The 67,549-nt window shown below is 34.9% G+C and overlaps 6 protein-coding genes, 2 long non-coding RNA genes and 1 pseudogene across 14 annotated transcripts; 6 read left to right on the plus strand and 3 right to left on the minus strand.

Annotated features, from left to right (window-relative positions):
• Positions 1-715: 715 nt before the first annotated feature.
• Positions 716-5,714, plus strand: LOC110606787 (L-ascorbate oxidase homolog). Its single transcript, XM_043953671.1, has 8 exons — positions 716-1,111; positions 1,216-1,325; positions 2,597-2,867; positions 3,896-3,998; positions 4,112-4,457; positions 4,541-4,906; positions 4,993-5,071; positions 5,196-5,714. The coding sequence occupies exons 1-8, from the start codon at positions 956-958 to the stop codon at positions 5,406-5,408; spliced, it is 1,644 nt and encodes a 547-aa protein (XP_043809606.1). The 5' UTR covers positions 716-955; the 3' UTR covers positions 5,409-5,714.
• An 894-nt stretch (positions 5,715-6,608) lies between these two features.
• Positions 6,609-12,366, plus strand: LOC110606662 (T-complex protein 1 subunit beta). Its single transcript, XM_021745577.2, has 12 exons — positions 6,609-6,767; positions 7,120-7,175; positions 7,286-7,342; positions 7,528-7,593; positions 7,700-7,811; positions 8,252-8,380; positions 9,020-9,091; positions 9,293-9,408; positions 9,802-9,878; positions 10,204-10,689; positions 11,153-11,468; positions 11,800-12,366. Exons 2-12 carry the CDS (start codon positions 7,170-7,172, stop codon positions 11,983-11,985), a joined length of 1,623 nt encoding a protein of 540 aa, XP_021601269.2. The 5' UTR covers positions 6,609-6,767; positions 7,120-7,169; the 3' UTR covers positions 11,986-12,366.
• Positions 12,367-13,130: 764 nt separating this feature from the next.
• Positions 13,131-16,491, plus strand: LOC110607144 (enoyl-CoA hydratase 2, peroxisomal). Its single transcript, XM_021746223.2, has 11 exons — positions 13,131-13,355; positions 13,456-13,478; positions 13,587-13,692; positions 13,949-14,019; positions 14,219-14,291; positions 14,413-14,452; positions 14,760-14,832; positions 14,923-15,073; positions 15,634-15,704; positions 15,914-16,087; positions 16,175-16,491. Exons 1-11 carry the CDS (start codon positions 13,299-13,301, stop codon positions 16,260-16,262), a joined length of 927 nt encoding a protein of 308 aa, XP_021601915.2. The 5' UTR covers positions 13,131-13,298; the 3' UTR covers positions 16,263-16,491.
• An 802-nt stretch (positions 16,492-17,293) lies between these two features.
• On the plus strand, positions 17,294-25,834 carry LOC110607140 (tRNA pseudouridine synthase Pus10). Of its 4 annotated transcripts, none has more exons than XM_021746217.2 (15): positions 17,298-17,680; positions 18,181-18,572; positions 18,958-19,075; positions 19,614-19,731; positions 20,124-20,284; positions 20,603-20,674; positions 20,843-20,911; positions 21,014-21,094; positions 21,173-21,292; positions 21,373-21,447; positions 21,592-21,672; positions 21,882-21,955; positions 22,057-22,117; positions 25,099-25,154; positions 25,381-25,834. In XM_021746217.2, the coding sequence occupies exons 1-15, from the start codon at positions 17,423-17,425 to the stop codon at positions 25,463-25,465; spliced, it is 1,821 nt and encodes a 606-aa protein (XP_021601909.2). In that variant the 5' UTR covers positions 17,298-17,422; the 3' UTR covers positions 25,466-25,834. The 4 variants fall into 4 exon arrangements, with proteins under 4 accessions (XP_043808921.1, XP_021601909.2, XP_043808922.1 ...); XM_043952988.1 differs by lacking the exons at positions 25,099-25,154; positions 25,381-25,834 and adding exons at positions 17,797-18,060; positions 24,027-25,092 and having other exon boundaries at positions 17,541-17,680; XM_043952986.1 differs by lacking the exons at positions 25,099-25,154; positions 25,381-25,834 and adding an exon at positions 24,027-25,092 and having other exon boundaries at positions 17,294-17,680.
• Positions 25,835-26,032: 198 nt separating this feature from the next.
• On the minus strand, positions 26,033-30,284 carry LOC110606045 (prolyl endopeptidase). Its single transcript, XM_021744779.2, has 12 exons — positions 30,091-30,284; positions 29,768-29,987; positions 29,474-29,674; positions 29,311-29,381; positions 28,844-29,006; positions 28,007-28,600; positions 27,510-27,890; positions 27,350-27,425; positions 27,215-27,278; positions 26,595-26,730; positions 26,311-26,424; positions 26,033-26,234 (listed from the first exon to the last, which is right to left on the minus strand). Exons 1-12 carry the CDS (start codon positions 30,198-30,200, stop codon positions 26,169-26,171), a joined length of 2,196 nt encoding a protein of 731 aa, XP_021600471.2. The 5' UTR covers positions 30,201-30,284; the 3' UTR covers positions 26,033-26,168.
• A 701-nt stretch (positions 30,285-30,985) lies between these two features.
• On the plus strand, positions 30,986-35,127 carry LOC110605765 (rop guanine nucleotide exchange factor 1). 4 transcript variants are annotated; one of them, XM_021744396.2, is made up of 6 exons: positions 31,365-31,505; positions 31,848-31,910; positions 32,012-32,128; positions 32,391-32,929; positions 34,042-34,398; positions 34,556-35,127. In XM_021744396.2, the coding sequence occupies exons 3-6, from the start codon at positions 32,020-32,022 to the stop codon at positions 34,913-34,915; spliced, it is 1,365 nt and encodes a 454-aa protein (XP_021600088.2). In that variant the 5' UTR covers positions 31,365-31,505; positions 31,848-31,910; positions 32,012-32,019; the 3' UTR covers positions 34,916-35,127. The 4 variants fall into 4 exon arrangements, with proteins under 4 accessions (XP_021600086.2, XP_021600088.2, XP_021600087.2 ...); XM_021744395.2 differs by having other exon boundaries at positions 31,880-31,910; XM_043952989.1 differs by having other exon boundaries at positions 31,369-31,505; positions 31,791-31,910.
• An 8,468-nt stretch (positions 35,128-43,595) lies between these two features.
• On the minus strand, positions 43,596-45,294 carry LOC110606327. The gene is made up of 2 exons (XR_002486501.2): positions 44,341-45,294; positions 43,596-44,253 (listed from the first exon to the last, which is right to left on the minus strand). It is a non-coding gene; the product is annotated as an uncharacterized LOC110606327 (long non-coding RNA).
• A 5,220-nt stretch (positions 45,295-50,514) lies between these two features.
• LOC110606788 lies at positions 50,515-53,863 on the minus strand. The gene is made up of 3 exons (XR_006349316.1): positions 53,656-53,863; positions 51,916-52,061; positions 50,515-51,814 (listed from the first exon to the last, which is right to left on the minus strand). It is a non-coding gene; the product is annotated as an uncharacterized LOC110606788 (long non-coding RNA).
• A 5,934-nt stretch (positions 53,864-59,797) lies between these two features.
• On the plus strand, positions 59,798-64,193 carry LOC110606789 (annotated as a pseudogene).
• The last annotated feature ends 3,356 nt before the right edge of the window (positions 64,194-67,549 follow it).

Below are 67,549 nucleotides of genomic sequence, written 5' to 3' on the forward strand. Positions count from 1 at the left end.
ATATTCAACTTGCCATTCTATTATTGGTGGTGATGTTAACGCGTCCTTTTGATTTTGATGCTAATGTTGAAGGGTTCACGGATTAAATTGATGGGCAATGTTGGCCGAACACTCTCTTTTTTCTGGATTAAAATATATATTAAATAATAATTAATATAATAACCTTTTTTTTTAAATTATAAAGAGTATTTAATAATTACTTAAAAAACAACAGCTAACATTTCTCATTTATTTATATGAAAAAATAAATAAATTTATCAAATTTAATTTTAAAATTATTTCATAATATACATTAATTGATTTTTTATAAATTAAATTTATATAAATTTAAGTTAATTATGCTGTTTTCATTTGCACTTCCTCCATTTCATGATTTTATATATTTTATTTTGCTATTTTACATTTTTTTATTATATCATTTTAAATAAATTAATTTTTATTAAATATTAATATATATTTTGAATAATTATTTAAAAAAATTAATTAAAAATTAATTTAAAAATAAAATAAATATAATTATAATAATTAATTTATATATTACTATAATAAAAAATAGATAATAACTTTAAAATAATTAAAAAAATAAATAAAAATTATAAAATGAAGGAGTATATAAAAAAAATATTTGTAAGTAGGTTTCATTTACTTGTAAGCCAAATAAATTTATAATAGCACAACCTTTATTTTTTCTCATCCGATCTGTCCTTTCTCTCTTTTTTTTTTTCAATTTTTTCTTTTTCCCCCCACTCTCCGGACCAAAATATTGCGCCATTCCTCATAATTCACTGGCCTCTTCCCCCAGCCCAAGGACCAAAACCTCACTCTTCACACTCCTCGTCTTTAAAGTCCTTCACTGTCTCTTCCTCTCCGCATCTCATTTTTGCTGCACAGCAAAAACTTAGGGGGCTAAAAGGGTCTCTATCAGTGATTCGATTTTGCTCAAAGGAAAAAGAAAATGCCGCTAAGCTTAGCGGGAACTAGAGCTGTTTGCATCTTGTTATGTTTAGCTGTCGCCTCTCTCTTTGCCATTGTTGGAGCTGAAGATCCATACAGATTCTTCAATTGGAATGTCACTTATGGAGACATATACCCACTCGGCGTTCGTCAACGAGTTCGTCCAAAATCCCCATTTTCTCTCATTAAATTCTTCTGATCTGGATTGTGTGTACGGATCTTTGAATTTCTGATTGATCAAATATGCATTTGTATTCGCAGGGTATACTAATCAATGGACAATTTCCAGGCCCTGATATTCACTCAGTTACAAATGACAATCTTATCATCAATGTGTTCAACAGCTTGGATGATCCTTTCCTTCTCTCCTGGTAACATCTCTTTCGCTTCCTTCTTTTTTCTGCGCTGCTACTTCCTTATCTAGAAAGAACAATAGAATATGCGCAATGATTTGCGCGCCCTTCCTCTAAATGACAATTCTACCCTACGTATTTTAGTTTCTTGATTCTGCTACTGGAGGGTATACAAGTAATTCTAAGATCTTCATTTGATTTAACATTTATATTCAATTTTTTTCTAAAAAAAAAATAAATTCCAGATTTACTTGAATGCTCTTTTTTTTTCTTCGAAACTTGAATGCTCAGTTGCTTACGACCCAAGAGAAGGCTGATTGCGAAAGTGGTCTGGTTCACATTACCTTTTTTATTTATTTATTTATTTATTTTTTCTCTTTTTAGTCTTTAAAATATGTTATACCTTATTGTAGTTTTCTTTTACATGTTATAGTATCTTCTTCTTTAGAAAAATAAAAAGTTGTGGATGCTTATTTGAGAAGATGTAGATCTGAAATTCTTGATGATATAATAAATAAAAATAACTCGTAAATAGTACTTAATTCATTTCACGAAGATAAATTTGCTTCTTTTTTTTCCACTTCTTAATAGTACTCTTATATAGTATTCATTAAAAATAAATTTCATTAGTTTCATGAATAATTTAATAATAGGGTAATATAAATAAATGTTATATTACAAAATACAGTACAAATTTTATTATTTAACTAAAATATTGTTTGTGACTATAAAAGTACTTTGTATTTTCTATTGTCAATCGTTTATTAGCAAATTGATATTTGTATGTCGTTATCATTCATATATCAATGGACACCAAAATTTTTATTTAAAATGGAAAAGCGATTTTGTCCATTATTAGTCGAAGATATGTTTGATGTTGATCGACTTTATAAACAAATCTGATTTCCATTTCAGATTTAGCTGTCTTCCACCTAGGACAGGCCATAGCCAATAGCCAAGTGGGAAATGGAGATAAAGTAAAGACTGTTATGTAGCATTTAAGCGCTTTAACTATTGGGTTCAATTTAGTTGCGAGTTTAATGAACTCAGTTGAGATATTGCAGTATTAACTTCACTAAGGCAAGCAATGGAGAAGTGGGAAGTCATCCCATCAAAAAAACTTAATGCTCATGTGGGGTGATATCAAATGACCAATTTTTTATTCATATATATTTTTTTCTAATCAATAACTAATAAATTATTAAAATAATAATGATTACATACAAAATATAATTTATTGATTTTTAGTTGATGGGGTGTATAAATAATTTTCTAAAATTTAAATGTAGGAATGGAATTCAACAAAGGAGAAACTCATACGAGGATGGAGTTTATGGAACCACATGCCCAATTCCTCCAGGAAAGAACTTCACATACATTCTCCAAGTCAAGGACCAAATAGGGAGTTTCTATTATTTCCCTTCTTTTGCATTTCACAAGGCTGCTGGTGGTTTTGGAGGAATCAGAATCCTCAGTCGCCCACGCATTCCCGTCCCCTTCTCAGATCCTGACGGCGATTACACCATTCTTATTGGAGATTGGTACAAGTCTAATCACACGGTAATTGTTAGAGCCTTTCTTTTTCTATTTGCTTGATGAAAATATGACTTCTAATGTTTCCATTTAGAATGAGACTCCACAAACACAATCTGAAAAAATCTCCGCAGGGGAAAGATTTTTCCTGCAGAATTAGAAGCCTCCTTGATACGAAGATGTTTGATAAAATATTTAAACAATTTGATTTCATTGAAATACTGTAAATTGAGTTTTTTTTTTTTAAAAAAAACTAATTAATTAATTTTAATAAAATCCGGTGACTTGATAGAAATTTACCATCGTAGCATGGTTGTCGTGGCTTTTTTCGGATCTTGTACAATTTGCCCATTGGTCTATATTGCACGTACAGTCTCCAATACGAATCGACCTGTGCAGGGATTAATTCAGTCAACATTTGAATAATGTGCAGACTGTTGCCGTGCGACTGTGGGTCCTTGCGACAGTATGGTTTGTCCATTCTACTTGTTTCCTTCTGGGCCAGCACGCGTTTGTTGAAAATCCTTAATTATGCTTGGTTCCAATGATAGCAAAGATAATTTTAGATATGAAAGCCCACATGGTAGATGCCTGCAGGATAGTCACAGGTCCGAGCTGGTTTTTGAATCTAAATCGACCATTTTCATTTAGCATTTAAGAGAATTAAAATTTAGATGACATAGTCTTTAGTTTCACTTTAACTCTAATTTTGATTTTAATTTATTTTTGACTTCACTCAAATGTTTATTCATTTTTACTACAAATAAAATTTGTCCCGAAGCATAATAGGTCAGTTTTGGTATAATTTATATTTAATTATAATCAAATGATTAATTGAGTTTATTTTAATTTCAAATTCAACCGATTTAATTTAATTAGGCACTATTTTTAATCAAATTTAAATAAGACAATAAAAAAAAAAACAAATTCTTTGAATTAGTTAGTATTTAATGTTACGTTAATTGTAAATAGTTAAAAGTTATTAATATGGAGTTAGTTTAAAATTATAAATTTTCGAAGTCAGTGCGAAATTATATTACTTCTCTGTTGTGCAGGATTTGAAGGCTCAATTAGATGGTGGTAACAAGCTACCATTCCCTGATGGAATTCTCATCAATGGTCGCGGGCCCAATGGTTATGCGCTTACTGTTGAACAAGGTAAATGACCAACCTCATCCAACCAAAATTTCTAGATTTCAATTTTTTTTTTGAAAAATTAAAAAAAAAGAAAAGAGAAAAGTCTCTCAAACTGTTTAGTTTGTCAATTGCAGGAAAAACTTACAGGCTCAGAATATCAAATGTTGGGTTGCAACATTCACTAAACTTTCGCATTCAGAATCATAAAATGAAGTTGGTAGAAGTGGAGGGCACACACACTCTCCAGAATACCTACTCTTCACTCGACGTTCATGTTGGCCAATCTTACTCTGTTCTAGTAACAGCTGACCAGCCTGGCCAAGACTATTATATTGTGGTTTCTTCTCGGTTCACGACTCCCATCCTCACCACCACTGGTGTTCTTCACTACAGTAACTCTGCTGGTCCTGTCTCTGGCCCACCCCCTGGTGGACCCACCATTCAGATTGACTGGTCTCTCAACCAGGCTCGCTCCATTAGGTGTGTCCTTTTCGTTGCCCATACTCTATGCTCTTTTGGGGCCTGTTTATAATGGCCATATTATATTAATGTGCTTATTACAGGACCAATCTTACTGCAAGTGGACCAAGACCAAATCCACAAGGCTCATACCACTATGGTATGATCAACACAACCAGAACTATCAGATTTGCAAATTCTGCTGGCCAAGTCAATGGCAAACAGAGATATGCAGTGAATAGCGTGTCCTTTATTCCAGCAGATACCCCACTAAAACTTGCAGACTACTTCAAAATTCAGGGAGTTTTCCGTGAGAACAGCATACCAGACAAACCTTATGGAGGAGGAATTTACCTTGACACATCTGTTTTGACTCTTAATTATAGAGAATATATGGAAATTGTGTTCGAGAACAATGAAGACATTGTCCAGAGCTGGCATCTTGATGGTTATAGTTTCTTTGTTGTTGGGTAAGCACATAATTAATAATGTACAAGTGTTTTGTCCCCACAGACAATCTAATCTGGGTTTGACAAGCAATGATTTTGTAATGCAGTATGGATGGTGGACAATGGACATCAGATAGCAGGAACCAATACAATCTTCGGGATGCAGTTGCACGATGCACCACTCAGGTGCGTGAGATGAAATCTTCTTCCTTCTCATTCAAACTCCAAACCTCACAATTTTTAGACGACGATTTTAGTAAATTGTCTCATATATTGTTGGTGAATGTGATTGGTGAAATGGTGAATGCAGGTATATCCCAAATCATGGACTGCCATTTACGTGCCACTTGACAACGTAGGAATGTGGAACTTAAGGTCAGAGTTTTGGGCTCGCCAATACCTAGGCCAGCAACTGTATGTGCGAGTTTACACAACATCAACTTCACTTAGAGATGAATATCCCATCCCAAAGAATGCACTTCTCTGTGGTAAAGCAAGTGGTCGGAGGACTCGACCTCTTTAAGCTATCGAAACAGTGGGAAGCCAGGCCTGTCGTCAAAGCTAGCTAGTTCGGCAGAACGAAGAGAGAGATTTTTGCTTCTTGTTTTATTGTTGGTTGCTCCGCTGAGGATAAATACGGAGGAACACGTAGAGTGTACGATTAGAACTCTTGAATGACTTCATCTCGAGGTCACATTCTTTTCCACTAATGATTATTCCCTTCTTTATATTTGCTTACACTATCATTTGTTATTACTGGGGCATTAAGGCCAGCTCATTCTCAAGCTGGCTCTATTAATTTATAGAAGTTTTGTATCAATTTGCATCATTGAGTTGCTTCCCTATAATATCTTATGTTTTTGGTTGTAATATGCATCACTGAATTGCGCTTCAAATTCTCCGTTCACACAAGGGTCTTTTTGATTCAATTATATATATACTCTTTACTTCAAATATATTTATATAGGCTCGACATATAAAAATTTTAAAAATTAAATACTAATAAATTCTTTTTTATTGTACTAATGCCTCTAATTGAAGTTTAAAATCATGACATCGCAATTATAATGATGATTCCAATATTATTATTGCACAAAAGCTTAACAGAAATATAATTAAATATTTTTATCAAATACGCTAAAAAAAATATAATATGTCGCATTATTAACTTTATATAAAAGTAGGTTTATAATACCCACACAGAAAGTAATTATATCAAATGAATTATTTTCATTAATAGAATTTAAATATTTTTTTATCTAACTTTAAAAATTTAATAAATAATGATTGTCGATGTTTTTAATTTAAATAAATTTTATTTTTTTAGTCAAATTATATTTTTAATAACTTTATATTGGCATGTTTTTTTTTTAAAAAAGTTTTGATATGTTGATATTGAATTGATTGATTTTGATTAAAAAAAATCTATATTCAAACGATCTTTTAAAATTTATTCAAAATAGCTAAAAAACGATCTATTAAAATTATCTATTGGACTTGGGCTTATTGTAAGACGATTCTAAGGGATTCCAGAGAGTTCGTCATACGTATCTTACGCTCCACTGGCCCAATCATAACTTATCAAGGTCGATGTGCTTTGAGAAGAAAATTAAAAAAAGTCGGTGTGGCCCACTTATGCCACAAATCTAACGGCTGTTGATCCGGTCCTATACTCTATGTTCCTTGATCTCAGCATTAGAACCAAAAGACACAAATCAGAGGTAGAACCCATATACTACGATAAGGATTCTCGGTACTATATCACGCGACTGCTGCTATAGAAGCAAAAATATGAAAAACCATAGCTAGACGACCTAGTCACATTTTCGGCGGGATCCAAGTCTTAAAAAGTCCCCGTCGATCGTCTCTGATTTCCGTTCAGGTAGGAGCTACATTCCTTTTCTCTCTTAGGTTGAGCATCGCTTTCCAATTTATGCTGTGATTTTTCTTTTAAATCTGTAATACATTTCTGTTTGAGTTGCCTGTTCATTTCCCCTCCCTTTCTGCTTGGTTCTCGGGAAACTAGTGTAAGAAATGCGAAATACTACCAAACACTCTTTTTAACACTTTTGGTTATTATGTTTGTATCATTGTCGTTTTACTCTTTTCCGAAACCAATAGATGTTGCAGAAAGTTTGTAGGTAGTGACTCTGAAAGCTCAGGATTTTGCTCACGTCGTATAAGTTCCGATTGACTGTTCTTTTGGGTTAATGTTTTGTTTTGCTCATCTTCAGATTATAATTTTGAGCATCTATATTCAAGCTGTCTTCATTTACGCTCTCTAATGGCGGTATGTTAGTTACTCATTGCTTTTCTCAGTTCCTTTCCACACTTCTCTTTTCTTTTTTCACGGTGCATCTTGTAGCTGGGCTTATTATTATTATTAATTTTAATTGGCAGGTTGAGAAAATTCTTAAAGATGAAGCTAGTGAAGAAAAAGGAGAGCGGGCCAGAATGGTGAGTTTCTTACTGGTTTGCATGGCAACCTTGCTACATGCTAAGTGATTCATAAAAGAATAATAATCATTAAACTGTGAGAAAGTAACTCGCCTACACTGCTATTATCCCTGCTGTTTTAGTAAATGATGCTTCTGTTACTTTCTAACTTCTGTCCTTCGTAATTCAAATACTTCCTTTTTCAGGCATCATTTGTTGGTGCAACGGCAATTGCTGACTTGGTTAAGACAACATTAGGACCAAAGGGGATGGTATGCTTCTTCATTCATTATTATGTTGCCAATTTAGAAGCCATTGCTGATAATCTCTATGTTATTTTAGCATGCTACTTGCTTATCTGTTGTACCATATGCACAGGATAAAATTTTGCAGTCAACAGGCAGAGGACGAGAAGTCACTGTTACAAATGATGGGGCCACCATCTTAAAGTCCCTTCATATTGATAACCCAGCTGCTAAAGTTCTAGTTGGTATCCTTTCGTTGCTGCTTTGTCTTGAATATAATGTAGCTCATGTAGTTTTCTTTTCATGATTTTTGAAAGTGAATGAAGTCAAAAGTATTTGTGTCAGAAGGTTGTGCTTATGATTTATTTGAAACCTTTTTCTTGTAGGAAGTGATTTTGTTGTGATAGACCTCTATTGCAAGTTGCAACGATCAATTGTGGGTGTTATATGAATATTTACATGTTGCTTGAGGCATAACCTAATTGGTAGCCAGTCCTTTCCTCTAGAGAAGAAATAAAAAGCTGATACTTTCTATAGAGACAATGTATCTGCCTATTGGAATTAACTAGATTGCAGCTAGCCATGACGCTTAAGTGTTGGAGATCATCAATAAAAGTAAAGTACATAGCTGCATAGCATATGTTGGCACTCTTAGCTTGATGGAAATCATTATTTCCTTTGTCAGATATTTCAAAAGTCCAAGATGATGAAGTTGGTGATGGAACAACTTCTGTTGTTGTTTTGGCTGGGGAGCTTTTGAGGGAGGCAGAAAAGCTGGTGGCTGCAAAGATTCACCCGATGACAATAATTGCAGGTCCTTTGTAAACTTATGGTTTTGTGTTTCTTCCAGTTCTTTCGTCTCCTTTTATTTTCCTCTTTCGTTATCTCAGGGGTTCTTAAACTTTCAGTTTTTCATTGCCACAAAAAATTTGGAACTATCTTCTCCCTTGTTTATCTCATCTTGTGTTTTTTTGGTTTCACATGCTTTAATTTATGTAGTTGTTGGATTTGTGCTGTTTTGTCTTTCTTCTGAAACCAAAGTTTGAATATTGGGTTTTCACAATTTGTCCATGTCTAAGACATTGCTGCATGAATTATGTTGTGGTTCATGTCAGATTTTGTAATCTAGAGGATGACTTATCTTCCTGGCAATATTCTCCTTGATAATTCAAATTATGTCAAAAAAATATGGGCAACATTATTCTGTTGTATAGTGGTGGGCAACTAATATCAATGAAATTATCATGCAAGGTCCTGTATGCTGAATTGCTGATACGAATCAATCGTGGATGTGAAGACTGAATTTTTATCGTGCAATATTTTAAAGACTTTCTGTCAATTTTGCTCTTTTTTTGGTTGGTTGTAGAGATCAAAACCTTTCAACGCCATTATTGATTCAAAACTTTGCTTTCCCAATGTGAGTTATTACAATTGTGCATGTTTGACTGTTCAGGTTATCGAATGGCAGCAGATTGTGCCCGCAATGCTTTGTTGCGAAAGGTTGTGGACAATAAAGAGAATGAAGGTGTTCATTATTTCTATTAATCCTTTTTTTCTTTTACATTTATGCCTCTGAAAATTTATTGGAATGAACTGGTGCAGGATTTGGTTTAATACTATTTTGTTTTCTTGTAAAGTTCATCTACTTAGTTGCATGTTTTGAATCCTTTATCATGCTGATAGTTGCTTGTGTCTCTGTAATGCATGTTTTTATTGAATAATACAGAGAAGTTCAAGTTGGACTTAATGAAGATTGCAATGACCACTTTGAGTTCCAAAATTCTATCACAGGATAAGGAACATTTTGCAAAACTAGCTGTGGATGCTGTTTTGAGGCTGAAGGTGAACTCTGATTTCATAAAGACAAATTTACTTTCTATTGTTATTGTTGTCATTGCTACTATGTCATAACAGTAGTGGTTTCATAATCCATCAAATGCAATGAATCATTATACTTGATGTTCAAAATTTATGCAATGCAGCAGGTCGAATATTCTCTTCTTTTTCTTTTTACATTTTTCCTTTTAGTTTGCTTGATGTACCAATGATGATAAAAAACTTTATCTGATACTTAAATCTTTTCTCCCCTCCTTACACATATCTATCCTGTGTTCCTTGATCTTTTTTCAACTTGCCTTTGACTATTTTCTTCAATAGTCAATTGTTTATGATTTTCTCCTTCTTCCTTGCCTCCTTTTTTATTAATTTGTGTTGTTTTGCTGATTGAAATGGTAGGGTAGCACAAACCTAGAGTCTATTCAAATTATCAAGAAGCCTGGGGGATCACTGAAGGATTCTTTCTTGGATGAAGGGTGAGTACATGGACATATACTTATTTGATTTTGAGGTTTTCATGATATGACAAATGGATTTCCTTGCTTTGGTACTGATGTAGGCTTCTTGTTTGCTAATATGTAGTTTCTTAACTTGGAAGTTTCGTGAAAAGTAAATTGCAATTTCTACAGTGCCTTTTAATGTCCATTTCTTGTAAATATCTATTATGACAAATAAAAGAACATGGCTTAACATCTTAACCTAGTAGACCCATGATGTACCATTCAATTTTACTAATCCACTGAGACCTGATAGTTATTTCAAAATTTCAATTGATTTAAATAAGGTCCTTTGTTTCTTCAGATTTATTCTTGACAAGAAAATAGGTGTTGGACAACCAAAGCGCATAGAGGATGCAAAAATTTTGGTGGCAAATACTGCAATGGACACAGATAAAGTAAAGATCTATGGGGCACGTGTTCGTGTTGATTCAATGTCTAGGGTTGCTGATATTGAAGCAGCTGAGAAGCAAAAGATGAGAGAAAAGGTGGATAAGATAATAGCTCATGGGATTAACTGCTTCGTAAACAGGCAATTGATTTACAATTTTCCAGAGGAACTTTTTGCTAATGCTGGAATACTTGCAATTGAGCATGCTGATTTTGATGGGATTGAACGGCTGGCTTTAGTAACTGGTGGTGAGATTGCATCAACATTTGATAATCCTGAGTCGGTTAAGCTTGGGCACTGCAAGCTTATTGAGGAAATCATGATTGGTGAGGACAAGTTGATCCACTTTTCTGGTGTTGCAATGGGTCAGGCATGTACTATTGTACTGAGAGGTGCAAGGTACATTAGCTGAACTTTCCTCCCTTAATATTTTTTTTTCTATCTTGTATGATGATATTGAGGACAAGCACTGGCACAACATGATAACCTCTTTTATGAAAGGTCACAGGTTTGAATTGTGGAAACAGCCTCTTTATAGAGTAGGAATCCTGGTGTGTGTGTGTGTGTGTGTAGCTATGTGCAATTAGAGCACTGTTGTTATAATTGTGTTTGTAGTTCAGAAAGGAATGTTTTCCTTGGAGTTTATCCCAATTATGGCCGGGACATGGGAGAACTATCTGATTTTGATGGTTGAGGCTTACCTTGTGCACTTTTTGTGTTGATTATGTTTTTCTGTCAACTTGCTTCAGACCTGTCATTTTTACCCTCTGCTTTTCTTATGGATTTTGTTAGCCTTTATCTTGGAATTGAGTTTCCTCGTAAATAGCAATCTTATGTTGTTAAGTGTTGTTTCCTATGGCAGTCATCATGTGCTTGATGAGGCAGAAAGATCTCTGCATGATGCCTTGTGTGTGCTGTCTCAGACTGTCAATGACAGTAGGGTTTTACTTGGTGGCGGATGGCCTGAGATGGTGATGGCAAAGGATGTGGATGAGCTGGCCCGAGCAACGCCGGGGAAAAAGTCCCATGCTATTGAAGCATTCTCAAGGGCACTTGTTGCAATTCCTACCATCATTGCTGACAATGCTGGTTTAGACAGTGCTGAATTGATAGCACAGCTCCGAGCAGAACACCAGAAGGAGGGTTGCACCGCAGGGATTGATGTCATCACTGGATCTGTAAGTAGCATTAGGAATGGAAAGTTTTACATTCAAGTGTTACAAACTTCAGCTCCCAGTGCTGTATGCATTGTGCAACGGTGGTTGGGATGCACTACCATCTGGTTACTTGCCCAAATTTGAGCTTTTTTGGACATTTTAAAATTTTGAGCAAGTGTAATGTTTGCAACGTAATTCATTCTAAACTTTTAGGGATTGTATGGGAGTTTGGCCGAAGCTAAAAAAGTCCTTGCAGTATTAAGCATGTTTCCTACAGTTTGGACAGATTTTTGCTGGCTGTAATACGGCAGCTTTCCATTTCTTGACACTTAACATCTTGCAAACATTGCAGGTTGGAGATATGGCTGAGCTTGGGATTTCTGAAGCTTTCAAAGTTAAGCAGGCTATACTACTCTCTGCAACTGAGGCTGCTGAAATGATACTTAGAGTGGACGAAATCATTACTTGTGCCCCGAGAGGAGAGAAGACAGAATGTGAAAACGAGGTGGACGTTTTAGCGGGAGGACTTGTATTGTAATATCTTGCGTTTTCTTGGAATTTGTTATGATGCTTGACTGTCGAATTTTATCACCGAGGATTCCTCTCAAAATTTTGGAGCTTCAGTTGTGTTCAGGAAACGAAGCCATTGTTGCGGAATTCATGCATTTTGGAACTAGTGGCAATTTGTATCTCGAGTATTATCTGATTCATGGTGCATAATAGACCAAAAGTGGTGTTACCTTAATTGTGATTCTGCTGTATGGCTTAAATGTCCTAGTTATGGTTCTGAGTTGTAAAAACTATTTTATTTAGGAGATTTGTTCACTTTCAAGTTTTTGGAGGCTGTTATAACTTTTATTCTATATATGGATGATGATGTGGGACTGGATATGATCTAGTCAACTTGGGATTTGATTAATTAAGTTGAATTTGAAAGCAGATTGAGATTAATTAAAATTAAATGATAAGTAGACTGAATGTGGATTGGCGGGTCTGGTTTTAAGTTGAATGTATTGATGTCTCTTTTTCAAAAAATAAAACAAAACAAATAAGTAAACTTAAATAAAGTTGAATCAAAATTGAATTTGAGAACAAAGTTAGAACTCTATGGTTCGATTTATTTTTGTTTTTAAATCGTTCCGATAATGGTGGATGTGCCTTTATTAGAAAAAGCATTATAATTATTCTAATAGAACATACTAAATTGTTCTCCATACCGTATGTTAAACTCAAAAAACATGTTAAAAATTCTTGATTGATCCTTTAAGGCATGATTGATACAGAAAGGGATTATCTTAACAGACGATGCGTGTGGCTTAAAGAAACTGGGTTTGAAAAACTTTCATTACATTTATATTAATATTTTTCTAAATTTTTAGCAAATGATATTTTTATTGTTTAAATGATTCATATAAATATTTATTAACTATTATATACATATGATCGTTCTTTTCACATCAAAGACATTTTAACTTAAAATAATTTAAAATTTATAAATTATATCAAATTTAATAAAATTATTTTTAAATAAACTTGAATGGGTCAATTCCAAACGATTCAATACTTTCAAAAGATAAAGATTATTTATTATATTTTTAAAAATAAATAATAAAATAATTAATTTTATTAAATTATATGAATTAAAATCGCAAAATTTTTTTAAAACAATGGGATTCAAACCCATTTTTACCACAGGGCTAACAAAAGAAAAAAGCATAGTCGTTAGCACCTCACACTGCTCTACCTCGATTGTCGTTCCGTGTTCAATTATCCAACAATCTATAACTCACAACTCGCCCAGAGAATAGGTCTAGTCTTCTCCCAAGTATCTATTCTACGACTTGAAAAAGAATGGCAGAACGTTCACAGTTCGATCATGATCGTGTTCTTGCTCATAAATTCCCTGAGGTGTTATTTTCTCTTTGTGATGTGAAATTAATTTTATTAGGATGCTTATCTTTTAACATTTCCATTTTCTCCTCTTTCTTGTTGTTGCATATCGACGCAGTCAACGTACGTTTATACCGAAAGGTAGATCACTTGTGAATCACTTGCTTGAGATGCTATAATTTGATTTTTTTTTTCTTAATTAGTTGATAAATAGAATAGAATCAATATATTTCCTTTTCTTGCGAGCAGAGATGCAGCAATTTATGCTTTGGGAGTTGGAGCTTGTGGTCGCGATGCCGTTGATGCTGACGAACTCAAATATGTGTATCATGAAAATGGCCAGCACTTTATTCAGGTATTTCTTTTCTTTTTTCTTGTTGATTCAGTTGGGCGTTTGCTATGTGAAATGAATTTTTGTTCCAATTATTCATAAACAATTCATCAATTCAAAATAGCCAATTCTGCGAGGTTGCCCTTTTGGTATATAATTTGAAGGAGTTGTAGTTTTATCTTATCTTCAAATGGTATACAAGTTGCTCAGGAGTTATAGTTTCTTTATTCAGGTATTAGAAGTTGTTTTGATCATTATATATATGGGTTTGTATTATTAGGTCCTGCCAACGTTTGCTGCTCTATTTTCACTTGGATCAATGACAAATGGTATAGATTTGCCTGGCTTGCAGTAAGTAGCGTTGCAATTGAGTGTGTGAAGGTTTCCTTCTTACATTTAGTTTTCTTAATTGCTGTTTATACTTTATACATTGTCTCCAAGATGAATTGTTATCTTGGTGAATACCTTACGCCTTTTCGGTTATATTCATGATTTTTTTTTTTGTAGTAAAAGAGGATAAATGAATGCGTTTCTGGTTTTTAATTAACAGGTATGATCCACGTCTTTTGCTGCATGGACAGCAATATATAGAAGTTTACAGACCATTTCCATCAAGTGCAACTGTATGTTTTCTGTGCTGATTGCCCCATTTGAATATAGATACCTGGTGAATTTACCACCTTATTTTTTTCCAACATTCTGTTTGTTTAAGTCTATTAGTAATACGAAAAATTCCTGATGCAGATACATAATAAAGTTACCCTCGCTGGATTGCATGACAAAGGTTTGTGTTCATCATAGGAAACACTTTCAACTGAGAAACTTGTTGCTGCATGCATTTAGTTAGGTGGGAAGTCCATAGCAGTGTAGTTTCAGATGCTCAAAATGTTGTCCTGAACTCACATGTAGAAGTAGTATATGAAAAACTGGTTTATCACCGTTCAAGGTTTTGAGTTGGGGAACTGAAATAAAAGTAAAAATCTGACAGATCTTGAAGCCAATATATCTGGAAGTTCAAATGCCTTTCATGAATGCAGTAGAAGTACAGTTATTGAAAATGTATATGATAATTGTTTCTCCTAATAATGCAGGTAAGGCAGCTATTGTTGAGATTGAAACAAAAAGTTATGAGAAAGAGTCTGGTGAATTATTATGCATGAACAGGTGAATCATGAGTGCATTCTAAAATTATCCAATCCATCAGTACAATGGCATAGATCTCAAATGAGATACTACTTATTTTGCACTCTGCAGATCAACTGTTTATCTTCGAGGTGCTGGCGGCTTCTCAAACTCAACTCCTCCATATTCTTACTCCAATTATCCAAAGAACCAGGTTGCAGCTGCTAAAATTCCAAAAACTCAACCTTTTGCAGTATTTGAAGATTTTATTCAACCATCTCAGGCAAGCAGTACTGTTCCCATTACTGCCAGAACAGAAATTTGCAGTGTTTTAAGATTTAATGCATCCCTCCCCTTGTTTCAATTTAGTTTTTTTTTTTTTTTGCATGAAACTATAATGGAGTTTGGGATAATGAACATGGAGAGAAAAGTAGTGCTGCTTTTTGTCTGGCAATATTGAACATTGGTGACCAAATGAACGTGCCCCACCATATGTATTTTTTAATAAGATTCCTATGGTTTTGCTGTTTTAAAAATGTATGATGCTTGATACTGGCTATTTAGTGCAAAACTTTGGCAACCATTGAGAACATATTACTTCTTTAATTGGGCTTATGATGAAACCTGAATTGCTGTCTTCAATTCAGCTTCTAATTATTGAACTCTGTTATCGAGCATTTAAACTAGGACATCATGTCTCTTCATCTTCAAGGAATTTGTGATAATCTCACATCCACAGCTTACATTTTCTGTGTAGTTAAGGACTTTACTTTTGTTCCTTTTCCATTTAGATTTTGCATATAAGATGCCTATTCTTGACATTGTCTTCCTGTTTTTTGGTAGGCATTGTTATACGGGCTATCTGGTGATTATAATCCTCTGCATTCAGATCCTATGATTGCTAAAGTTGCAGGGTAGGTAACCTGTCAATATCAATCTCCTTCCATGTCTATGATTTTGCGAGTATGGTTTCCTTTCATTAGGCGTTTGACCTTGTGGCAACTATCCATTGTTTATTCTACATTTCATTCGGCATCCACGTGCACCCTAAACTTTGGTCTAACCTATGTTCCAAAGAAAACAGAAAATGCTTTATCTAATTTTGTGTTATCTCATGTTAAAGATTCTCCCGACCAATATTGCATGGGCTATGCACACTAGGATTTGCAGTTAGGGCCATCATCAAATGCATTTGTAGAGGAGATGCAAGCATTATCAAGAACATATCTGGGCGATTCCTCTTACATGTGTACCCTGGTGAAACCTTGATTACTGAAATGTGGCTTGATGGTTTGAGGTAGATGCATTACCTTTTAAACCATGATGTTTAGTTCTATTTTTATGTTCCTTTCACGTGTACTCAGATGGGCATTATTTCCTTCAGGGTTGTATATCAGGCAAAGGTAAAAGAAAGAAACCGGGCAGTTTTATCAGGCTATGTGGACCTCCGTCATTTAACATCATCGCTGTAAATAAATGCCATAGGTATCTGCCAAGAGGATTTTACTCTCTAATTATATTTTTAAATAATGGTGGCTAGACCTTATCATTGTAAGAGAGAATCTGCTTGTAGAAGGAATAAGAAAAGCTTCCATGGTGTTCATGGAAAAAGCTCGAACTCTATTACAGATTTAAGATGTCCCTCTTATGCATTCCAGATAGGTTGATTTTATGAATACAAAGATCTTTGCTTGTGTTGTACCCTAGATGTCCCGTTGAAAATGTTTATTCATCTGCTCATTCTCCCAAATTCGTTGTTCTAGCATGGATGATAAGCTTTTGTTCAAACCTGAAACGTACATTTTGTGTATGACTTGCTTTTGAACGAACTTGGACTAATGGAAGTTCAAGTATATGATTGATTCAACTGCAATAAATAATGATTTTTTAATATATTTTTTTCTCTTTTCATTGAATTTGATCAATTCCTTTTTAGATAAAAAATTTTCAATCATCCATATGAATTAAGTACCATTATCAATCCGAGTCCATCTATTCGAGCTGGATTTAAGAGGGAGAAAAAAAGAACTTTTTTACCGGAGTTTGGTTAATGGGTGTTTGAGATATTTGAGTTGGATCCTATTATCATATTTTTCCCTCCCTTAGATAATACTTCTATAATTAGTTGTTTAGGAAAATTTACACTGTCACTTAAGGATTTGATCCGTCTCTTTTAAGAATTTTCATTGGAAAAAAAATTAAAGAAATTTGGCTTTTTTATATTTAAAGAAAAATAATAGCTATCATAAATTATCTTATAAGTAATGATGATAATAATAAATTATATTTTATAATGCACTAAAAGATTAATTAATTAATATATAAAGATTATATATATTTTAATTTTATTTGAAATTTAAATTTAAAATATCATAATTTTAAATTCGACTGTAAACCGCAAGCTGATTTGATTATGAAAACCATTATAATTAAGTTTTTTTTTTCCATGTATATATATATAAAATTCCATGCATTGTGAGAAAAAAACTAAAGCCATTAGACACTCGATTTCGTATATTAAATCGGATGGGTAGCACAAGAACAGAGGGATCTATTCGAAATTGGATTCAGCGGTCAAGATCTCGGTGGTTACGTGTACGTACAAAGCTAACCGCGTTACGCATATATACATATGCGTACTTCTTCCACTTATGCTCCCGTTCCACAGCACTCCGAGAAAAAGAGGGAGAGTGCCGCCAATTGCCTTCGCCGGGAGAATTGTTTTCAAATGTCTAGCGAGAGTGAAGCTGCGCATTTTAGCAATACTCCAGATGCTAACTCAACTGCAGAGGAATCCCACACGGCCGTTGGCGGCGAGGATATGCAACTCGTCAAAGAAGCCGTTCGTTCTTTGCCTTCTCCCGCTGTAAAGGACTTGATGTCCATTGGGGTTCGTGCACTTCTCTAACAATCTCAACATTGTATTGTAATGCTTAATTAGGGTTTTTCTTTCTGTTCTACTATCGAACAGCTTCTAAGTATTCAGTTTCGTAAACTCTGTTTCAGCTTTCTTTTCGAATTATTGTCGTGGTTTGATGTAGAAGCTGACTTCGAAACTAACTACATGGACTTGCTTACTGGTTTGTTTGATTGCGAGAAAACATAAGCAAAGACGATTTGAATGATTGCTTGGCATTAATCGAAGTAGTGGACAATTAAGGGTGATTGTAAGACTTTCGAGTATTCTGTTCCTTTGTTTTTCCTTGCGAGTGCTTGGTACTGAAACTGATGACTATGGTTTTTAAAGCGTCCATTTGGTGATGCCATTTGGTATGTTCAAATAGAACAGTTAGAGCTGCAATAACCACATAAATTCCTGTGGTCAACATGGAAATAGTGATTTAATGAATGTCATTATAAGGTCCTAAATAAATTAAGCACTTCTTTCAGGTATGCATGAGATGCATCTTTCGGCTACTTGGGGTCCATGGACATGTTTATTCTTGGTCCTTTCCCTCATCAACGGAAATGCGTGCTATGCTTGGAGAGCCAACATGTCCAGAAGAGCATATAGTGGTCTCCAGTTTGAAAGGTGGTGAAGATAAGAAAAATTCTTCTTCATATGAGGATTTAGAAGTTGAGCCAGAAACATGCAGCATTTGTTTGGGTATCTTGCAGTTCATTTACTATGATGCTAAAGGATTGATGGTGAAAAAAGGGACTGCTATTAGCTTGGCTCTATCAATTTCTGAACAGATAAAGAAAGAGGGTCATCAGCTTGATAGCTTTTCTCTTGAAGTCTCTATACCAACAGTTATCCAGGAAAATGAACATATTGTTCAGTAAGTGTTCTTGATGTTTACTGATTTTGAAGCTGTAGATCATGTTTGACATTTAAAAAATATAGTAAACTTTGTAACTCACCACCTTTTACAAATTGTCTTCACTCATGTTCTAAAAAGGCAATGACATGTACAGACTAAGCTACCATAGAAGGCAGAATGTTTTATTTGCGCAGAATGATTTCTCTTCTTGATAACCTGATGAATGTACTGTAATGTAATTCGTGAGCAAATCCTGACAATCATTGGTTTGGTTACTATTATCTGTGTTCCTATAACATTTGATCTTTGTTTCATTCCATTTGGAGGCTTTCTTTTCTCAGTAATTCTTTAACAGTGATATCTAAAATGCTTAAAATAGCTGTTTCTGTTTTACATTGTGTAGTTTGTATATGAAAAGGAAGTACAGATCAGAGCTATGGTTTGAAGAAAGATTTTCTAAATGCATTTCTACAAAGGAAGTCTTGAAGTTTGCAATGACAAATTCCCTTGAAAAATTGTTGGTAAGATATTGTAAATTTCATACTGTTCCTTTAATGGCGGGACATTATCTATGCTCCAGAGCCCATCATTTAACGAAATTCATTTTTAAGTATTAGTGTTCCCTTCAACTAGGAATTCTATAGTGGTATTGCCTTCATTGTGAGAGCTATGACTAGGGAAACAACATCTAACTATGAGGGTTAAGTGAATAGTCGGCTCTATCAGTCTGTCTTTGCAAGAATGATGGTATATATTTTTGGCCATTTGTATAAGATTTCAGCTTATAATAATTTGTTAGTAAATGGACAATCATTTCTGATTCTACATTAAAAATTAAGGTGTTTGGTGGAAACCGAAGAAGTTGGATTTCTTAGTTTTGTATCTTAAATTATGAGTCTTTATTTATGAGAAAATGTGTACAAAATTTTGCTCCACATGCAGCAAGAATGTACAGTGTTTTGAAAAGAGAATGATCCTTTTAACTTAGATTGAAAATTCAATAGAAAGTGCAATGAAGTCACTTTCCGATTAATCTTTGATTGAATTGAAGCTTTGCAGGATGTAAAATCTGGTCCAAGCTCTTGTCGTATCCGTTTGACATATGCCCAAACGAAGCCATCAAGCACGGTTCCAAGTTCAGTGGAGAGAGGTGAAGGTTGCAAGAGAAGAAAAACAGGCATGTAAATTTTTTGATGTTCATATATGCTGTGTTTTATTTGGGAAAGTTATAACTATATTTTGGTAGTTTCTTTTGATCCTCTACTGCTAGCTATGCTCACTTTCTTACATAATTTCACATGGCAAGCAAATTTGTTCAGGTGTGAGTGGAAAAAGTAGGCAGTTGCCTTACCTTTGGAACTGATATTTAGTTTCTTTTTAGTCTATATATTTTGGTTGACTTTCTTGGCTATACACGTGCAATCCCTTCTATGCTATGGAGTGGTTGCTGTTACTGGATCTGCGGCACTGAATTGATGTTCTCTACAGAACTTTGAAAGCACTGTTGTTACTAATTTACTAACCTGATTTGAATTTTTGACACTTCTGTAACTTCACCAATTTATGCAGGTGCTAGTCCTGTTTTTGATTCTGTTAACGATAAATTAGTGGATGCTAGCAATGATTGTTTTCATCTCTCTACCACCAAAGGAAATGCTTTAGGTGAGAGTTCTTCTAATGGTTTGGAGGACCATGAATCTTCTGAGTGCATCATCTTCCCTGAGGATAAGGTAATTCCCTATCATGTTGTCTCTCTACTCAAATGGGTTTGATCTAGTTGCTACATATCATCAATTTAATAATCTTGGAATGTCAAGTCTGATTTTTGTGATTCATGGTTTCAAAATCATAAATATTCTGTTATTCATATAGATCAAAAGATACATGGCCATTGCTTCTCAATGCTTGAGATGAAAGACTGTAGTGTTCAAGTTGGCAATTTAGACATCCTTTTCCAATATCAAGCACATTATGCTGGGCAATCCTTTTAGGGGGAGGGGGGGCTTAAATTATGATTCTTACTGAGTTTGCTTTTTATACATTTCCAGGTCAATGATCCCTGCCACTTGGTATTTCTTTGCTACAGGACACCTATCTACCTTGGTGGAAGATACCTGAAGGTAGTGGATTGTTGCTTGAAAATTTTCTTAACATGCCAGTATATAGTAAACAAGGATTTTCTTAAAGTATACTTAACCCACATGGTACTTAGTTTAAAATGAAAAATCCACATCTATGTTGAATTTTCATTTCTTGTTCAATAAACATTACTGCTTTGTATATTGTAGTTCTCAAGGAATGTGAGTCAAACTCGTTGGATGATTGATGATGAAAGAATGGGAGAAGCATCTGTTGAGGTACCACCTGTTACTGCTGATCATTATTATCTTCCCTAATTTGGAGCTGTTCTTAAGAAAGACAAATGAAAGGCTAACTGGTTTTCTTCTTATTCTACATAGGAGATAATAGGAGGGTACATCCTTCCAGTGTGTCATGGTGACAGTTACAAGTTTCATGCTGCTGGTAGAGAAGATATCGATGTATAGAAGATCTGCTCTCTTGTTTATGCTCTTTGACTCGATGGATCTTTTTGTTATGTATGAAATTGTTGTTTCTAGGTTCGAATGCTGGGTTCAGGTAGGCCTTTCCTGGTTGAGATACAAAATGCTCGTCATGTCCCATCTGAGGCTCTTGTGAAAGAAATAGAGATAAATATAAATAACTTAAATACTCAATTGGTGAGAGGCCTTCCAAATTCAATTTTAAAGGTGTTTTTCTTTCTTTATATTTTTAACAAGAAACATGTTCTCTATCACAGGTTTTGGTTAAAAATCTTAAAATGGTAGCCAATGAGGGCTGGACTCTGATACATGAAGGAGAAGCAGAAAAGCAGGTCTTCTTCTTCCCTTCTCTCTCTCTCTATATATATGTATATATATAAGCACACAGGTAATACCCTTTTGGGTTGTATTACTTGATGCTGAGACGTAAGTGTATGCTTTAGGAAATTAGAACTTGCAATTGTATTTTCTTGCAGAAGCAGTATTGTGCACTAGTGTGGATTTCACGCCCACTTGAAAATCAAGACTTGCAGTCAATTGCTTCCCTCAAGGACTTGGTGAGTTTTCCTGTGAGCTTGATTTTCTCCCTTTTTTTTCTGTGTTTTATCGTTTTCTAATCTGGTTAACAAAGATGAAACCTTAAAACTTTCTGTGATTTTCCAACCAGATTCAATATTAATAATTTTATAAGTTAGCTGTTTTTTATTCATTTATTTGCTCAAAATTTATGTAAGTGCCTAATCTTTGGGTCCTTATCATTGTGCAGCAAATTTTGCAGAAAACCCCAGTAAGGGTGCTTCACCGTCGGAGTCCATTAGAACGTGAAAAGATTATACATTGGTTGGAGCATTTCCAATTACATATTTTTGTGTTATTTTGCTTGTTTATCAGTCTATGCTTGCATTCGTCTAACAGGCACTTCTCCCGTTTCTCAATTCTAGGATGAAAATAGAAACAATTGCTGAGAGCTCTCAATATTTCCTTTTGCATCTATGTACTCAGGTAACCTCTTCCTCTTGTAATTGTAATTATGTATTTGGATATGTGACCGACCGATGATTCTATAAGCATATGAAATCGTGGTTAGTAATAAAGAGGAAGTATAGTATGCACGTGGACTGAAAATTAAGTATTAAAATATTTATAAATCTAATTATTATTTAGACTACTAATGTTTGTAAAATTTGGAATAAAATAAGTGGACTGAAAATTAAGTATCAAAATATTTATAAATCTAATTATTATTTAGACTACTAATGTTTGTAAAATTTGGAATAAAATAAGAAAATAAAATTAAACAACTTGAATGGCAGAATTTGTGAAACAATTAATATTAAATATTAGGTACCTTGATCTCTCGTTGGTTTACAATCCAATTTTGATTACCAAATCTAAAGCAAATACTCTTTTAAGTAAGACAAAGTTAATTAATTAAAAATTATCTCCCATCTCCCATATTCCTTTAATTAATTTTCCAAACACCGATTATTTTGTTTAAGACTCCACAAGTTAAAATTTCATTTTCAATCCAATTAATATTTCAGTGATATTCAATTCTCAATCGATTCTAAAACGTTCCTCTCAATATTAATCTTAGGATAAAATTATTCAAGCATTCTATAGGTATTCAAAAGCATTAACCTCAAAAATTGAATAATAGATTGGTGAAGAAAATCAACTCAAATAAATTATAAAGAATCAATAATCCAAACTATATTAAGTTTCCTAACAAAAGAATTTAGTTGAAATCAATTCTCAATCGATCCTAAAACATTCCTCTCAATATTAATCTTAGGATAAAATTATTCAAGCATTCTATAGGTATTCAAAAGCATTAATCTCAAAATTGAATAATAGATTGTTAAAGAAAATCAACTCACATAAATTATAAAGAATCAATAATCCAAACTATATTAAGTTTCCTAACAAAAAAATTTAGTTGCTCATGTTCAAGAATTTAAAAATAAACTCTATTGAGAAATTATTCAAAATCATTTTAAAATAATTATGAATAACAAATCAAAAGAATAAGAGAAGAAAGAAAAACTCCAGATGTATGGATTTTTCTTCTAGTTTTTTAAATCTTTTCCCTTGAGTTCCTCGCGATTTCTGCCGTGTCTACATGTTCAAAAGTGGACAAAAAATTTTTTCGTCTCTCAATTATGATTATGACATATTTATACTCCTTTGAGACTCTTAATCCGTGTCCATAGGAAAACTTAGAGGATTAATACTTTTGGTAAAAGTATGGGACAAAGTGTGTGGAAAAGAGTTAAATATGGGGTAGACTATGAAAATACAAGTTTATTCCGTATTTTATACTGTGTGATTCGGCTCCAGATTTTTTTTCGAGCGAAACACGCGGCAAATGCAAAAGTATGCAGAACCTCTCCAAATTTTCTTGGATTTTTTTTAAGGTGTCTCTTTCATTGCTTGACTTATGTTAGCATGTAAAAAAACTATAAACTAAGTGAAAATATCAAGTAATAGGCTAAAATTAAAAATCTTAAAACTAAATATAAAAATCTAATAAAGCTAATGAAAATCTATCAAAATAGGTGGAGGTAGGGGTGAGCAGTATTCGGTTTAGACCAAAATAACCGACCGAACCGATTAATTTCGAAAATTTGGTTCGGTTTTATTTTTTTTCGGTTCGGTTCGGTTTGAAATTTTTAAAAAATCGGTGATTTCAGTTCGGTTCGGTTTTAGATGTAAAAATTTCGATTAGACCGAACCGAACCGAAATCACCTATACTACGTCGTTTTAATAGTTCCCTATTCTCTATTTTCGTTCCCTATTCTCTATTTCCCTTCCCTTCCCTTCCCTGCCCTAAATCTAAAACAAATTTCTATCTCTTCGTGCGTGCCGCCAGTGCTCCTGCTCCATCTCTCATCTCTGTGCTCATCTCAGTGCTCCTGCTCCATCTCTCATCTCTGTGCTCATCTCTGTGCTCTGCTCCATCTCTCATCTCTATGCTCTGCTTCATCTCTCATCTCTCCGCGAGATTCTCGCGCCTGTGCCTCCACTCTCCTCTCGACTGGACTGATTCACCATCGGTGTCGGCCGTTGCTCTCTATTGGCTCTCCACGTGTCGTCGGGCAGTCGACAATCTCTCATCTCTATGCTCTGCTCCATCTCTCATCTCGCCGCGAGATTCTCGCACCTGTGCCTCCACTCTCCTCTCGACTGAACTGATTCACCATTGGCGTCGGTCGTTGCTCTCTATCGGCTCTCCACGTGTCGTCGGGCAGTCGGCAATTTGGTCGTGCTTATTCCACAGCCCTTAGTCCTCTCCGAGTCTCTGTGTCGCGCTTCCAGCCATTCACAGTTGAACTTGAGTAAACTGTAAAAGGTAAGTAAATATTTGTAATTTGCTGTTGATTGTTGAATTTGTGTACGCTTGATTGTTGAATTTGTGTGCTGTTGATTGTTGAAGTTGTGTGCTTTTGATTGTATCGGTTTAACCGATCGAACCGACCGAACCGAACCGAACCAAATCGGTTTTATTCGGTTATCTCTCTTATTCGGTTCGGTTTGGTTTATGTAAAATACTGCAATTCGGTTTTCGGTTATTTCGGTTCGTTTCGGTTTTGAACCGAACCGACCGAATGCTCACCCCTAGGTGGAGGTGGTTCCAAAACTATATGAGTAAAGGGGTAAAATTTAATCATATTAATATGATATCTTTTCTTAGGATAACATATGTCCGACTAAATCAGATTTAAAAATATTAGATTTCCAAGCAATGTTAATATCCTTCCTTAAAGTCTGGATGCATGGAATGAAATGGAATCTATGGACTGAGGTACAATGACAGTGGATGTGCAACTTTGCGATTTGAAATTTGCTATAATTTGCGGTCACACAGGTGAAATGTCAATATTTGCTGTATAATAGAATGATGACCTGTGAACTGTTTTATTGTCCATTTATTTTGTTTCCGACAAAGTGCAAGGCGATAATGATAATAGTTGAAACACAGGCTGGTACATATATCAAAGAATTTGTTCATGGGGATCTAGGGCGTACACATCCAAGGTAAGCAACAACAACTCAATTATATCATTTTGTCATCTCTTCATAGAATGTTGGAAAAAAATCATGTAAATTAGTAATGAGATTATGGTATAAATCTTCAATGATCTAATAGGAGATAACAAATGATGGCATGAATCGCCGAATTTTGGGTGTTTGCTCTCTTTCTCTCTCTTATATTCATAGCTTTCTTAAAAAATTTAAACAAACTTTTTTGTCTGTTTGTCAGCATTGGATCAATTCTAGGATGCAGAGCAGAGATCCTGCAACTTGATGTTACTGATGTGAAAATGGACTGTTTCCTGGCTGAATGAGTTGGTTGCCCTTATATGGAGATTGGTTTTGCCTTCTTGACTGCTTTCCATCTGCTATTTTAAGGTTTGAAGACGTGTTTACGTTCGATATTAGGACAACCTTTTTATTATGTTCCCGAAACCGTTCAGGCATCCATGTTTGCTACTTTCTCCATCCTTGACCTTTTCTGCTGTTCCCTTTTGTTTTTCGGTTTGTCACTTTTCTAGTTGCAATTTGATAATTTAGCATACAAAAACTAAAGCAAACTGACGAGCTACTTTGAAACTCGGGCAACAAATTGTAAGGTTAATTACTTTTTTAAACGAACGTTGTGTTTTCTGCAACTTTAAAAATATAAATTAGAATATCAATAAACTTTAATTTTGTTATATGTTTTAATTTAGTTACTCTTTTTTTTTACTTTAATCATTACTTAATTAAAAGTGACCATCACGTGCTTAGGTGTCATAAATTTAGACAATATTAAAATATTTTCAATCTTTATGAATAATAAAAATTGAGAACAATGTAATGATACAGGTTATTTCCCAACCTAAACAGGAAAAAAAAAAGGAAAGAAATGGGGAAAAAAAACATGTCTGTGAATTTATAAATAATGGCTAATGGTAAGCTGCTATATTTATCAACCTTCAATAAAAAAAGGGGGAGATTTGGTAAAGTGAACATCAAATGATTCCTAGCTTCAAGCAGTGTTTTACATTGCTACTCGTTCCAAGTTGCACCCAACATCTTTGCCATGAAACCATACCTATCAGCAGCTTGGTCAATCTGTTCAGAACAGTCAAACACACAAGTAAGGCAAACGCAGAACTCGAAAAGCAAGTTACAATCTAAGCATTATTACCATCTTTTTTGTTGGACGGCCAGCTCCATGTCCAGCCTTGCACTCGATGCGGCCAATTATTGGATTAGTCTGTGGGCTATTCTCCAAACTAGTGCACAAAGCATACTGCATAGTCTGCAAGTGACGTTTTTGTGCGAGAAAGTTTAAGCAGATGCAAAAGTGCTTGTTCAGCGACTAAACCATTGAGGGAACTTTAAGGTATATTGATATGTGCAAATTTGCAATAGCATTTATAGCATATGGATCAATGTAGCAAATACGATTATTACTATTTGAGAACTAACCGCCAATAACTTTAGCGAGTGTAATGGTACAACTCGATCATCATGATCAGCAGTGAGTAACATGGTGGATGGGTACTGACACGGTTGATCAGGATGTTGTTCCCATGGTCTTCGCACGTTGTGCAGTGGCGAATATCTACAATATGAAAACAAGGTGAAACAAAAAAATATTGTAGATATTTGCCAAAGTAGGACTTCTTTCACATGCTAACATGCATTTGAAACTTAACCTCCAAGTAGATTTATCAGCTCAAAAATTCATAGTATGACAAGTTCATATTCGTTGTTGAGATGACATGGATGCATCAGATGAGAACTCTTCAGAAGAGCTCCAGGCCAGTCAAGACCAAACCCGACTGCGCTTTCAGATTAAATAGTAACGGTTTTACAGCCTTCTTTCCTAATACCTCTGTAGTTATGTAACAGGATTCTCTTCACTCTAGTACTAATGATAACTGAGAACATCTCTTTCTTGTGATTGTTGCCAGAGGACTAGGAAACCATAATGGGAATCAAATAAATAATAATAAACAGACCCAATTTTTTAAACTATCTGAATATGGAAAGCAAGGAAATACAGTAAGAAAATACACTGCATTCTGATAGTAATTTGTTCTCACTTAATTAGCCAATGGAACTCTTCCTCCTTGTCCGAACAGCCATAATCAGAAGTCCAAGAATGACCTACAAAACGAAGTCTAGTTAGAACATGGTGCAAAAGAAATGAAAACCATAGACAGAGAATGTTAACTAACCTATAGTAAACTTGTGAAACCGCAGCATGTCCATAACACCAACATGAGCCAAAGCACAACCAAAAAGATCTGGTCTCTGCCACAGATAATGTCAAACATGATTAAATTACAGCAAAAGATGGAACTAAAGTGTAGTCAGGCAAATGAATAAATTCTCCACCTGATTTATGCAAGCCCCAACAAGCAGCCCACCATTGCTTCCACCTTCAATGCACAATTTACTTGGTTGGGTATACCCATTAGATACAAGGTATTCAGCAGCAGAAATGAAGTCATCAAAGCAATTCTGCTTTTTTGCAAGTGAGCCTGCTTTATGCCATTCCTCACCATATTCTCCACCACCACGAATGTTTGCAATGCAGTTAACAGCACCTAAATGTCTTGTGAGAATAATACGACTGACACTGAATGATGGTGTCAAACTAATGTTAAATCCACCATATCCATATAACAAACATGGGTGTGTTCCATCCAATTTTAAGTTCTTCTTGGCCATAACAAACATTGGTATTTTGGTGCCATCCTTGCTAGGAAAAAAAACCTGGAAACAATGAACATTCAATCACATAGGTAACACATCAGGTTTCATAGGAAGGGATGCGGAGATCTTCCCTAGTAAAGTTAATGAGCTAAAATGTAAACAAAGATAATAGTCACCTGATCCACTTGGAACTCTGTGCGATCAAATCCTGCCACACTAATTTCCCGAAATATCTTCATATCAGGAATTTCAGTGTCTAAATTGCATTGATATATGATACTAGGGGTAAGAAAACTAGTAAACCCAAAAAATACTGTACAATGCTTCCGTCTTGCAGATATCCCATAAACTGTGCCAATGTCAATCGGTAATTGATGCAGCAAGGATCCTGTTTTCAGATCCCTCACCTGTATAACATGCTTGACATCACTCAAGTAACTTAAGATAATTTGATCACCATTAACAGCACATGCTGATTCTAGGACGTCCTTTGCAGTTTCTGGGACAACATCTGTCCAAATACTTGGCTCCTTCAGATCTACACGGACTAGCTTATATTTAGGAGCATCTTTATTAGTTAAAAAAGTAAACAAGGTTTCATCATTTGCAATGGCTTGATACTGTGCATCAAAATTATCAATAAGCTTGATAAATGGAAGCAGCAGGTGATTTCCTCTGAAACCTTCAAGGCCCTCGGGAAATGCAGAAATATCACAGTAGTATACTTTGTTGACTGGATCACAGCTCTCATCAATGTACAGCAGAAGATACTGTAGAACAACATAAAAAAAAATCAAATCACTTGGAAAATTAGAAATAGAAGCCCTTGAGTATTTATTTCCACTTCCATAAACATGAACTAAAGCAAGACTTGATGATAATGACTCTCCTAATAATATTGAAAATTTGATTCTTTTATGATAAAAATATAAAGGATGAAGCCTTAAATTGAAAAGCACTTCATCAAATATTATTTGCCTAAGGAATATGATAAAATACAAAACAGGGCTTACCTTCCCATCGTCTGTTACACTAGCTCCAAACATGTATTTGGGGTTTTCAGAATCTCTCCAGCATAGTATATCTTCAGATTGATCTGTGCCCAGAAAATGATAGTACAGTGCATGGTAAAGATTAGAATTAGTCTCCGTCCCAGCATCTAAGTTTTCTCCTTCTCTGCAGAAATAAAATTTGAAAAAAAAAAAAGATCACTCTCATTGCGTGCCAAACACCATCTCCTTAATCTTGCACAAACAAATCCAGCATACATGAATCCAGTTTGAATTCATAATCATTTGTCTCAACCTACACCTAAATAGCTGAATTCAAAACTTCTAACCGAGTCTCATTCATTGCCATTAATAACAATCTTTCTATCTGTTTGATAATTTTTATTTCTATACAGTATATAAGAAATGTTCTCTCAATTGTTATCCCAAAATTGACATTGTGGAATTCAAATGAGATGGCGATTACATACTTGGGAGCTGGGTAACGGCTATAGAAAAACCCCTTGCTGTCACGGGTCCAGCTAATCCCCGAAAACTTAACCTGTAACAACAAATTCATGTGACAAAAAACCCATAACTATCAAAATACTCAAATTCTCTCAACGATAGCAGAAGATAATAATAAACTCTCACCCAAGATAACGTGTCAACTTCGACTCTCTTGTTCTCAACATGCATAACCTTGATTGTGACCCAATCACTCCCACTCGAGCTAAGCCCGTAAGCCAAGTACTTAGCGTCCTCACTCACCGAAATCTTGTTCAATGAGACTGTTCCATCCTCGCTAAGAGCATTGGGATCAAGTAACATCTCTGGCTTTCCATCCAAACTACCCTGTATCAATTGTAGAATTTTAAAGAGAAAGGAAAAAAAAAAGATAAAGCTAATAATCTTCTTTGCTAAATTGATGATGATTCACAAATTTACCTGCACGTAGAGGACGTTTTGAGCTTGAAGCCCAGTATTATGGAAGTAGAAATACTTATCCCCTCGTTTGAAAGGTACGTCATATCGCGGGTGATCAAACAGCTTCGTGATTTTGTCTCGAAGCTTTTCTCTTGCATCGCATGACTTTAACACACTTTCCGTCAATCTCACCTGCTCCTGAACAAACTGCTTCACTTCCCCGGAGTCAGGATCTTCAAGCCTACCAAAACCAATACGAAAAAATAATATCGAACACATTGTATTAAAATCTAAATGAAGATTTTTTAATAAAAAGGCACTATATCCATTCAAATCCAGTTTACCATCGATAAGGATCGGCAAGCTCAACGCCGTGGTAATCGTCAACCAGAGAATCATCCCGGCGAGCGAGTGGATAGTGCAGAGGGCCGTTGACGGCAGAGAGCGACCCCATTATCGTTGGCGAGAATTCGTAGGTCTGCTTGCACGAATGAGCCAGCGGAGTTTGAGGGCGCTCGTAAAACGTGGATGGAAAACACAAATATATAAGGAGAGAGAAGGAAATGAACGTGGCGTGTATATGAGAACATAATTACGGTGTTTAAGGTGACAGTTTGCCCTCCGGAGCATGGGGAGGTCTGCGTCTTAGCGGATTACGTGGCGTTTTGTCTCCAAAATGGCGCCATTTTCCCTTGACAATGTCGCCATGGTTTCGGACTTACTTAGCTACTACCATTGATGGTTACTACGGCTCGGGCTGTCTCTGTCCTCAATCTCATTGTACTTATACCAGCAAGTGTTGGGTATGATAATATGTTTCTTTTCATTCTTAAAAGAATTGGTAGCCACAAAGTTTTATGTGCAATATAAAAACCAAAAATCTCATTAGTTATCATGGATTTAAAAAATAAACAATTAGATCCTTTTTTTTTTTTTATGGAATAATTCACTTTTTGCTTCTTGTAACCATAATGGCAAATTTTTTCTTCAACTTCAAATTTTTTTCATCGGGTCAAGATTCTGCCTAAAGAAGGAGAGTGAACGACATCGTTTCTTCCTCCTCGGATGATTATTGGCGAAACTAAATTAGCTAGTCAATTCGGTTGGTGCAAATTAATGTTAACAAATAAGCATGCAACTCAAATGAAAACTCATCACCAGTAATTGGACCGTGCCACTCACGTGCCATAATTTCACGTGAGCTCATAGAAGTTGAAAAGGCACCAGCTTTGGGTTCTTTTGGTAGGAAGTGGGGACTTCTGTTATCAAAGCCAACGCCCGCTTGAATGAGAAGAGAAGACTTCACTCAAAGCTTTAATGGTGCCTCCCTTTTTCACTCTCTCAGTCACTCTTTTCTTTGATTTCAGTCCGGTTCTATCTGCTCATCGGAGAGGATTCCACGGTCGTCATCTCTAGTTTTCATCACACTCATTGTGACTGTTCGTTCATTTTTTATCAATGGGGAGTATTTCGTCCGAGGATGAGTTAGATCAACTGAGCGAGCGGTTCGAGTTCGACGGCTACAGCTTAAGCGCGGATGTGAGTGAATCGGAAAGTTCCTCTAGCTTCTTCTCTTGCAGGCTTTACTATCAACAAGGCGCCTCCACTTCTTTCGCTTCTTCGCCGCTCGCCAGACCTCAATTCTCTGACCGTGACATTTCTCCGCCCCCGATTCCCATAATGATGCCGCCGGTAGTTGGTGGCAGGCATGTCAAATTTGCAACGGACAAGGCAGATAAACCGGACAATGATTTATCTGGTTAGTTTTATATTTTCTTTTCCCTTAAAGTTCTCACTCTCTTGGCTAATTGAGATTATGTTTCGATTAGAGGCTTCGTTTGTTCGAGATTCTTAACAACTTGGTTTTCTAAAGGATAATTAATGTAGGTGGAATTTTTATACGTATTTCACAAATTGTAGGCTCAGCACCCAACGATTGCGTTCCGAATTTTTTTTCTTCTAGTTTGTTCTGTTTGGTTGTTTAGAAATATGAGGAGAAAAATTTTGTTGCGAAGTGTGAATCCACACATTTTCTTGTGCTTAGTTCCTACTTAAGCGGACAACTGATCTTGACTCTGGATGGCATGTAAACTGTAAAAAGCTTCGCACCTAATCACACCATTTTCGTTGCAGTGAAAGAACTAAAAGCTCAAGGTTGCAAGAGGTACTAGCGAGCAGAATGAACCATAAATTGAATACTATCTCGTGCTGATCAAAATTGGTTTGTTTGTAAGCTATATTGAACGGCATTTTTGTGAATTGCAGAGGTTGAAATGATGAAGGAGCTATTCGCTAAGCTTCTCCTTGGAGAAGACGCGTCAGGTGGGAGGAAGGGCGTTTGCACTGCTCTTGCCATCTCCAATGCCATTACAGATCTCTCTGGTTAGTAAATTACTCTTCTTTCAGTTTTGCTTTGTGTTAATTTTATCTGAATTCAAGAAGATAGTTTCTGCATCAGTTCTCCTGCTGGATTCTTATGGTTGCTTGAGGGAGAAAAAAAAAGAAGGAAAAAGATGACATGTGCTACGTTCATTACGCATCTACTACGTTCATTACATCTATTTTTTAAATCCACATAAGCAAAAGGATTGCTAAGATCTCATGTTTCTTTGTACATCTGCTCGTGTTGGTGTATATTTGGCAGCTTCTGTGTTTGGGGAGCTATGGAAGTTAGAACCACTAGCTCCACAAAAAAAGTCAATGTGGCACCGGGAGATGGAGTTAATTTTATGTGTGAGTGATTCCATTGTAGTGCTTGTTCCATCAATGCAAGATCTCCCTAGTGGTGCAACCGTTGAGGTTATGGTGCCACAACCGCGCTCAGATCTATCTATGAACCTTCCAGCACTCAAGAAGCTTGACACCATGTTGCTTAGCATTCTTGATGGATTTTGCAGTTCTGAGTTTCGTTATATTGACCATGGGGTGATAGTTGCTGGTGGGGGTGAAACTGAAACATTTCCTTTCTCTTCATCTTCTTCAAGGCTGTCAAGTTGTCAGGAAGAGAAGTGGTGGCTTCCGTTTCCTAAAGTTCCCCAGAATGGTTTATCTGAAGATGCAAGGAGGAGATTGCAGCAGTGTAGGGAATGCACAAATCAGATCCTTAGGGCCGCCATGGCAATTAATAGCAGTGTATTAACTGAGATGGAAATTCCAAATGCTTACTTGGAGAGCTTGCCCAAGGTATGGGAATATTGGCCTGGACACATGGAATTCTTTTTGTGCCGGATGACTCTCTTGTGCATGTTAAACTAGTATCATGCAAACGAAGTTTTATCTTGGCTTAACAATGTCATTAGGAGTCCTTATTTTTGTTTTCTTTGTGGGCAGCAGTATCACTTCGAATCTTTGATTGAAGATCTCTTTCTTTTGTTGTCATTGTTGCATCTGTTTACCTCTTTCCTTTTTTCGCTTAGTAGTTCGTACATATTGGAATTTTAAATAAGCTACATAACAGGGAGCAGCTCTGCTCCTGATCTCACGAGGTGCAAGGAAATTTCTGGACACATGCAACCAAAGAACTAGCCATCAATAATTAGCATGGGATCCATTTGGCAGTCTGAGAGCATCAAAATTTTTCATAACGCAACGTTCTTTAGTCATCCATGTGCCTGAAAACAGGTACTTCATGCCTTATGGGTTCTGGGGTGATTTGCTCATTGAAATTGGTGTACAAAGACCTCTAGCATCTTAACCTGTTATCTCAAGGTGTCGAGGCAGGGTAGAGTTTGAGGCCAAGGTACAGTGGAAATTCAATAGCTTTTTCCAACATGTTGCCATTGAAGAAAAGGTTGTCTATCTGTTCTATTGATTCAATATGCGTGAAGGGAAATACCCGAAATTGCTTATTATCATAGTCGGAAGAGGAGATTGAAATCAGCCAAAATTACTTTAGGTGTTAATCATACTTCTGCTGTTTATGAGATGCCTCACCTACCTTAGTGTTCCCTTTTTAACACAAGCCATCATCCTACATCTTTTTAAAGTATTTTTTTATCTGAGACTTGCTTCAATTTGGTCCATTTTTCTTTCTAGTTACTAATTACAATTTCTTTGGTATGTTTTAGTTTCTCAATGGCTTCTACTGATTTATGACATTTTTAATTGTCATTCACTTATGATGGTTGTGCAGATGATCAAAATTATGACCTCCCTGAAGTACTTAGTGAAAAAGCTATTGTATTTGCTCTTATCAAGGACCCTTTCAGCGACTTGTTCTTTATGATGTCTCTAATTTGTGATTTGTCTAATGTAATTCCTAATTTTGGTCTGCATGGCCTCTATGGATCTTTCAGAGCGAAGAAGCTTGTTTGCATGAGAACGTATATCGTCACATAACTGCCCATCGGTTCTCTCCAGATTGTCTTCTGGATTACTTAGACCTCTCATCAGAGTACTCGACTTTAGAAATAGCAAACAGAATAGAAGCAGCTGCACACATTTGGGAGAAAAAGTGCCTTCAAAAGCAGAAAGTTCATGCAAGAATTGGGAAGAAGTCATCATGGGGGGGCAAGATTAAAGGCTTTGTTTGTGAAGTACAAAGGAGTAAACTTCTAGCAAGACGGGCTGAGACCCTTCTACAGAGACTACGGCTGCGTTTCCCTGCTCTCCCACAGACTACTCTGGACGTGAACAAGATTCAATATAACAAGGTATTTATGCATTTTACCATCCAAGCATTGTTATATTTTTTGGCTTCTGTTTGAGAGCCTGGTTTCGTCATCAGGAGCCACGTACATTTTTCCCACATGCGACTTCTGCACATGAATGGAAAATGGACAAATAAACTAAAATTTTCCTTCACTGCAGGATGTAGGGCATGCTATCATTGAGAGCTATTCAAGGGTAATGGGAAGACTAGCCTTGAATATAATGGCAAGGATTGATGATCTCCTATATGTGGACGATGCCACAAAGCAACGAGCAGCAGCAGAGTCAACAACTCTGTATGACCAAGGAAAACCTGAGGGTGCGCTTCTCAAACATAAGTGGGCATCACCTAGCCCTTTTTCTCTTCAACAAAATCTTTCTGCCTCTCCATATCTATCGTCTAAATTTGACTCTTCCCATAAAAAACTTAGAATCTCCAGTGCCAGGAGACATCATTTTGCAAAGAAGAGCAACCTAAAGGACTCACCCATTCAGACCCTGCAGAAACTAACCTTCTAATATGAAGAGGGAAATTGTCTTATATAGCTCAGGAATTAGTATCTAAATCATGTCTATCTAGCTTGCCCCTTGCTGTATCTGAAAACTAGTTTTTTATAGCCTGATAAGTAGAGAAGGTAGTAGAACAAACAGTGTATTGATGTGAGTTGGTCGGTGTAGAAACCAAAGAATAAATGTGATCAGCTAAAAAAGTTAAATCATTTGTTGGCGAAGACTTGAATGTTTCCTCTACAAGAAAATGATATAAACATGGGTATTATATCTATTCTCTTTATGAAGGGGATGCCTATTCGACCTTCAATAGTTATTCGACTAAATCAGGTTTAGTTTTCTTATGCAACATAAACGTCTTGCCTTTTTTTTTTCTTTTTCGAAGGGCATTGAAATTGTCTTACACTTCGTGTTACGTGATAAATAAAAGGTTAGACGACCATTCCAAAAGTCAGACGACTATTTAAGATCAGACGAAAGTTGAAAAGATAGAAACGACCATTTCAGAAGATCAGGTTAAACTACCGCTTTAAAATGACTAGGTTGGAAGACTAGATTAGACAACCATTTCAATAGATCAGGTCGGACTACCACTCCAAGATAATTAGATTGGACAACTATTCAAGATAATCAGGTCGGAAAACTAGAAATCAGGTCGGACAACTATTCTAAAATTACCGAATTGAAATCAATGGATGACCAGATGATCATTCCAAGATAACCAGATCGAATAACTATTCTAAAATGATCGGATTGAAATAGGTTGAATATTTTAGAATTTTCTCTCTTAATTCACATATTTTCTATCGTAGCAACAACTATGCATTATGATGCATACTTCCTTTCAAAATACTCGATAGATCTATATATAAATACATTCTATTCAAATAAAATAATCAATTTTATTTTGCCTTGATCTCTCTATTTCGGTCAAGTTCCCTTTTATAACATGGTATTAGAGTAATAACTTTTTTTTTTTCTTCTTCTTGCTTCCAACTGCATTCATGGCAGACCAAAATATGAGGTTCTTGAATTAGCCTCAAAACCAAACAACAGATTAATTCACCAATCCTTTAAATCCATATTTTTTACATCCTAATGAAAATTCTGCCTTAATTTGTGTCATCTATTTTCTCAAGACCAAATTACTATTCTTGATGCAGAGCCATAAAAATGGCTTTACAATCCAAGAATAAGATAAAGTTCATTGATGGATCTTTAAAGAGGCCAGAAGCCGAAGCCACAAATCAGATGTTTGCAGCATGAGAAAAGTGTAATAACATGGTTTTATTTTGGATAACGAAATTGTAACGACCCGAAAATCGGACCGCTACCGGCGCTAGGATCCAGATCGGCTTAAGGCCGCCGGGACCCGTAGCAAGCCTGACATGTAACCTGTAAACCTGTTTAATCCCATACATGATCAACAATCATACATAAAAATTTAAAACTTTTCTTTCATACATACTATCATACACCAAACTCAACCTGTGCATGCACTGAACATAGCCATAATCGTAAACTTGACCCCTCTGTGGGATCTCATCAATGCCCCCAATGGGTGGCATAACTAGTGTTGAGTTGGCTAAACATAGTCATCGATAAACATTAAGATCATGTATCAAAAAGGGATTACAATATACTATGGTCAAGCACACTTCTAACCTTAATATCGTTATATTACATATCCATACATCATTATACAATCTGTCATGTCCACATTCTAACTATTACATGCATAAGACTTCATTACTCTTCTTGACTTCTCTGTCTAACCCGTATCTGTAAACCTGGGAAATTTGGGAGAGGGGTGAGCTACTAGAGCCCAGTGAGCAGAATCATAAAGCATTTAAAACACATGCTATCATGGAATGCATCACATCACAACTAATCATATCAAGGATGAACTTGTCACCATTTAGCCCTCTACATATTCCAATCATGCCAGGGGCGTAGTGCAGGCCACACCTGGTCTTTCTCTTATACATAACATAACATACATAATCCATGGTGCCGGGGGCGTAGTGCAGGCCACGTCCGGTCTTTCTATTACATAGTGCCAGTGGCGTAGTGCAGGCCACACCTGGACTTCCATACCATATCATCATGTCATAACATATGAGGGCTAATGGATCATTCAACATTCATCCACATCAACAACATATTATGCAATGCAATATATTCGTAATTTCTAATGCAAACAACCTAAAATATCACATGGCATCCCTGATGCATGAACATGCTCAAAACTGATTTATTTACTTAAGAGCATAAGAGTTATTCCACTCACCTCTGGCTAGCTCTGACACTGACTGAAGCAACTGACTCACTGCTGGGGTCCTCTGTTCCTCGGGTCCGAACCTACACAGGTGGACTCAAATGAGGGACCAAACAACTAGAACATAACTCTAAAAACATCCCCCAAAAACCCCCTAAAACATCACGAAACAACCATAGAAGAACATGCAAGGGAGGCCTGGACAGGGCACTTTCGGCGGCAAGTTCGGCGGCCGAAAGTCCCTCCAGAGCCGAAAGTCAGGCAGGTTCGGCGGCACCTTCGGCCGCCGAAACTCCCAGTCAGAGACGAAACTCATGCATGTTCGGCGGCACTTTCGGCAGCCGAAACTCCCAGACAGAGACGAAAGTCTCCTTTCGAGGGCAAGCTTCGGCAGCCGAAGGCTGCCTCCACAAGAGGGTTCGGCGGCCGAAAGTCCCTTCGGCTGCCGAACCTGGTTTCTCCCAAAGGGCAGAAACTTGGTTCAAACATGCACAAATGCCTCCAAACTCAAACCATCATGCATTTAGCTCAACCAAAACATGCATACAAGCTCCTAGGGGTCTCAAACTACCTTAAACCCCAACTACAACACATCAAACGCACATTACAAGCCACATTGCTCAAAAACTCATAAACTCAACATAAGCTTACTCATGCATTTTCTACCCCATGAACTTCATAAAACTTACTTAAAACATACAATGAGCTTAAGATCGGCTCTTACCTCTTGAAGATCGAGAGAGAGACGACCTAAAACTTGGAGGTGGGAGAGATTGGGTTCTTGAACCTTCAAGCTCCAAAACTTTGCTCAAAAGCTCAAATCTTCAAAACAAAGTTAAAACAAATGAAAAACTTGAAAGATCTAGAGGAAAAACATCAAAGATCAGTGAGGGACGGCGGAGAGCTCACCTTGGCCGAAAATGGGGAAAAAGCTCGCCTGTTTTCGGCTAAGGGACCCTTTTATAGTGGCTGTTCAGGCCACGTTCGGGGGCCAAATGTGCCTCCGCATGCATGCCATGTTCGGCGGCCGAACTTGAGGTTCGGCGGCCGAACTTGAGGTTCGGCGGCCGAACCTGGACTTCCCTCACTTATGCCTTCGGGGGCCTAAGGCACACCCGAAATGCATGCATGTTCGGCGGCCGAACCTGAGCTTTCCTCCAAGGTTGTTTTTATTCAAAAACTCATTTCCTCTTTACTTGAAATCGTCAAAAACATTAAAACATTTCATGAAAACATGGTTTTACCCTTCTAGATGTCTCCGACATCTGAGATTCCACCGGACGGTAGGAATTCCGATACCGGAGTCTAGCCGGGTATTACAGAAATCTTTATCACAGTCAATTGCACAGAATATTATTTGGATCGATGTTACAGCAGATATCTGGAAAGACATTCATGATCGATTCTCGCAAGAAGATATATTTCGCATCTCTAATTTATAAGAAGAGATTTACAGTCTCAAACAGGTAGATTCATATGTTACAGACTACTTCACCCTGGGATGAATTAATCAACCTCAAGCCTATATCTCGGTGCACATATAATCCTTCATGCAACTATGATGCAATTGCAACCGTGAAAACTTACAGAAAAAACATTTATGTCATTAAATTTTTAAAGAGTCTCAATGATCAGTTTAACAATCTCAGGTCACAAATCATGATGATGAATCTATTGCTTTCAATAAATAAAGTTTTTTCTCTTGTGGTATAACGAGAAAGACAATTGTTTCTTGGTGTAATACCAGAATCTAAGGCATTGATTATTCAAATCTAACCAAGAAACATTTCAAAGATCTTATTATAGACAAGATACTCATACACCTTTTCAAGACAACAGATGATACAATATTCAAAACAACACCAAAATTTATACTTTTTGTGGGAGATCAAAACGCAAAAGAAGACTTGCTATAGAAAACATGAGTTTCCACTTAGTTTTAAGTTCACAAATAGCTCCAGCAATGCTAGTATCAAGAATATCAAGACAACTGATTCATCCTTGTCATTTGCGGGCTTGGACCCAAAAGGATTGGGTTTGGCTCACTTCTTGGTTTGGGTTCAGCCGGGTCTGGAAGTCCTAGCTTTAGTTTGTTAATTGGGTTGCACAAGAGTACGGTGCAACTCTGAAATTTACCTCGAGTAAGTGATGCTATATATATGTGTATTTATTTATTTATTTACAAATTAGATGGGCCTTAAGATAAATCTACATTTAGAATTAATAGTTTCTTAAAAATTTAATTTAATTAATTTTTTTCAACAATTATTTTTTTTAATAAAATATATTTTTTAAATAAAAAATTATTTTAAATTAAATCACGCATAATTTTAAAAATAAATAGTTTTTATAAGGAATTCCAAATCATGTCAATGGAATTAAATAATTAGAATAAATAATAATATAGGCAAAAAAAAAAGAGTAGACTGAAGTCTGTCCATTAAAATATAGAGAGAATCAGAAATTGTTAATAGTCCTTCAACTGGAAATCTGTAAGTACCTCGCTATTTGAAAATCAAAAAATTCTTCTTGAGATCTATCACCTTCCTGACGAACGAACTCCGACAAACATTGTCATACGCAGGTTTTAGATGTAAAGGCTGTTAAATTTAGAGACAGTTTTCAAAATTTAATTAATTTATTTTATACAGATTTATATAAATAATTAAGTTATTTTATATATTAAAATGACTAACTAAACTTATATTTATCTGTATATTTTCAATATAAAATGTTGAACAAAACTACTATTATTAAATAACAATAAATTGTGATGATAAGTTTTAAGTAAATTTAATATTTAAAGTTAAAATTTCAACTTGTAATTTAGATGAATCCAAAACGAGAGAATGAATTCAAATTTCCACTCAGAGTTCATTCAAATTTTATGGTCAGGTCGTTTAATTAGGATACACTCTGAATTACTGGTTTTGTTAGGTTACTAAGGCTTAACAAACTCATTTGAATGAACTCTGAATCAATAAAACTAATTAATAGACTTAATTTTTTTTAAAAAATTTATCTATAATACTCTTTTAAATAGTCATACTTCTTTTACATATTAGAGTTAAATAACTTAAATAATAGTAAAAAAATGTATGAAAATATCAATTAATGCTATTTTAAAATGATAAATTTTTTTAAAAAAATTCTCTGAAACGAAAGCCGTTATGAGACGTAGTTGGTATAATGGGCTTTTTGCAAAATTAGGGTCGAAGCTATTTTTATTTCCGGATTTGGGGTTGAGAAAATTTTATTTGCGATTTTGGGGTTTGACTGCCACGTGGCAGCCGAAAAGGACGCCTGGCGCCTCTTTAACAGGCGCTAGAAAGTGGCGCCAGGCTCTTTTTTTTTTTTTAAATGTCTGGCGCCACTTAAAGTGGCGCCAGACAATTGTTTTTTTTTAAATTGTTTTTATTATTATTTTTAATTATTAATATATTATAATAAAATATTTATATTATATTAATTTTTTTATTTATATTATATTTTTATAATAATAAATATTTTTTATAATTTTAATATATTAATATTTAAAAAATTTTATTATTAATATTTAAATAAAAAATTACTGAAATTATATTTCAGGATTATAAAATTGATATTATGTTGCGATGAGATGTATAAAAATAATTCAATCATATCGTATAAAGTGATAAATTTTTTTATTATTTTAATATATTAATACATTAATTCTGTAATTAAATAGTACAAATATTTTGTATACGGTTAATGTTATTTTATAACTTTACAAAATACTAAGCGTAGTTATAAATAATTATTATAGTTATAAATAATTATTATATTATCTTACTATTAGATATTATATGAGAATTGAGTTATTTATAATTTATTAAAAAAATAATTAATTAATCTAATTCAAAGTAAATTAATTAAATTTATTATATTTGATAAATTATAAATAATTAGATGATCGCATGCAACATATAAGTAGCCTATAATAATATTTTATAATTCTAAATAGCAGTTAATAAAAAGTAAATTTAATTTTTATAATTTTAAATATTAATATTTATTTATTTATTTTTATAATTATAAACAATAATGTAATTTAAATAATTAATAAAAAATAATAATTAAATATTATATACGATCACTTAATTATTTATAATTTATTAAATAAAATAATATAATAATTTTAAATATTTTATACGAATTGTTTATAATTTATTAAAAATAAAAAATAACTAAATTAAGTAATTAATTCAATAAAGCTATTTTATACAGATTTAATAGCCGTATAATATTATAATTCTAAATATTTTTATAATATTATTACATATTGAAAATATTTTTCTAAAATATAATAATTATTTATAACTAGTCTTAGTATTTTATAAAATTATAAAATAACATTAAACGTATATAAAAATATTGATACTATTTAATTACAGAATTACTGTATTAATATATTAAAATAATAAAAAAATTTATCCATCTAATCCCAATATAATATCAATTTTATAATTCTGAAATATAATTTCAGTAATTTTTTATTTAAATATTAATAATAAAATTTTTTAAATATTAATATATTAAAATTATAAAAATATTTATTATTATAAAAATATAATATAAATAAAAAAAATATAATATAAATATTTTATTATAATATATTAATAATTAAAAATAATAATAATAATAATTTAAAAAAAAAACAATTGTCTAGCGCGCCAGACATTTAAAAAAAAAAAAAAAAAGAGCCTGGCGCCACTTAAAGTGGCGCCAGGCTCTGGCGCCTGTCAAAGAGGCGCCAGGCGTCCTTTTCGGCTGCCACGTGGCAGTCAAACCCCAAAATCGCAAATAAAATTTTCTCAACCCCAAATTCGGAAATAAAAATAGCCCCGACCCTAATTTTGTAAAAAGCCCTGGTATAATTTACACAAGCTTGCCCCAGCAGGATAAGCGAAAGCGAGCCTGCCTTATCACTTACGAACCTGGATCCAGGGTTTGTTGCAAAACTTGGCGTCTGTTCCATTGGCGATGGAGAAGCTCTGGGAAGTTTTTCGTAGGTTTACAGTAATGGATTTTTGCTTGCTAATGGGGACCTGACCAGCTCGTTTTCCAGCTTGTAGGACACCAATAAGGCCTGCGAACCAAAGACTGGGTAAGTTCGTGTGAAACATGTCTACAAAGAGAGCAACTATGTGCCCTTCAATGGGCATGGAATATACTACACAAATAGTCACGGATCCAAAAATTTAAATCAGAATCTAATTTTATTTTATAAGTATAACATTTAATTTTATTCATTTTCGAAAAAATATTAAAAATAAAGCTTTTTTTTAATTAAGAAGTGGGAGTAGAATCTGAAATCTATTAAATTTATTTAGATGCACATATTATTATACTAAACTTGTGAATGCATTAAAAATAAAATTTTAAAATTAAAAATTAAATTAATAAAAAAAATTTACATAAATAAAATATTACGAATTAAATTAATTTATTCGTATAATTTTTTTTTAAATTTTCGAATAACAATCTATTATCCATATAAACACTATTTATTTTTATTTTTATTTAAATAATTTACCTCATAACCTATTAAATTCATTAAATAATTTAAATATTATTTATAATATTTTTTTTAAATTTAGATTTTATTTTATAAATTAAAAGTCTAATATATAATTTTAATTATATAAATATAAATAAATAAAAATAATTATCACTTTAAATATAAAAAAAATTAAATTAAATAATAAGTGAATATTTATCGTATAATAGTTTGAAAAAAAAAAGTTGAAATCTTATATTAAAAAGTAAATTTTGTGAATCAGACAAGAATAGAAAACACAATAAAAATAGTATATTTGGATTCTCAAGTTAATTTTAAAAAATTCAAGCTAAAAATTCATTAATTTATTTTTATATAAACTTATTATATTTTATAAAATTAAATTATTTAATAATTTATTAAAATAATTAACATATATTAAATAATATATAATTAAAATTATATGAAATAAATAATATAAATACTTAAAAAGTAGATTAATTGATTTTTTTTTATAAAAAATTAAATAATTATATTTTATAAAATATAAATATATTTTAATAGTGTAATTTTTAAATATAAATAAATTAATCATAATTTTAAAAATTTAATAATAATTTTTTCTTATTTATTTAAAATTTTAAAAAAAATTATCTAAATATATGTAAGTAACTTTAAAAAGTTAAGGGGGCCATGTCCCTCTGTAGATCCGTCCCTGCAACCCAATCACCTTCCACTTCACGATCAAGAAAGAACGGACGTGGACTTCACCTCTGGCATTAGGGATGAGAAAGATTATCATTGATTTTCATCAATTCAAAAATTAAAAGCAGTGTCAGTCTTCAATCATGAGCCTTAAGAGGGTTATATTGGAGTGTAGAGACGCATAGTAAGTAGGTCTGCCCTAAAAATGAAGGGGACCTGTCCTACGATAATTATTATTGTAAATAAAATAAGCGAAACAAGGAAAAGCGGTGGCAGACATGCATGGAGCCAGGAACAATAAAATCTCCACCTTTGATTGTAATCTGATAATTAAAATTATCATTTATAAAAAATTAACAGCTTTAATCCAAGAACCCTTCTTATGGAGCCACTGATTTGTCCTTCACAAAGACGTTTTCGACTTGAGAAGGAAAGATCAGACCTTCATAGTTCAAACACTCGAATCCGTTTCCATCTTGAGCCCTAATTCCCTGACCTGGAGAAGAAGCAAGAAAAAGGAAAGGACAGACAAAACCCTAGATCGGAAGAGACATAAACGAAGCAGATATATCAGCTTTTGATGAAATAGAAGGAAACAAACAAAACCAGAAACTGAAGAGAAAAGGGTACAAAAATGAAGTTCCCCACATGAAGATCTAGAAAAAGGTGAAAAACCAAACAGAAGACCTGTCCATGATGTTGCTATAAACTACAAATATGAGCATATTTAAATAAGATGATAAAAGGAAGCACCTTTAAGAGATCTTCGTCCTTATGGTTATGGAAGTGAAGTTGGATGATATGAGTAGATGGCCAGTATGGCAATCGAAAGATAAGCACCGACTGATCATAATCAGGAATATAAATAAATTAATTTATGAAAAAGAATAAACAGCCGAATATAATCGTGAAAGCTATTAAGTTCTTTACCTCGATGGGTTTCACAGGGGAGAGAGAACTGAAAGAGACATGATCATGAGGGTTTTACAAAGAGAGACCAACAGAGCTCACTTGACAGTATGCCCACCTCCACAAAAGAAAAAGAGAAGATTTCCATAGATGGGAGGTGGACAGAATGCCAATAAACTCTGTAAGAAACCCTTTGTTAAACCCACATGAAAGCTAAAAATGGTCCCTTGTATTCACCACTGGAGGACGACATAAACGCATAGAAAGAACTCAAAGAAGGCGACAGAAATCAATTTTTTCGACAATAGACATAAGATGAGGCAGATGGGTTTATTTAAGATGCGTGGAAGCATCAAAGCAATTAAGAACGAGGAAGAAAGAGAGACAAAGGGAAAAGGTGGAGGGAGATGGGTGCAAATAATTGAAAAGGGAAGAAGAAGAAGGAGAAGAGGAGGATGAAGACTCGCAAAGACGAGATAAAAATAATAATAATAATAATAATCAGATAGTTGAATCCATGATCTCTGTATGCAATAGAGGAAGTGGGCAAATGGGGCATATATATATTTGGAAGGATCAAAAGATCGTCATAGTTATTCTCGGTTGGCCCTCGCTAATTAAGTCGTTCCCGACGAAACCCTCAAAACCCTTTTCAGTCTTTTCTCTATCTAGTCCTTCTCCCTCATTTTCCTTTTTGTCGTTTCCGATGCCAAAAATTCACTCACACGCACGCATCTATCTGTATCTGAAATTGAATAGAAAGCAATTAGCCATGGGGATAATGGGGTGGGTTCGGGTTTTACAACAAGAAATCGGTCTTTGTTTACTGCCCAAATGAGCAAATTTCATGAGTTTCAGTTTTTTTTTTTTTATATATAAAAAGAAAAGCTGCAATCTTGACCCTTTAAGCGTTTAGGGCACAGTGAGATTATGTAATAGCCTTTTGATTGCTGGAGTTAGAACCTTCATAATTGAGAGTACTCCCAGTCAGTGAAGGAAATTTTTTTGGAAAGTATTCATATTATATCACTTAATCTTGGACTGTTTTACGTGCTGCACAGTACAGATTTTCACTCAAAAATAATAATAATAACTTAAATATGAATAATAATAAGAATGAATGAAAGTATAATTTCATTTTGACTTGAAATGATGAAATGGAAAATTGTGGGTTGGCATTTATTGTTGGTATTTATAAAGTATTAATGGATTTTGTCACCTTCCTATCTAACAGCAATTATGCCAGCGTGGAAATGGTTCTTGACTTCAATTCTAACACTCAAAATCAGTGAAGATTTACATTATCACCTACCCATCTTTTTTGTTTCATCATTATTTTAAATTATTATCTCTTAAATTAATCGAAGCTTTAATTTAAATAATTAATTTAATATAATACTGAATTTATATTAAATATATTTATTTCAAATTATCATTAAATGTTTATTAACTTTGCTAATACCAGAGCTATTATTATCTTGTTTAACATCAAAATGCTCATTATGCTTGCATGGAAAATTGTTAATTAAGGCTTTGACTAGATGCTTGTATTTTTTTCAATAATATATCCATTAGTTCTTCGCATCTCATGATTAATTAGATAAATGAAAGTTGATTTTAATGAACCAAGGATAAAATTTTCAATTTACTTTTATATTTTTTTAAGGCTTTTATTGAAATTATATAAGAATTTTTTTAAAAACAAAAAAAAATTAGCATTTCTAATTTAAACATGTGAATTATTTATACTATCTCATTAAAATTAAAATTATTAATTAATTTTATTGATTTGAATTATAAATTTTAAATCATAGGTATTGTGGGACGAGATTTCTTGAATACAAGAGAATGATAAAGTGTTAGCCATAGACCAAGTCAAACCAAACTAAGCACTCAGTTTGACTTAATTACATGTATAATTATTAATATACAAGATTTTCTTGGGAGACAAGATGAAAAACACAATTTTTTTTTACCTTGATGGTCCTGAATGGTGATATGATCTGGAATTAGAAAAGAGATCCAACAAAGAGTAATGGAGAGGACCCCACTCCACTCCTCTCCTCCATTGTTGGTCCTTCATTGACACCACTAAGATGTAATGAGTGAGGAATCCTAGGTGCATCCTTGTTGCTTCATCACACATATGTGCTTTTTGACCTACGTTAGACAACGGTTAAAATGTGATTAAAAGTTAAAATCATATCATCTAATTTCTAAATGCGAATACTATATGAGCATCACTTTTCCTTCCATTGTCACGTGTACCACTGTTCCCAAAGGAAAGAGGAAAAAGCAAAAGGAAATCTTCCCTTTTGTCTATTGATAAGTCTCTGTGCTGTGTTTGCTTTTATCGAATGGTTTATACTTATTGCATATACGTGGGCATTTATGATTTGGAAACCTCTTCATACTCTATTATTTATTGCTTGGAATCTACCACCTTAACTCATTAATTTTCTTTTACACTAGTAGAAAGTTTTGAAGTTGATCTGGCAACCCATGTACATTTTTCAGACACTGAAATTTGACTTTGTTCTTTAATCTCTCTGAGTTTCTGCCATGCATAGCCATGATTGAATCATTGAGACGGTAAAAAATCATAATAATAATTAAGATTACTGCGTGCTACTACATTTTATATTTATTTATTAAGCAACATCACTTTTTTTAAAAAACATATATATTTTTTCAAATTCAGATTCCGTTCAATAGCCATTTCAGTTCAGCTTTTATAATATTTGATAAAGTTGTCGCGCTTTGTTCTATATCCTCTCTCTATATATTCATGACTTTTCTTTTCTTTTCAGAAAGCTTACTTACTTATAGGATATGTGCTATTGTGGGGACTTTGTTTTATAGGAAATCCTTATTTAAATTAGATTCATTCTGAATCTAATTATATAGTACGTGTCGATGATCTCAGATTCAAAATGTAAAAGAAATCAACCCAGTTATATATTTATTATATTTTTTTGTTTTCTGAAAGAAAAATATGATGAGTTGGTTGACTATATATATAGGCAGTCAATTCAGGAGAAGAAAAGGGAGAGTTATAGGTGTAAATTGCAAAGCTGGATGCATGGAAAACCACTATAGTTAATGATTGTGAGCTATGGGTGAAGGTGGATGTGCTCCCATGTAAGTAAAAATGCTTGATTTAAAAGATCATCACGTCCCAAAGGCCAAAGCTATTGGATTTTCAACTTTACGCAAAAAGAGTTTCCCAATCATGGATGCTTGTTGGTGCTGCTCTGAATCACTCATTATCTTTTTTTTTTCTTTTACTTTTGGTATTTCTAATATTCTAATTATTCTATATATCTTTTTTAATCAAAGTTTAATTCTTCCTCTTCACATATATATACCTCTTTGCAATAGCATGATTTTAAACTGGTAATTGATTAATTGCCTAGCTACTTGCTAGGTCTGTGCTTGTTGACTTTGTATTAAGAAAAGAAATGATTTTTGAAATGCAGCTATTCCCTTTGTATATACATATTACATATATAGTTGGTGGAAATTGTAATTACCCTCTCTTTAGTGGAGGACAATTTTCCTGTATTTATTATTATTATTGTTATTTAGTTGCTAATTTGTTGGTGAGTAAATTAGCAGTGCCATGCTGATTATGATGACTCACTCTGATGCCATGTGGTCTGCCTCTCCTGCAATTATGATTTTCTCTTTTATTAGTATTTAATTATTTAACGTTATTCATGTTGAAGCTACTAAACTAAAAATATACCTCACCATTATTCTATTGTCATGTATGCATCTGAAACACCTTTGCTCAGCTTAGAGTTACTTTATAACAAGCAGCTTATCGCAGAAAATTGAGAGGGATTACAATTTTCAATGAAATGCCAGATTTTGACACAGTGTGCATGGCACATGAGAGAGAGAGATGGTTAAAATATGTATTGTCCTCTTGTTTTAGAGAAGGGAGGAGTGGGGAAGGTGTGGTTTAGTTGAGTTTCAAAACACAAATGATGAGGGCGATGACGATGGTTATGATGGTGATTGGAGAAAGCATCTTTGCAGCTCTATTGTCATGTGACCCTTCTCTCAACTTTCAACACAAATAACACAACCCCTGTACTCTTGTACTTGTACATAAACTTTCCCATGCAACTGTTGCAACTGAAACCCATTATTACCATATTTCCTCTACACGTATATACATTGATTTGATTCAGCTCCTTAATCTTATCCATTTTGTCCATACAGCTCTCTCAAATATTTATATTTGAGATAGTTTTTTTTTTTTTTAAATCTATAGCTGGAATCAATGGTTTCTGCTGCCATTAAGCAATGAATTAAGTTTGGATTATGTGGTTGCCAATTACAATTTGATAGCTAATGGTGGTAGTCAGCCTTTACCTGAAAAAGAAGAAAGCGAAAAACAAGTCAAAGCCATAATCATTCTTTGTCCTCTATTATTTGCTTGGTGTTTCTTTCTTTCTTTCCTTCTTTCCTTCATGCCCTTGTGATTTTGTCTTCTAATGACATTTGAAAAAAACAATCATGATAAAATATTTAAAATAGTTTTGCTATTTTGTAAATTTCTGGATAATTTTCTGTATTTTTTATTATCATTATAATTCGTTACTTGAAGCTTCACGTGAAGCAATTATTTTTGAGGATAAGTGGCGTCGAGTATTTTTAATTTTTAAAATTTTTTAAATACATATATTTTTTTAATAATTTCACGTAAACTCAAACATTAAAAAAACCATCGATCTAGGTATGTATCTTGATCAGCTTAGATGTTTATTTTGAAATTGAACTTGCATGTTAGTTTGAACGTGTCCAAAACAACATGCGCCCTGTCAAGGGAGTAGGCCTACTAGCCTGAAGCCTCAAAGATCTTGTAATCTTCAAGCAACTTTAAATCACATCTCACATCCGCCATCCGCCGTCCGCCATCCGCTATCCCACAACCCCCAATGTAGCTAACCTGAAACATCCAAGTGGACCATTAGAAACTTCAAGGTGGAAATAATAACACATTTATTTTATTTTGAATCATGAAAGATTTTATTTATCTCGTAGAATAATAATCCAAGAGACAACCAGGAATGTCAATTCAAATCTTGAATCTACCATGATGAATAGACTCTCTAGCTAATAAATGGGCAGCTCTATTTTCTGAACGCCGTACCCAACAAACATGAATGTACTCTCTAGCTAATAAATGAGCGGCTCTATTTTCTGAACGCCGTACCCAACAAACATGAATGTTACCCTGAAACCGCATAACATCTTTGCAATCAGAAACAACTAATCCAAACTCTGAAAAGTCATCCAGAGAATGTTACACCAGGCTAGCATCTTTTGCAAGACATGACCCCTAATAAAACCCCCCGGAAATAGATCACCAAAGCTGGGAACCCATTTTATAAAGGGGCATCACTTTTGCCACGCAGCATATCTATGGCCGGAGGTTGCCATTGTCCATTCCTTACCAACTGGGACCAGGAACACCATCCCAATTTTTATGCACGCTTTCACCCCAATAATCGCAGAATAGAGGTTTGGCTGAGCTTCAAATATCCTGATAGATTATCTACTATTGATGTCTTGACGCTATTGTCAATCTGCAGGTGCGGAAGAAGCTTTTGCTCAAGCAATGAATTTGATAGATAGAAACAGACTTTTTAACATGCTATTTTCACAATTTGATCATGAATGGAGACACTCCAGTCACAAAAATGGTCGTAGATAACTGTTCCTGGATGTGCAAGTATGTAATATGTATCACAAAAAGGGCAGTTCATTATAACATCTGTTTTCATAGTTACAGTAATAAAAATAACATCTTTAGGTACCTGTGTTGAGCCTGTACCATGGTTATCGATGAATGTGACAGCCCTTGAAGGCCACCATCCAATTACCCCAGGTGGATTCCTTTGAGAGTCACCAGGCGCCAAAATTCTCCCTTAACGGATTCCTATGGGAAATGAATAAATATCAGGTTGTTATTATGGAAATAGTGGAATTAATGTGGATGACATATATGGTTAAGATTCATCTCATCACTCCTCAAGTAAAAAATGTATATATATATATATATATATATATATATATATGCAGCAAGAAGAACTAAATCAAAATCTAACCCCTGGGAAATTCTAGTACATTTCCCAAAAGAATAGACCAAGATTTTCTTCTCAATAGAAAAGTACCTGAAAAATTACCTTCGTAGTGAAGTCAAATGCAGTTGAAAGCAGTCCTGTGCTATCGATCCAATTTTGAAAATCATTTGTCAGTGGCAATCTATAGAAGGCATTGATGGGAAAATGTGAAGATGATAATTGAAATTACGCTAAGCATAAATCTAAATTCTCAAAGCTAAATGGAAATTTTAAATATAAAAGGGAAAAGGAAGAGAGGGAGTTGGGAAGTAACGTATCATAAGCCATAGCTGAAAGAAATACCAGCATCATCAAGGGATCTATATCAAGAGCAAATCTTCCGCAAGTCTTTAAGCACCTCAAGAAACATGATTTGGATAATACAGATGATACAAACAGAAACGGTACTCTACATGGAATTAGATTAGTACTTATGGCAGGTTATTGTTGGCAGCATAGCAGCTAAGGAAATTCCAGTAATGAGGGGAATTTAAGTAATTTTCTGCATTACAGTGTCTCGGGTCATAAGTTAACCATTTCTAATAAGTCCTGGCAGTTTAGTTTTGTGGAGTTCAAGTATTTGGGCGGTAGATTATGTCGAGCCTATAAATACCTAAACTTGTAATGCCTATTAATCAATTATATTTGAAAATAAAAAATTCCAAAAATAGTGGCTTATTTAAGTTGTGATGCATTTCTAATTTTTGGGAAGTGTTTTTTTTTTTTTTTAATAGGAGTGAATTGTAGATCATGTTAGTGTGAGACTAGCATCTGACTAGTAGATTTTTTCTTTTCTTTTCTTTTCTTTCCAATTTTTATATTTGAGCCCCAATTTCTATAGTTTAAATTGTATTTCTAACCTCTAAAAATTCAAAATCTTCCCCAGTCAGTCTACAACATTAACCAGTTTTTAAGAAATATATATTTGTTTAGATTTCTCACAATTGGTTGAAAACTCAAGATGGTGACGACAGATTATCCTATTTTTACATCAGCAAGCTACTGTTGGTTAGAAGAGAAATATATCAGAACAACTAACTTTAACTGTCAGGGCATTTCTGAGCTAATACAGAAAATAATCTAGAAAAGCCCATGATATTTTAAAGGAATAATGTACAAAAGCCCGTGATTTTTTAAAGGACTCGCTCAAAAGAACTAGGGAAGTATCCTATGTGGACTAAAATTCGCCTTGTTTGGCGCCTGAAAAAGTAGCTATTAATGCATGATATAAAAGGAAAATAATACCTTTGTTGTATTCCAAACAAGAGCCACTGTAGTTGCAAGGATCCCAATACTCCCCAATAGAACATATTTGTTTTGCTCTTTCAATGTATTCCTTCACATATTTGCTTGCGCAACTAAAAATGCAACATTTCAGTTAAGAATTTGTATAAATGTACAAAATAAAAATCTAATCAAATACAAAAAGGTATTTGATTGGGTGCTGAACAGTATTTACCCTCTTGCAAATTCAAAAAGGAAATCTTGAAAGCCAACACTATGATAAAGCCACTGCAGCCATGCTGTAATATCTTTTCAAACAAAATGTTGGATATGATCAATGTTTGGAACTCTGTGGAAGTTGTTGCCTGTGCTGCAATCACCCTGGGATATTAACAGGTTAAGCCGTCAAGGACTTGTGTATTAGAAATTGCATCCAAATTAGTTTCAAGAAATGATAAAATCAATGGTCAAGTCATGTTTACAGGTAAACATCTTGCCCCATTAATGTAATTCCCCACACCCACACCTCTTTTTTTCCATGTTTGTTCTTTTATTATGCAATTGATAATATGCACATTTTGTGGTTTTAATATTCTAAAACAATTTAGATATTGAGTTTAATTTTATTTAAAACAGATTGATTCGTTTAAATTTTGATATCTTAAAAGGTTAAATAAGAATCGTAGAATAATAAGAGAAAAATTCAATTTAGACTCTATATTCTGAACTTAAACGCAGACACAATCAAATTTATAGAGGGATAAGAAACAGAGTAATACTTAAACTCTAATTCCCAAACAAACTGTGTTATGGACTATGTGATGGACATAACATACTTGACGAATAGAATCCAGTTTCAAATTCGAGAAATAAACAAATAACTCTTATCTGCCAAGATGCATTTGACTTTGATTTTAGCTATGTCTGTTTAGGTTAACTTTGGACTCTTAGCATATAAAAAGAGGATATTCTCATGTATTTAAGAGCATCTCATCTTCAATTCTTAATTAGTTTAGAAGGCAGAAAACACTATTCTCATTGTGGTGTTTTAACCATGAACATGTGTGACTAAATTTCTTCTTTTTAATTAAAGGATAATTAAGATTTTAGTTCAATTAGTCGTGAGATTTATGTGATTCTATTGTTTCCTCAATTGTTCTTGATATTTATATTGTTCATGTGTTTATGGCTTACTATTATTCGGTTAGTTATTGCATTAATTAATGCATCATTGCTCAATTGATATAATGATATATTGGTATTCAGATTAATTAAATCCGTAATTATTTAATTAAAATGAAATAAACAGTTAATTAGATTACGTAATGCGTTGCTGAGAAATAGTCTAATCTAATTAAAATGAACCGAATATCTTGCATTTATTAATTAAAATCAAGTCTTTTTAATTTTTAATACGATGATTAAATTAAATTCTAAAAGTGTTTCCTATAGTTGTCCAAGAATTAGAACTAGTCAACAACTATCTCTTAGCTAGTTTAAAATTTAAAAAATAATTAAATATCTGAAGCGTATTCAATATCTATAACTTATTTATTAATAATTGAATTGAATTATTTTTATATCTACCATCGACCAATAAAAAATAAAACTAAAATTATTTATTTGACTAAATATTTCTATTCTTTCTCTTGAGTTTAATTGTTTCTTTTTTTAATTGATTTTTTTTCTACACTTAAAATCTCTTCCATTTTATTTTATTTTATTTTATTTTTTTAATATAATTAATTTACTTTACCAATAGAAGACTCTATTTATCATTATTATAAATTTTGTTGTAAGAATTTATTTGTAATGGTTTGAATGTCCATCCCAATAAAAAAATGGAGAAGAAAAAAATTTACAACAATAAAAAGTTAAGAATGGGCCACGTAATAAAAAGTTGGAAGTATCAGGGTATATATGCATGCATACTGGGAGAAAATATTATCAGGATAAGTTACCAGTCCACCAGTACCAGATGTAACAGCACGTGCGTCCCAAGATAATGGAATCCCATCATAACGGTTATTCATTCCTCCATGCCCTTGTGTAGTCCCAACATGGTGATTGATAAATTGTCAGCCATTGCTCTGACTTTACACTGCTTCATTTTTTGACGTAAAGCCTTCAACAGCTTCTCAGAACCATATGAAGTGTTTATAGAATAAAGGTTCTGTGGAAGGTAACCTGTATTGACAAAATGGAAGTTAAAAGACAAACTATCTTACGCATTAGTTGCTTTTTTAATAGATCACCTATCAAATTATGTCAAAAATTCATCTCAATTGATTTTTGTAATAAAATTCATATATTATGAATAACTATTAAAAATGGCATACTTCAATTTAATATTAGCGAATGGAATGATTGAAAAGTACTCATCCTAACCTTCAGGTGGAAAGGACTGAGTAGACAGCGGCAACTATGCTAAGTAAACCTGGATTTTGAAATATCAGGAACTTCCCTTTCTAAATTTCTCCACCAATCATACTTGTGAGGTTCCCAGTTAAAAGCCTGTTGAGAAAAGTTTCCAACTTTAATCAGATCTACAAACACGCATGGCATTAAATTCTGAGGTAAAAATAAATTGTGCTAACAATACCCTTCACTGCATTACAGCTTTCCACTTTTTATTAATTTACCATTTTCAAATAGATGCTAATAGCAATAAGATTCAGATAATAAATCCAGTTTCAGGTGAAAATTCGCATAAAGAAGGGTCATATAGTTGAGGAATCCATGGATAGATGAAAATCTAGCATCTAAAGAACAACTAAAATCTTCATGTGCACCAACAATACCAAAAGGGAGATTTTTTTTTCTTTCCAGTCTACCTGCAGAAGTATTTCGCTCCAATTGCGCACAGCTTCACCTGAAGACAAATAAATAAGCATAATTCAGAATACCGATGCTGACTATTAGAAACAGATTGAAATCACTCCACACCTATCCCTCTCGTATAAAACGCAAAGCAATAAGCATTCTCAGGAACAGAAGCAGCATACCAATGTCAGACTGCTGGTTATTTTCATCCCTGAATTTTTTTAGAAAGTAAATACAAAAGAGGTTAGAAAATTAGTAACAGAAATGCGGCAGATAGACTTGCTAGATTTTAGAAGAGAACATCTGGCAAATAGTTTAAAATATGTAAAATAATAATCAATAAATAAATTACTACATGAACAGCAAACTCAAACAAAGGTAACGCAATCAGTGATGCAGAGGGCAGAAGGAAAGATGGAAGGATTGAAGCAACATATATAGTTTGGACACCAAATAAATACCCTGCATCCGCAGTTTAATATCTCAATGGCAGATATATAAAGAAGCAACAAAAAGCTCCTTTCACTTCTAAAATAGATGAGAATTCAGATAAGAACATGTTTCAAATCAATCAACCAATATTTTGAAAATCCACAACAGCCCATTTCAAAAACGATTAAGTAATAAGCATTTCTCAGACACAATCACAACCATAATAATAATCATATGAATAAAACTTGAAGAAATGAAAAAGTAACGATAACAAGCAGGAAAAAAAAAAAAAGAAAAAAGGAAAAAGGAAGCTACCAAAGCTAAGAAGGTAATGATCGCCGCGTGGACGGGTTCTTGCGCCCTTTGGATTTTTAATGGAGAGAAGAGGTTGGAGAATTATGGAAAGTACACCCGATTAGAATCACGCGGTTGCCTACATAAAATTTGAAAAAGCTGATGGAGAACATTGAATTTGTGCGAGCAAAAGGACTCGTTTACTAAATAGCAGCCTTCCGATAAATGATGTTACATAGTGCAAAGGAGAAAGAGATGGAAATGGAAAATTATGAAAAAAAAAAGGAATCAGCTTTGTAGAACTGGAGAAGAGTAAGAGAGAGACTCTTCATATTCAACGGTTAACGGAGGCAGATCGTTCAAATCAGCCAATCGGGACTTATGATCTCTCGAATAAACACAATCGAAGGGGAAGATCTGAAAGTGAGGCTCTAGCCAGGAGGCGTGGTGGTATTAGTTCCGAGGGGCGATGGAGATTTATGTGGCCTAGTTTCAACATAGCAGAAAAGCTTCACAAATCAAGCGATTGAGCGGTACTGTTTGGGCCGGTGGAGGTGTGCCTTTGACGGTGGTCATTTGTGTGACTCTGCAGGGAGAGCGCGGGAGTGATGAGCGTTAAAAGACGTTGAATGGAAAATAATAGAAATTTAATTTTTTAATAGAAAATATTATTTATTTATTTATTCAAAATATTTTTTAAAAAATTTAAAGTGAAATGGATAATGTAATTATTATATTTTAAAGAATTAATGTTCCACCCCGATTGCATTAAGTAAATCATGAGGTATCACTAGAGAATAGCATCACGTGGCAAGGATTAAGTAATGTATTAAGTAATATAGTCCTATCCAAGAAAAGTAAGATTCGAACATCTTAACACCCAGTTCATTATCAAGGCTCACTCTCTTCTAAATAGGTTGAATCTCAGCATAAAGTTACTATTAGCAAGCACAATCCAGCGAACTTCCATTTTGCTTGTAATCACGGGATCTCCGACCAGTTAACCCGGCGGGATTCCGACCACAGTACCGTGAGATTATCAGAAAATGTTATATTTATCATCATCTTCTTACAGTATAAAAGGAAAATGATCACAGAGGTAAAGGTATACAATTCTCTTGCATAACTACTCTCAAGTTCTACATTCGTTATATTTTCCAATTCATTGACTTAAGCATTGGAGTGGTTGCCGTGGATACCCACCACCTCACATTTTCTTTCTTGCAAGTTTAGTCAATCACAACACAGTGCTACTTTCGGCCGCATCATTTGGTTATATTATCGGAAAAATCCATTGAATACTTTCTGTTCATTTGGATTAAAACTGGTCTCTTATTCCTTTTACCTTAAAAATAAATCCCTCTCTTCTCTTTTGAAATAACCGGTAGTTCACGAGCTGCTGCTAAGATTGCTACTAATGAGGGTACCATCATTTTTTCTACCCCTGACAGTGAACAAAACATGCCCTTAGTCAATGAAGCAAATCTCAACAATTTGAACAACAAGCGGATGCTCCAATACATCCAAAGGTTGCAGACTACTCTTGAACAGTATAAGACTCAAGGGGAGGCATCCAACATGCCTCCCAAGAGAAGGAAGAAAGCCTCTATAGGCACCCCAAGGATTTGGACATAGGCGGTCAAAATGCAGCCTAAAGGAAAAGCCAAGTTTGAAGATGAATCAGACGAGACTTCAAAAGGCATCGATTGGAAGCTAGTAAGGGCCGTGCGGAGGTACCAAAAAGAGCAAGAGGAGGACTTCGGCCTGGATAATGCCTCGCCCAGAGGAAATCATAGCTGAAACATTTCCAACCAAGTTCAAACTGCTTAGCTTGGACAAATATGATGAAACAGCAAATCCTAGAAGCCACCTGGCGATCATCAAGACAACCATGCAGTTTCAAGATGTCAACGACTTCGTGTTATGCAGAGTGTTTTCATCAACACTCACAAGTTTGGCTCAAAAATAGTACCAATATCTGAGTTTAAATTTAATTCAAAACTTTACGCAGTTTGCTACGTTATATAAATTCAAATTTATTACGATAGAGGAGTGTCGGCAACTGAAAGATGAGATTGAGATGCCAATAAGGGACGACACTCTTCAAAAGTTCGCTAAGAAGGGTAGGAAAGAGAGGAGACTTGAACCCGAGGCAACAACTCTGAAACCATCCCTGACTGGGAGCCTGTGGAGATTATTCATATAATTGCGGAAGGACCTAGTGATGATCAAGGGAAGTAAGCAAACCACAGATGTAATAATCAGTCTGGTAAGCTCGGCGAAAACTGGAAAGGACTGTTTGGGGTCTCAAAGTTTATTTGCCCAAGGTCTTATAGGCTAACCAAATTAGATGGTCGAGTCATGAAATATTTGTAACACTGAGAAAATTTTATTAATGAGAGTTAACGAGGTAGTTTTTCATATGTTATGTTTTTCAGTGACAAGGAATGAGAGGGTTGTCTTCTTCGAAAAAGATTAAAAAGTATTCATTGAAGGCCATAAGGCGGGTTTCGCCAATCCACAATCTGAGTGTTAATCCCACCAATTAAGGCCGCAAGGTGGGTTCTGCACAATTTGGATGTCGGTCCCACTAACACAAAATGGATTCCACCAGACCACAATCCGAGTATCAGTCCCAATAATCAAGGGCACAAGATGGGTTCTGTCAGGTCAAGTCACAGGACAGGTTTTGCCAGATCACAATTTGGGCATCGGTCCCATTAATCAAGGCTATAAGGCGGGTTATACTAGACCATAATCCAGGCATCAGATCCACTAATTAAGGCCACAAGGTGGGTTCCGCCAAGGCAGAAGACAAGGCATCGGTTCTCACTAAAAAAGATATTTCATGCCAAAGCCATAAGGCAAGCATTAGTCAGGCCGAGTGACTGGACATTAGTTTCGACTCACAAAAAGTTTTAAGGAATTTAATGTTCAGGACCATAAGGCGAGTATAAGACATGCTAGAAGACCGGGTATTGGTCCCACTAATCAAGTCATTTGTGGCAAGCCACGAGGCAAGTTCCGCACTACCAGGTGTTAGCCCCATATCAAATTTTCGAGGCATTTGAGGCCCAAGCCACAAGATGGGTGTTTAAGGATGAGTACTAGCCTCAGGATTATAAAAAAAATCCTATAAGATATCTCAGACCCAAGGCAAGCATTCGCCAGGCCATATGTTCTGGTGTTAAGCCTGTTAATTCAAAAGTTTTCAAAGTTATTTATTTTATCACCACTATAATAGTCGGGTGTTAATCCCTTAGCAATGTTTTAAATAAAATCATTTAATTTTTGAGTAGACAAGGTTTATGGCTGAATACTATCATACAAAATCATCAAAATAAAATATTTTTCATTCAAATAAAGGACTTATTACAGGGTAGGAGGAATATCATCAGTCGCCTCCTCCCGACCTTCTGTTACAGGTTCATTATTGACTATTGCATTAGAAGCCGGGTTAGGAGGGTTGTCTTTAATTATCTCTTCTTTGTACTGCCCATCCTCATCCTCATTCTCCTCATCAGGAAAGATGTTGTAGATCCAGGAGAAGTCTATTGTAGTGAAACGCCTGAGAAACTCCTTCTTGACTGAGTCCTAGCCTTGTACAAACATCTCCCCAACATGGGCCACCATTTCTCGAAGTTCTACTTCAAGCTCAGAATCTTAGCAGAGGCAGCTTAGGCCTCCTCAACCTAAGACTGTAGTTCTCGCACTTGGTGATTAAGTAGGGCCACTAGATTCTCGGCGCTCTTTGCTCGATGATCCAGGGCCAATTTGGAAACATTGGTCTCACTCAGCTTAGTCTAGAGCTTATCCATTGACTCTAGAGTCTCCTTCATGGTGCCTTCCACAGCCTTGAGTACTCCTCTGCCAGGAGCCTTCTATTTGTCTATTGAGCCTTGAACTCCAGCCTCAGGACCCTGTTAGGCTCTTTGGCCATATAGGCACAGAGAGCACTCTCCAAGGCAGAATGCATGATGTTGTTAAAAAGTTCATCTGTCTCGACCTCGTTCAGGCGACGACGATCCTTGGGCCTCAGAGCATTCTTAGTTAATAGGACAAACAGGTTGGGATCTTTAAGGAGATAAGGCATTCGGGTTAGCGCCAGTGCCAACCGTTGAATGCTAGGTAGCCACGAGGAATCAACCCTTACGCTCGCAGCAGTAGGCTCAGTAGAAGCAGGGCCTGCAATAGAAGGCTCAAGAATTGGGACAGATATAGAGGCACCTACTGCAGAAGACTCAAACTACGAGGGAGTTGACTCATTTATTGTAGGTTAGGGAGGAGGAGGAGGAAGCATGATCATTTCTTTTACACGACGGGCACGCTTGGGAGGGGGACTCGTTGCCACAGTGATAACCTTGTCTTTGAGAGCAGCATGCGCCGCTTCAGCAAATTTGGTTCTTAATCCAACCATATCTCCATAAATTGAAAAGTAAGTAAGTAAGACAATTTGAAATTTAAAAGAAGGTAGAAGGAAAAATACCCTGATCTCTAACCAGGGAAGTGCTCTCCTAAAGGCTAGAAAGGTTGGGCAGGTGAGGACCCCGAGTCTGGTTCACCTGGAGATGACTTTGCTAAGACAAAACGGTGCTCCTCACCGCCTTGGTGATGTCTATTTTCTTTGGAAACTTAGGCATCATTAAAAAGTTCAGAGCCTCATTCTTATCCCTCCGTGGTTGGACTCCATCCTTCCTCAGCTCCACCCACAATATATTTTGTCAAACATTTTATAGCGTTTTCGACTGCTAAAAAACTAGAACTCATTATTTTTGCGAGTACCAGCTGGTACAGTTAGGAAAAAAGGGCCACGCTCGGCTCGATTTTGTTATTAAAGCAAATAAACCAAAAAGCCACCAGGATCCTCCAACTGTTGGAATGCTACTGGGTGACTGCAAGTTTGTGAAATCGAAGGATTTCAACAAAAAAATAGGTCTATGGGGAATCAAAGATCCACCTTCAGTTGTTCTTCATAAACAATAAGGGTGTCCTCTACAGGAATCTAGTTAGTCATGCAAATGCCCGAGGAAGGAGCAAAAATACGGAAACTCTCTCAAAAAATTTAATGTTGATTGTGAAGACGATCTACATCTTGCTCCGATAGTATGGAATGGACATCGCTAATCAGGCTGCCTTCGCCTTCGTGAGCCTCCCTCAATGGAATGATAGGGGCTGGAGCACTGATAGGGTCGTCAGAGAAAGAGCTTAAGTTAGGGCTTCCACCAAGTGTAGAAGAAGAAATATCCCTATTCATCTTCAAAGGAAACGAAAAACATAAATTATTGAGAAAATGAGGGAGTATAAGCGAGAAAGAATGAGCGACTGAGTTTTTCCATAAATAAAGGTTATAATTGTGAGAAAAAGTGATACTTAAAGAAGAAAAAATGACTATTATAAGACAATTTTGACGGCAGGCTTTAAATTCAGTTTAAGAAATGGGGCAATTATCATTGAAAGACTAGGTAGGCAAAACGGCATGAATAGAAAAAACCAATCTTAGTGGGCCATGTGCCTCAGATCGTGAGAATAATTGACACCTTCAAATTTGAAGAATCAAAGACCAGCGGGGGACCTCTGATGTTAAACAACGATCGACTAAAGTAAGCCATGAGCTGTCACCACAAAACAGAACCATATGGTAATGATCCGATAAGTAGATAACGCGGTCTCACCCAAGGAAAGAAAAACCCGGACACCTTAACACCCGATTCATCATTAAGACTTGCCCTCTCCTGGATAGGTTGAGTCTCAACATAGAGTTACCGTTAGTAGGCACAATCCAGCGGGTTTCCATTATACCTGTAATCACGAGATCCCTTACTAGCTAGCCCGACGAGATCCCTTATCAGGCAGTTGGCCACATCATCACCGATTTGTCAGGAAATATTATATTTATCTCTATTTTTTTACAGTATAAAAAGGAATTGTTATAGAGACAAAGATACGCAATTCTCTTGCACAGTTACTCTCAAGTTCTACATTCGCCATATTCTCCAGTTTACTGGCTTGAGCGTTAGAGTGGTTGTCATGGGTACCCACCATCTCACGTTTTCTTTCTTGCAGGTTTAACCAATCACCTCACGTTTTCTCTCTTGCAGGTTTAACCAATCACAGTATAGTTATATTTTCAGCTGCATCAATAGTAATATTTAATATTAAAATATAAAATTAAAAACAAGCCATTTTTAATAAAAAAATATAAATAAATTTAGAGATAAATAAATTAATAAAAAATAAAAGATAAAAAAAATTAAAAAAATGAAATTTTGACAATTTTAACATGATTTACTTTTAATTCAAAATCAATTCTCATAAAAAGTCAATAGAATTTAATTTTTACATTATTAGTTTTAATAAACCTAAAAATTCAGAAAAGAAAAAATCATTTCATTTGAATCATCTCAAAATCAATTCCAAATAAGGAGGTGAATGATAAATTTTTGTGCACACATTGGCGCATATATATATATATATATATATAAGCTCCACATCTTATAAATGGTTACAACTAAATATTTATATTGAAATGTATATAGAATTAATTAAAGTCTGTAAATAAATATATGATTCTACATGTAAATATATAATCTAATAGTGGTTAAGCTATGAGTTTTTACCATCCATAATTTACAACTCAGTATTTTATTGTCTTATTGGTAACTATTTGAGTTCAAAGGACCCGCTTTTTAAACCCCCTCTGCCTTGCCGCCAAAGAACGTTAGTAGCTGGAAACTTGAACCGAATAGAGTTGGAGTTGATGCCTCTTCCTTCTCAAAATCGATCCTACAGTTTTCCCAACAGAAAAACCTTCAGAAAGGCCGAGCTCTCCACGCTCAGATTATAAAAGACGCTTCTTCCTCTTCTTGCATTTACCTTGCAAATAGTCTCGTCAATTTCTACACCAAATGCGGGCATTTACCCAAAGCCAAGCTTGTATTCCAACAAATTCGTCACAAAGACGTTATCTCGTAGAATTGTCTTATCAATGGCTACTCGCAGCGTGGCCCCTCAGGCTCCTCAATTGTCATGGATTTGTTTCAGTGCATGAGAGCAGAGAATACGTTCCCAAATGCCCACACTTTTGCAGGTGTTTTCAATGCCGCTTCAAACTTGTCGTGCACTTTGGGCGGCCAACAGGCCCACGCTCTTGCCATCAAAATGGCCAATTTTTATGATGTTTATGTAGGGAGTTCTCTCCTTAATATGTGCTGCAAGGCAAGTCTACATTTGGAGGCTCGCAAGGTGTTTGATAGAATGCCTGAGAGGAATGTTGTTACATGGGCTACTATGATTTCTGGGTATGCGATTCAACGACTGGCTAGAGAGGCTTTGAGGCTTTTTGAATGGATGCTTAAAGAGGATGAAGATTTGAATGAATTTGTGTTCACTAGTGTGCTTAGTGCTTTGGCCATCCCTGAATTCATTAATAGTGGCAAACAGATGCATTGCCTAGCTGTTAAAAGCGGCCTGTTAGCATTTGTTTCTACTTTGAATGCTCTTGTTACCATGTATGCTAAATGTGGAAGATTACATGATTCACTTCAAGTGTTTGAAATGTCAGGTTCTAAGGATTCTATCACATGGTCAGCTATGATTACTGGTTATGCTCAAAGTGGGGATTCACAAAAGGCTCTGAAGCTCTTCTCTAAGATGCATTTTCATGGGATAAAGCCCAATGAGTTTACCCTTGTTGGCGTTCTTAATGCTTGCAGTGATATTGGTATTGATGAAGAAGGAAAGCAAGTGCATAGCTATTTATTGAAGTTGGGATTTGAGTTCCAAATGTATATAATGACAGCTTTGGTTGACATGTATGCAAAATGTGGTTGTACAGCAGATGCTCGGAAAGGTTTTGATTATTTACAAGAACCTGATATAGTTCTTTGGACATCCATGATCACAGGGTATGTACAAAATGGAGAGAATGAAGATGCTCTAAGCTCGTATGGTCTAATGCAGATGGAAGGGATTTTTCCCAACGAACTAACAATGGCCAGTGTCTTAAAAGCATGTTCAAGCCTTGCTGCTTTAGATCAAGGAAGGCAGATTCATGCCCGCACTACTAAGTATGGACTCAGTCTGGAAGTTCCAGCTGGAAGTGCACTTTCAACCATGTACGCAAAATGTGGGAGTTTGGACGAGGGAAACGTTGTATTTAAAAGAATGCCAGAGAGAGATACAGTCTCATGCAATGCGATGATATCTGGACTTTCTCAAAATGGGTATGGTAAGGAAGCTCTAGATCTCTTTGAGGAAATGCGACTAGAGGGCACAAAGCCAGATGATGTCACATTTGTGAATGTTCTCTCTACTTGTAGCCACATGGGATTGGTGGAGGAAGGGTGGGCATATTTCAAAATGATGTTCCACGGATTTGGTATTGTTCCAAAAGTAGAGCATTATGCATGTATGGTTGATGTTATGAGTCGTGCTGGGAAATTTAAGGAAGCAAAAGAATTTATTGAGTCAGCAACCATAGACCACGGCATGTGTTTATGGCGCATTTTATTAAGTGCCTGTAGGAATTACCGAAACTATGAATTGGGAGCCTATGCAGGTGAGAAACTAATGGCGTTAGGCTCACAAGAATCATCTGCTTATGTGTTGTTGTCGAGTATCTACATTGCCTTAGGCAGGCTTGAGGATATGGAACGAGTCAGGAGCATGATGAGAGTTCGAGGAGTGAGTGAGGAGCCTGGGTGTAGCTGGATTGAACTCAAGAGTCGTGTCCATGTATTTGTGGTTGGGGACCAAATACATCCACATATTGGAGAAATACGATTAGAAGTACGAAGGTTGAGCAAACAAATGAAGGATGAAGGTTCCCAACCAACTTCTAAGAATTTTGACCTTAATTAAATGTTGACCTACTTTATTGGCCAACTTTACTTTTTATTATTATGTACATTTTGCTCCTATTAAAATTTGAATTTTAATATTATTAAATTAAATTCATTGAATTTATTTTATATGTTTTTTAACTTAAAAACACAAACTTTAATAAGTACATTTCAATACAAATAAATATTTCTTCTGTTTCATAATTTTTATCCATTTTTTATTTTTTATATTTTATTTTTTTATACTCTATGAATATATAAATAGATTATTATAATCATATTTAATTTTATTTTTTTTAATTTTTTAAAAAATATCTTTTAATATTTAATGTCTTTAAAATAAGTATAATTAAGAAATTAATAAAAAAAATATTGTGTGAAAAAACAAAATAAATAAAAATTATGGGATGAAATGAATAGTAATGTAAATATTTTTTTTTTCTAAATACTGTAATATCTTGTTTTGTCCGGTTATATATTTTCATATCAATCAACACAATCTAAATTTCCTATAATTGATGTTTAAACTTGTTTATTCACATGTGATGTAACACAATTATCGCCTAAAATAAATTATGAGTTGTCATCATAAGACAAGACATGTGGTAAGAATTTGATAAGACAATATGCGGTCCTACCCGTGAAAAGAAAAATCTGGATATCGTAACACTCAGTTCTTCATCAAGACTCGCTATCTCTAGAAAAGGTCGAGTATTCACATAAAGTTATCATTATTAGGTATAATCCAGCAGATCTCTAGTGTGCCTGTGATCACGGAATCACCAATTAATTAGCCGGAAAAATTTCTTATCAATTAGTCAGCCATATCATTGTTGAATTTTCAAGAAATGCTATAATTAACTTCATTTTCTTACAGTATAAAATCTAACGATCATAGAGACAAAAGGTACACAATTCTTATACAACTACTCTTGAGTTTTAAGTAATTTCATACATTCGCCTTTTCTCTTCAGTTTATTGACTTAAGCGTACACAATTCTTATACAACTACTCTTGAGTTTTAAGTAATTTCATACATTCGCCTTTTCTCTTCAGTTTATTGACTTAAGCGTCAGAGTGGCTGCCGTAGGCGCCAATCACCTCACATTTTCCTTCTTGCAGGATTGACCAATCATAGCACAGTTCTATTTTGACCATATCATTTGGTTCCATTGTCGGGAAATCTATTGAATTCTCTCTGTTCATTTGGATTAAAATCGATCTCTTATTCTCTTTCTCTTGAAAAGAAATCTCTCTTTTCTCTTTTTTGAAATGACTGGTAATTCACGAGTCGCTGCTAAGGTTGCTCATACTAATGAGGGCGTTTCATTTCTTTCACTCCTGGCAGTGGATAAAACACACCCTCTATGGTCAACGAAGCAGATCTAAACAATATGAGCAATGAGCAAATGCTCCAACATATCAAAAAGTTACAGGTTACTTTTGAGCAATATAAAGCTGGGGGGAGGCGTCTTTCATGGCTCCCAAAGGAAGGGAGGAAGCCTCCATTGATACCTTAATGACTCGAACAGAGACAATCCAAACACGGTCCAAAGAGAAGGCCAAGTTCAAGGAAAAAGAGTCATCAGATGATGCTCCGAAGGACATCGACTGGAAGCGAGTATGGGCTGTTTAAAGATACCAAAAGGAGCAGGAAGAGGACTTTGGCCTGGATGATGTCTCGCCTTTTTAGAAGAGATCTTAGCAGAGACATTCTCCACCAAGTTCAAACACCTAAGTTTGGACAAATATGACGAGACAGCAGATTCCAGGAGTCACCTGGTAATCTTTAGGATGACCATGCAACTTCAGGATATCAACGACTTTGTGTTGTACCAAATATTTTCATCAATACTCACAGATTTGGCTCAGAAATGGTTCCAATGTCTGAGCCAAGGTTTATTCAGAACTTTACATAATTTGCTATATTATTTAAATCCAGGTTTATTACTTGTATACCTTCTAAAAGCTCTCCTCTGACCTGTAAAAGATCCGCCAAGGAGAGGGCGAGTCTTTAAGGAGTTTTATCTCACGGTTTAATGCAGAAGGAATATAGGTGGAAGAATTAAATCATAATATAACATGTGAAACCTTAAAGAAAGGGACATGCAACGTCAAGTTAATTGATTCCCTAATCAAGAATCCAGCTGCTACATACCAACAGCTAATAGACAAGGCTAAAAAATACATCAGGTTGGATGATAAGGTCCAAGCATTGAGACAGAAGAAAATGATGAATCAAAAGCAAAACCAAAATTCAGAGAGGTGAGGATCTAAAGGAGACCACAAAAGTTACCCAGTCTCCCGGAGAAGGGATGACCAAAGTAAGTATAAGAATTATACTCTATTGAATGACTCACGAACACGTATTCTAATGTGGATAAAAAAAAACAACAAGGAGGTCAGATGGCCTCCCAAGCTTAACCTTGAAAGAGCCGAAAGGCGAGATAGGACCAAGTACTGCAATTTTTACGAAGACCATGAACATACAATGGAGGAGTTACGGCAGTTGAAAGACGAGATCAAGAGGTTAATAAGAGATGACACACTTTGAAAGTTTACCAGAAAGAATAGAGAAGAGAGAAGGCTTGAATCCAAGGTAACAACTCCTGAAACTACTCCTGACTATGAACCTGTAGGGATTATTCATGTAATTGCAGAAAGACCTAGTAATGATAAGGGAAAATAAATGAATCGCACAAGACATCCCGAACATTCAACAAAAGAGTCAAGTTAAGTGTCTCTAATGTAGGAGACTTAGCACTTAAAAGAACAGATGTAATGGGCAGTAATGTTGGGTCTAGTAAGTTGGGTGAAAATTAGAAAGGACACTTTAAGGTCTCGAAGGTGATTCGCCAAATTCTTATAAGCTGGCCAAATTAGATGACCAAGTCATTTTTCACTCTTGGAATATTTGTAATCTAAGTAAATTTTATCAATAATAGTTAATAATATATTTTTTATGTGTAGCATTGTTCAATGACAATTAACGATAGGGTTGCCTTCTTCAAAAAGATAAAAGAGCATTCAAGGCCATAAGGTGGGTTCCGTCAGACCATAATCCGGGTGTTAGTCCCGCTAAACAAGACATCTTATATCAGGCCACAAGGCAGGTTCCATCAGGCCACAAGGCAGGTTCCATCAGGCCACAAGGCAGGTTCCATCAGGCCATAATCTAAGTGTTAGTCCTGCCAAACAATGCATCTTATGCCACGCCACAAGGCGAGTTCCGTTACGCCATAATCTAGATGCTAATCCCACTAAACAAGACATCTTATGGCATGCCACAAGGCGGGTCCGGTCAGGCCATAATCTGGGTGTTAGTCCCACCAAATAAGACATCTTATGCCAGGCCACAAGGCGAGTTCCGTCAAACCATAATCCAAATATTAGTCCTGCTAAATAAGGTATTTTATACCCGAGCCATAAGGCAAGTATCCACCAGGCTCAGCAGCCAGGTGTTAGCCCCATATCCATAAA

Source organism: Manihot esculenta, chromosome 18 (genome assembly GCF_001659605.2).
Source record: "Manihot esculenta cultivar AM560-2 chromosome 18, M.esculenta_v8, whole genome shotgun sequence".
In the NCBI taxonomy this organism is placed as follows: Eukaryota; Viridiplantae; Streptophyta; class Magnoliopsida; order Malpighiales; family Euphorbiaceae; genus Manihot; species Manihot esculenta.

What these genes read in the sequence shown, in the direction of transcription:
- LOC110606787 (XM_043953671.1), top strand. Translation starts at nt 956, where the DNA reads ATGCCGCTAAGCTTAGCGGGAACTAGAGCTGTTTGCATCTTGTTATGT. An exon ending in GATCCTTTCCTTCTCTCCTG is followed by an intron (nt 1,326 to 2,596) that starts GTAACATCTCTT and finishes ATTTAAATGTAG; the next exon opens with GAATGGAATTCAACAAAGGA. An exon ending in TATAGTTTCTTTGTTGTTGG is followed by an intron (nt 4,907 to 4,992) that starts GTAAGCACATAA and finishes TTTGTAATGCAG; the next exon opens with TATGGATGGTGGACAATGGA.
- LOC110606662 (XM_021745577.2), top strand. An exon ending in AGCTGCTAAAGTTCTAGTTG is followed by an intron (nt 7,812 to 8,251) that starts GTATCCTTTCGT and finishes TTCCTTTGTCAG; the next exon opens with ATATTTCAAAAGTCCAAGAT. An exon ending in ATGCTGTTTTGAGGCTGAAG is followed by an intron (nt 9,409 to 9,801) that starts GTGAACTCTGAT and finishes TTGAAATGGTAG; the next exon opens with GGTAGCACAAACCTAGAGTC.
- LOC110607144 (XM_021746223.2), top strand. Translation starts at nt 13,299, where the DNA reads ATGGCAGAACGTTCACAGTTCGATCATGATCGTGTTCTTGCTCATAAA. An exon ending in GAATTATTATGCATGAACAG is followed by an intron (nt 14,833 to 14,922) that starts GTGAATCATGAG and finishes TGCACTCTGCAG; the next exon opens with ATCAACTGTTTATCTTCGAG. An exon ending in ATTTTATTCAACCATCTCAG is followed by an intron (nt 15,074 to 15,633) that starts GCAAGCAGTACT and finishes GTTTTTTGGTAG; the next exon opens with GCATTGTTATACGGGCTATC.
- LOC110607140 (XM_043952986.1), top strand. Translation starts at nt 17,423, where the DNA reads ATGCGTACTTCTTCCACTTATGCTCCCGTTCCACAGCACTCCGAGAAA. An exon ending in GAAAATGAACATATTGTTCA is followed by an intron (nt 18,573 to 18,957) that starts GTAAGTGTTCTT and finishes TACATTGTGTAG; the next exon opens with TTTGTATATGAAAAGGAAGT. An exon ending in TTGGTGGAAGATACCTGAAG is followed by an intron (nt 20,675 to 20,842) that starts GTAGTGGATTGT and finishes TGTATATTGTAG; the next exon opens with TTCTCAAGGAATGTGAGTCA.
- LOC110606045 (XM_021744779.2), bottom strand. Translation starts at nt 30,200, where the DNA reads ATGGGGTCGCTCTCTGCCGTCAACGGCCCTCTGCACTATCCACTCGCT. An exon ending in AGCCGTTACCCAGCTCCCAA is followed by an intron (nt 29,007 to 29,310) that starts GTATGTAATCGC and finishes TTATTTCTGCAG; the next exon opens with AGAAGGAGAAAACTTAGATG. An exon ending in GAGTTCCATTGGCTAATTAA is followed by an intron (nt 26,731 to 27,214) that starts GTGAGAACAAAT and finishes TTCATATTGTAG; the next exon opens with ATATTCGCCACTGCACAACG.
- LOC110605765 (XM_021744394.2), top strand. Translation starts at nt 31,205, where the DNA reads ATGGGGAGTATTTCGTCCGAGGATGAGTTAGATCAACTGAGCGAGCGG. An exon ending in ACCGGACAATGATTTATCTG is followed by an intron (nt 31,506 to 32,011) that starts GTTAGTTTTATA and finishes TGTGAATTGCAG; the next exon opens with AGGTTGAAATGATGAAGGAG. An exon ending in ACTTGGAGAGCTTGCCCAAG is followed by an intron (nt 32,930 to 34,041) that starts GTATGGGAATAT and finishes TGGATCTTTCAG; the next exon opens with AGCGAAGAAGCTTGTTTGCA.